This window comes from Tauraco erythrolophus, chromosome 5 (assembly GCF_009769465.1).
Source record: "Tauraco erythrolophus isolate bTauEry1 chromosome 5, bTauEry1.pri, whole genome shotgun sequence".
NCBI classification, from domain to species: Eukaryota; Metazoa; Chordata; class Aves; order Musophagiformes; family Musophagidae; genus Tauraco; species Tauraco erythrolophus.
The window spans coordinates 16,407,395-16,479,483 of NC_141469.1; positions in this window are offsets into that span (position 1 = coordinate 16,407,395).

The following is a 72,089-nucleotide window of genomic DNA, read 5'->3' on the forward strand; positions in this document are numbered from 1 at the left end:
GAGCAAATACTCCAGCAGTGGTAGAAACTATCTGCATAGAGGCACATTTGAAACACATCATGTTTGCAAAGTCTGTTTCCTACCAACTCTAATGCTATTTGACAAGCACCACCCCTCCCCTCCCCACCACCACCACCCCTCCCCGCCCCAGATCCATCAGTGTGTTTATCTCCACAAATATTTCTGCAAAGTTTTTTAAAATAAATGCACAGCTCTGCATTCTGATGCCTTGGAATTTGCTAAAAGTGCTTTAGCCAAGAAACCAACAATGTTGCTGCACGACAATTCAATTTAAAAAAAAAAGTAGTAAGAAGTCCTGCAGAGCTGAGTGTCGATCTGTTTCTTCTTTGACTTCAGTTTTTGGATTTTTGCCACTGAAACTGAAGAGGACCAGAACTCAGCCATCTGACTTCTTAACAGTCTACCTTAAGATTACCGTCATTCCCTTCTCAGTTTTGGTGCAGATGATAAACATCTCTCTTAAATCAGCATGATAAATTAAATTCTTGCAAGTATATGCATTGCCCTGAAAATAATGAATTTGCAATTTACTTCATTTCTTTTTCCTTTCCTCTTACAGTTAATCTTTTTCTTCCACGCTCCCAAACCAACAGGCTGCGTATTCCCCACGGACTATTGATGGTATTAAAGTGGACTGTTCAGCAGCTGTGCCCTACTGCCTGCCCTATCGATTGGTTTCTCACATGGCTCTTAATAGGTTTATTGATATTTTGGATTCATTTTGTCCTGATTTTTGTCAATCTTCACATTTTCAGTCAGGTTCCATTTTGCTTGAGGAACACATGCAATTAACTCAGCTCTTAAAAGCCAAGTTCTTCAGCCACTAACTATTTAGTCAGTGGCTTTATCTACCCAGCTTCTTTTCCTTCTAGAGTTTCACTGGGTTTATCTGCTAGTTTCTGAATGCAAGCGTCTTAGTAGCAAGCTACCTCCAAACTAGTTTTTGTTCTTTTTGTGCATCTCAGTCTACCATTCCCATTTGATAATGCTTTAAAACTATTTTCATATTTGTTAGATGTTTTAGCATCCATGAATTTTGAAATCCTTTGCTGGCATTAACCAACGTAACATTAATATTATTACAAAATAACGGTGCTTCACTTCAGCCAAAGATTAGTTTCTTTGCCCTTAAGAAGAAAGGCTAGCAAATAAATGTATTTAAGTCTGAACTGTTACTCATTTAAAAATCTTACTGAAGAGCAGAAAAATAGATCCAATGAAAATATTTGTCCCTGAGATTTCAGAGACTATTGAAATTGTGCAGCTTCCAAAACCTCATCAAAAAACTAAGTACTAAATGGGATCACTGACAAATATTAGGTTGTAAAATGTTTCCAAGTTTCTCACATATCGATTATTTTAATTGATTTTGGATAATTTTAAAAGATTAGATGTCTATTTTCACTATTCATGTGGTGTTCTATCTGGCTTGATTTGAAAGAATTAAGACAGTGTTTATTTTAAAATATGTTTTCTCCATATAAGAACGAACCTCGTTTGCAAGCCTTATTTTCAGTTACTTTTATGACCTTTTTCCAAGATGCTACTTCAAGAATACATTACTTCACATTTTTCACACAATCTTCTGTTCAGTTTTATGAGACTATATCTACTGTTCATTTACAAATTTATGGTAACAAAGTGCTTTGCAATCTCAAAGTTTTTAAATCAGCGTGAATGTCACTTGTAGATTAAAGCAAAACAAAACCAACTCTACCTTTCTACTATAATGAAAGTCTCACAAAAGGATACAGTACTTTAAATTCACTAAAGGAACCGGGGAAACCACAACAGTGCACTACCAATGCATAATCAAGATGCAAGAATGATTTTTTCATGTTCTTAATGCACTTAGTAATCAAATCTAATTTACAACAGACAAATAATAACCTGGCTCACCACAGACTGTTAAAAATTCTCTTGGTATTTCACAGATAGGTTCATTGCAAAAAGGCAGGCCTTATTTTCTTAAAGAAGATCAGAAATCTCAATATAACTTTTATAATTTGGAATACAGATGGAGCAAAATCCACCATAAAGTTAACGGAAATTCTACAGCTGACTTGGTCAGATTTTCATCCTAGTATTTGCAACATTTCAGGGTCTGAGGGAGAACCAAGAAGTTTTTTTATTTATGAAAGATAATCTTGAGGAAACTAAAGGCTTTCTAATTTGCACCACAGAGTCATTAGACATATTTTGTAAAGCCCTACATTTAAGCAAGCTGATAAATTAGGGAAAACATCAACCTTTAGAACAGCACACACAGGTTTTCACTTGAAAATAAGAAACTTATAACTGCCTACGTGCTCATTCATACAGCAGGAGTTGATGCTGGAGTGCCTCCTATACTAGAGTAGGCCACAACAAACAAATCACAGGTTTAGTAATGTCAAGGTATTTTATAAAGGGTTTTGTTTGTGGGTTTTTTTTTTAATCTTACAGCCTTGACAAGTATGATTTCACTCCATTTCAAATGAGTATTTATGTACATAATCATATTATTTTCATTATCATCTTCCATCTTTCTTAGATAACCCATCTGTTTTTAAAGTCACAAATTCTTCAGCATAGACACTGCTCAACATCTGGCACAATGAAACCCTAATTGTAAGTGAGGCTTCTGGGCTCTCCTGTGAAACAAATTAAAATATATTTGAGAAAGTAACATTTCTTCAGTGTTCCTAAAACAGTAAAGAAATTGTATTACTGTCCTCTAAAGTAAGATACACATTTCTGGAAAATAAGTCCATCTATAAGTTACATTTATACATTGAGTTGCTTTGATTTTTAGCTGAGTTGGAACCAAGACTGTGTCTGCATTTTGTTTACACAGCAGGATTAGAACAGGAGGATAAATGATGGCTTCTTGGCTGGCTGAAGATTATAGAAATAACAGAAAGACCTCATAAAAACAGATAACATCCTGCTTCATATTTGCAGCTCCAAAAAGCTAAAGTTTGGCAGGCACACATGGTGGTGAAAGCTTCCTTATTTGGGAAGAAAAAAGCAGTAATACTAAAAAGGTTGAGAGAGAAGCAGTGTACTCTGGAGAGACTTAAATTCAGTAACCTCAGGTAGGCATGTTGTAACTGGGTGAGCATCAAACTGATGGTTTGATAATCGCTACTTCCAGTGGAAGAGTTTGGACTCTCTGAAATATGTTTCCAGTCAATATTTATTAGACAGCAATATTTAATATCTGAACACAGAGTGTTTGAGCTTCCTTCCCCTTTGAAGCCTAGACTGTTATGGCAGCACACAAGCAGGGAATTACGGAACCTCCTGTTCCCTTTGGTCAGCAGCATCTCACTCGCAAGCCAGGAAGGAGGCAGTGCCAGCTGCTCGTCAATAAGCAATAAGTTTTTCCTGGAAAGCTCTATGCTCTACAAACACACCAAATGCACAAATAATAAGAGCCAGTGTTCAATTTGTGTCACATTGGAAGACTACCTGTCATTTAATCAAATCAGGTCCTCAGAGAAATCTTAAGACTGAAAAGGGCCTCTAAAAAGTCACCTGGAGCGTTGTGTTGCCATGAAGTAACATCAGTTATACTTATGTCATCCCTGACCAACAGTTGCTTAACCTGTTCTCGAAGGCCTCCCATGAGAGATAGCCTGCAGGGCTGCCTACTCCAGCAAGTCACCATCCTGTTAGGTTTCCTGAATTCCAGTCCAAGTTGTCTTTGCCGCAGCTTCAACCCATAGGACTTATTGTACTCCTGCCCCATGCAAATGTGGGGAAAGTCACCCCTGTCACTGCAGCAGTCTTTTAACAGACAATGACTACGTTGGTGATCCCAGTATTCTCTGGACTAAGGAGTTTCAATTCCTTTGACTCTTTGTAGCTCATGGTTTCTAGACTTGTGATAATTTTCATTGCCCTCATCTGGAACCTCTCCAATGGGCCCACTTCTACCTGAGGTGCAAAACACCAACCCTGACACTATTCTAGTCAAGATGTTACCATGCTTAGCAGAACAGGGATACCTCTCCTGTCTTACATGGTCAACTCTCGCTTTTATGGCTCAGCATGAAAAGTCCCTTTTTGCAACAACATAGTACTAATACAATCAGTCCTTTTCAGACAAAAGAGGCAGCATATTAACTCAGACATTTGTATAGAAACATATAGGTTCCACATTCTCACACTACCAGGAGACATTTGTAGTAAAAATACTTCGTATTCACTTTTCCAACCCAAGTCTTCCCAGTGGTCACAAGCCACATCTATTAGCCTGCTGCAAGGATCCACCCTTAGACCCGATCCAATCTGTTCTAGCAGTAGCTCAAATACTGTAAAAGCTACATGGCATTACAGTGAAAACAAGGCTTCCTTGCATGTGGGAGCCAACATTTTCAGGCACAACTCATATTTTGCATCATTATATACTTATGAATACAGATCTGTTGTGGGTCAACTCAACTTCTACATTTGAGACCTCCAATTGAGTTTCAGGTGGATTTTATAAAATTCTCAACAGATTAGTAAAAAACCCCAAATCCAGTATGTCTTTTCTGGTAAGAGCATCTTAGACATTAAAACCTAAACTCAAATGGAAATTGAAGATATTCCTGGAAATCCTCCCCACTGCAAATATTTCTATAGCTGTCATGGGAGTGATGGAATTTAGGAAGCTAAGAGAAAGATAATTTACCATATTTAGACAACATTCTGTTGTGCTCAAGAGAATCTACAGGGATGCCAACACCTTGCAGAGCTCAGATCTATCATGAGGATACAGTATTTTGCAGTGTCACCCTTCTTATCTCCACATTTGTTGCTGCAGCCCCACTATCTCTTCTGTGGTGTCTTCAGAAGATAGAGGGAGGCTGAAAAGGATCAGCAAAGCTCTTGAAAAATCATGGAAGTTGGGAGATCGGATAAGACAGACAGGGTTCTTGCAGGAGTTTATTTATGCAAGTTTGGCTGCTGGGACTAGCTGTACACAAGCAAAACATGACCAGGAGTGACTTAAGGCCTGACTACATTTTATATTTACACAGCATTCAAGAGCTAGAACTTGAAGATCAATTTTATTTTATTTTTTTCTAGAGCAAAAGATCTCCTGAAAAGACAAATAGGCCATGGAGTGTCCCTTTCGGAGTCCACAGTCCTTTTGGTTAAGCTGAACATGCTGAAGGAGCTGTTAGAGAGAAGAACCAGTTAAATAAGCCCCTAAGTTTCAGTTAACTCAACCTATGGTTTTGGTTCAGCAAAACAACTCTGTTATTGTAGAAAACTGCAGCAACAAAAGAGAAATTTGGGACAGATTTTTCTGAACTGTTTCTAACACAGCTAACCTTTTCTCCCTTAAAACTGCGAAGCATATTTCTTACACAGAGAAAAGAGCATGTGCATACAAATGTTTATATGTAACTTGAAGGAGAAAAGAAATATATAGTTCCCTAAGTTTTCAAAAGCCACAAATGATCCTAAATATCTTTGTAAACAGATCTGACTGAATGCTTTCATGAGGTCAAAGTTCAGTTGTGTACTCTTGAGCTAATTTACTGCGTCATAAAACTTGAGATCAAAAAGTATTTAGAATGATAAAAGCAGAAGACTAGAAAGAACAGTAAGGATTACAGCTGATGGTAAACCATATAGTAATGCATCAAATGGAAGAGTCCAGCATTTACTTATTTCTGGAGAGCCTGGAAGCAATTATTAAAGCTGAAGAGCTATGGTTCTAATGAGTGTGGAAAATTATTACATGCCAAAAAGATCCAAATCCATGATTTAAGGATATTAAGTAAACCAATCATTTGATTAGATGTGTTTTAAGCAAAAACCTAAGTAGAAAATATTTGAGAAAAGCAAATATAGAATTAATAAATCAAAGAAAATAAAAAGGAAAGAAAAAAAAGAAGCTTCACTGTGAAACATGCCTTACTAATAAACAAATAAAACAGTAGAGGTCTGGAGAAGCTCCCGGCAGTGAGTTACATCATTTGCTGCAACGTTTGACGGAATTTCAAATGGACTTGGAGTGCAGAATGTTCTTTGTATAACCCTAGCAAGCCAATGGTGGGCTCCAAATAAAAGGAAAGGACTCATCATTTACCATCCCTTCTGCAGCTTTCTTTTTGTTACAACAAAAGGCTGTTTGAATTAAAGATGTGCGGATTCTCTGTGCTGAATTTGGTTCAAAGCGTTTTTATGCAATGCCAGTGTCTCCAGGGATTAGCTTCCCTGAAGACCAAAGCTCTCGCAGTGCTGGGAGTGCAATTTGTTTGGGTCAAACTGTGCTTGCCATCTCTTCCCTCAGCTCTCCAGAGAGCTCCAGTTCTCAGTGACAGGCCTGATCCGACCTCTTTCCAACAAGTTAAGCTGCAACCTGCCACCCTTCAGACTGGGTCTTGGGGCTATTGTAGCACACCAGAAATGCACCCTCTTGGCAGCTCTTTTCACGCTCTGCCAATGAGGCCCTGCAGTTCCACTACACTTGCTTGGTTCCGTCATTAACCACGTCCTTCTGTCCTTCACCTCCATTTTCCAGCCACATTAACATAAGTGACCCAAATGCAAGTGTCACCCTCCCGGTGCTTCTTAACAGAGAAGTTAAAGGGGTCCTAACAAGTTCTCTGATACAGACACACACATTGACTTGGATGTATCCAGCCTGTCTAGAAGAGCACATATAATACACCAAGGCTTTGTATGCCTAATGAGATCTCCTACAGCCCAGACAAACAAGCTGACTGCAGCATGAAACATAGAATGGTTAGGGCTGGAAGGGACCTTCAAAGGTCATCTAGTCCAACCCCCCTGCAAGGAACAGGGATATCTCCAACTAGATCAGGTTGCTCAGGGCCTCATCCAACCTGGCCTTGAATGTCTCCAGGGATGGAGCATCCACCACCTCTCTGGGCAAAAACAGGTCAGAAGGGGCATGCAGATTGGAAGCAAATATATAGAGATTTGAAACCATAACATTGTGCATTACTAGCAGTCATGGTCATTCTTGGAATTAATTCAATATACTTGCCTCAGCCTAGAAGCTAAGACATGACACCAATAACACATTGCATTTCCTAACAGCTAGAAAGTATTAAATCAATTTGTTGGAAGTGTTTTATGTCTGAGTCTCATTTGCAATTAAGTACAGTATTCTATAGTTGACAGGCAAAACTTAAATGGGATCCAGCCTAGACGGCAAATGCCTGTAAATGGCTAAATACTCAGAAAGCAAGGTAGTATTCTGCCCAGTTCTGTTTAAATACGATAAACGTAGCTGAAGGAAACGCATAAGATAGTGAGGTTTACGAGGGAGCTCACAACTATTAAGTGAGCACTAACAATTCCTGTTCAATATTGTGAATAACACAAGCATCTCTAGACAGTGTTTTCAAAAAAACAAACTGCCAGAGGTATGTTGGTCTGTAAACATGACTGTATAAAGTATTATGACATGCCTATTAGATTGCATCAGGTTCCAACTACAGAACCTGATAGGCTGCAAGAGCTAACATCGTTTATATCATTGTATATTTCTTTTCCACCAAAACCAAGTCTTCTCCACTCTCATTTTAGTAAGTTAAAGTATTTAGCAAACTTCATGCCCAGCACTAAAGCTCAAACCAATGCACTTAAATGTACATTCTGTTGAGTAAGACTACTGAGAATACTTTTTTTTCCCCACTTATTTTGGGATCTCATAGCAAGCCCTATATTTAGGCTACATCTTTCAGTCTTAAAAGCTTCCTCTGACCTTTGCCTGAGAAGGTCCAACACTATTCTCATTAGCATTTGAAATTGTTTGCAAAGGGTGAGTAGAAGGCACCATTTTTGGAGATGGGTGATGAGCCTGAAACAATGATCTCTCCTGCCACATGCATTCCTCGGAAAGATGCTGGTAATATCTCAATAGAAAACAATGGCCCTAGCTATGGGAAGGAACTGGACTCACATCACTGCTCGGGCAGCTGCAGCATACCAAGGAAGTTTGGTGGTTTTTTCACTTCTTTTCTAAAACACCTAGCAGCTCAAAGACAATTTCTAAAACATAGTTTTCACGGTCTATGAGGTTAATCCAAAAGCTAGGCAACAGCAGATTTACAATTACAGCTTTAAACAGACTATAGCTTGGACTTAAGGGGAAATTTGTCATGGAACTCTTGGCGAGTTCCTCAGCAAACCTTCCTGTTTGCTTCAGTACTTTATTCCACCCAGAACTAGGAGGTTAGAAACAAAAGAGGCCCATTGCAGAGCACACATGCATACAGAGGAAACACATTATTGTTAAAAAAAATTGTTATAATGAAAAAAAGAGCATCTTGTTTGCAAATACTAAAACTCTGCAATTCAGGTACTTTAGGACATACCCATTCCAGCAAAACGCTGCAGACAAACTGTTAAATACAGGTACTGAACCTTAAAGAAAAGCAGTGATTAAAGCATCAAGGGAAATTACTTTAGCCAGTTTTGCAATGGAAAAATATTCTGAAGAAAACAAAAAGAGAACTGAAAGAAAAATGAAGGGTTTAAGAACGGCACTTGAGTCTGCTTGATCCTGAGTCTTCTCAATTACACTCAGAATTGAGAGAGAATCACAATTCAAACTCCTCCATACTATATACAACTGAAGATATTCTATTCCCTCATCTCTGGAAAATGATGTCTTTCCCTTTAAAGGAATAAAGATATTTAAGAAGAGACAGTCTTTCTTACACCAAAGTCCTAATTGAAAGAACATGGCCTGACCTGAAGCAAAATGTTAATTAAAACCACTCTGCATTTCTTTTCCAAGCAAAGTCCTTTTGTCTGACTTTTATAGATTAATTTGACACACTCCCTTCCCTTGCCTGGAACGTTCTGGAGTTTTTTGTTTATACTGTATAAAGCATGAAATTATTGTCCTCAATGCTTTGTTCTTTCAAATTGCATGAAATTTAGCAGCATTTTAAAACATATTTGTGAGATGATGAAGGCCAGAGTTGACATATGAAAAACACATGGGTATGTCCATTTGCATGCACAAAACCAGTATCCAGTACACATGAAAACAAGCACTGTGCTGGCTAATTGATATTTTGCCCCCAATGCACCTGTACTATCAATTAATACAACACACCTGCATGCTTCTGATGGAAAATCAGATGCAGAAGCACTACTTGTATAAACCCCTCAATCACCATCCAACCGTATGTTCTTCTATTTGCAACACACAAGAAAGTTAACTTTATTTTGCAAGGTTTAAAGAAATCTCACTCCAAGTTTAGTGTTAGAATACTACTCCCTTTCTCTCTTCGGCCACACAGCCTCTTTTCTCTCCTTTTCAACTGAAAATTGGGAGGATGTCATACCCTAACAGGTAACACCACTTTTGAACAAGATCCATTCGAATCCTGAATACAGGTCTATTCTCTTCTAAGCTCTCAGGTTCAAACAGAAGATTGCCATTGTTTAAAGCACAGAACATTGTCCCTTTACTTTCTGCCATTCCACATCTAATTTCAAGGGCACTTTCAATTAAGGCAGCAGTAAAATCATCCAAAATGCATCAATCACAGAGAGAGAGTCTTTTTTTTTTCCTAGAGGACAAGAAGATAGTGAGATTTGAATAGACCATGTTATACTCAATAAAACTTCTATACTTTCCCTTTTAATACATTGCCCATCAAAAGAAACACAGGCTGAAAAGACCAAGCAGTTGAGGAATTAAACCCAAATTCCCATGAATACAAAAACACAACAATAAGAAAACTGGAAAAATATTTGAGCAAGAAGGAATATTGTCATAGGCAATCTTATTAAATTTACTAGATTATCAAAGATACTTCTAAATATAAATTACATACCATGGAGAAAAATCAGAAGGCTGAAGAAAGAGCATGTACCTTGGCCACTTCTATCCCCCCAGGAAGAAGTTAAAAAAAAAAAAAAAAAAAAGTGCTTCTCCCATGATGCCCCCTGAACCCAGGTGTCAAGAATCACCTCCCAGGCAGCACCTTCAGCCAAGGCAGGGGGAGTGCAGTAGCTTAAATAAGAATCTGGTGGTCAATAAGATGTTTCTCTGTGGAGGAAAAAATTGGGGCGGGGGAAGATCAAGCAATTACCATCTAGGAAAACCTTTGCTTGGAGAGAGTTTTGGCTAATGGATTATCTTTAAAATACTTTTATACACTTAAATAGCTTTTAAATAAATGAAAGCTGTAAAACGTTTATTGTGCTTATACTGCTTGGCTGGAAATTGCACTAGTTTGTATATTTTGAATAAAAATTACACGAACAGTTACTTCTGAGGAATTGATTTCTCTGGCTTAATCTAAATTAGTTAAAGTGGAGAAAAGAACTAAACTACTTTTTAATGTTTTGTCGTGCCATTCGCTGCGAATTCTGGTTCATCTATAGTTTGCAGCCATGACATAATAAAAAGAATCCAGAGTAAAACATTCTCTCAGGCTACCTCCTATTTTAAATTTTGGCTCAGAAAAAGGAATAAGAGTTTCATTGAACCCATCCCTTATGATTCCTCCCTTTGAAACTATTCCAAATCAAATAGCATTCTGAAGTGCAGATATGTAATCTAGTTGAGATGTAAGTTAAGACTGGAAACAATTTTAATTTTACAAATGTCATAAGGGAATTAATAATTAAGAAAGAGACATGGAAATTTGTAATATTTTTTTTTCTCTTCAGACTAAATGATTTCCAAGACCTAAATAGAATTTCTTACACAATGTTTACTTTCAGAGAGTCGTTTCTTAAGTCTTCTACATACATTTTAATTAAGAGTTCTTATTAGTCTGGTTAAATTATGCTTTCTCCTTAGGCAAAATTTTTTGAGCCCTAATTTTTGGAGATAACTAGTATACAGAACACCTGTTGTAGTCACGAGAGACAAGTTTCACCAGAATCTCTGATAAGTCTAATTGATTTTTGGCCACAGGGATGCTAACAATTAAGAAAGCTTTTCTTTATGTCAGTGATTTTACTCAGGGTGACCAAAACTACTCAAATTCCCTGCTCAGGAATTCCTGGTTTTCTTTTACATAATAAGCAAAAGCTTTATTGAAAATGGGACCATTCACAATCTGCTTGTGACTGAGCTTCATCTGTAGTTCATCTGTATTTTGCTGGGTTAACTATTACAACAGCTTCTTCCCTGTACCATCATTCACAACACGTAGCACCAGGTTGGTTCTTTGCTTGCCTGCCTTCTCCTTTACAAGGAAAGAGGCAGTTGGAAGAACAATCTTCTGTTGTCCTGCAGTTCTCTTTCTCCCTCATTCCACAACTCCGAGAAGTGAAACGTAACAAGAAAGTATAAAGATAAAAATGATTTTAAAATGACATACTATTACAAAACACATGGAGCAAAGAAAAATTATTTCCTGAACTACTAGCATTTCCATCTAACATCAAATTACGACAGTCTTTTTACAAAATAAATCTGCAAATTGTGCCATTTTCCCATAATTTATTTGCAACTAATTATTTCCAAACAACAAACAGATTTTTCTCTTCTGAGCCTGTGAAGTGACTGAAAAAAACACTTTAATTTTCAGAAAGAAAATTCACTTTATAAAATTAAAAAGTTACTATATCTTTTGGGGGTATGAATTGAGTGAACACGACATAGGGCAATCTATATGCTATACGGAAGGTTATCCAGTGGAATAAACAAGTAATCCAACCAATTACACTCAGCAAATCTAAGTGTGCAACCGAGAGATGCCAGGCTGCACGGGAAGGTACTCAAAGTGTCAGCAAACAGGTTCCTGGAAGGCCTTTAAATCTCTGCTAAATATGTCAGCTGAGCTCTCTCTGCAGCTCGGGAAACTTTAAAATGGTCTTCTCCCATCTTTCTTAAAGCCCCTGAACCTTAACAGTGTGCCAGATAAAAGAGATCCTGGCCTCCAAAAAATGCCACCTGTGACATCTTAGGATATATGAATGGCCATCCTGTTTTGGACCAAGAGTCCTCCTGGCCCAGTATAATCTCTCAGCCTCCAAGTAGAAGCAGTTTAGGGCATTTTCTGAGTTTCTTGTGGTTTGCCTTCTCAGTTACTCCAATAGGTATCTCTTCCAAGTACCTATTCAGTCTCCCTTGAAATCCATGTTGTGAGGTAAAAGGTACACATCTTTTGACAAGGAGTCCACACAGGTCTACTAGCTGCCTGTTTTATCTAGTCAAGCATTTGTATCAAGTACAGCAATCTCTTTAATGTGAGGCTCCACACAGTACCTTGCCTGTAGGGCTGAAAGTCCAACAGACTGAAAAGAGTTCCTTTACCTTCACCTTATGGCATCAATAACTTAAAAATCTGTTCCTTCTTTCATGCTCTAGTTGTCCCCTTCCAGTTGTGCTCTTCAATCCATTTGCTCTGTTGTGACATCATACTTTCAAATCCAACAAAACATTAATCCAGCCCATGCTCTTAACTCTTGTCACAAAGTCACTTAAAAATTCACTTTGGCCTTTAATGTCTGAGGTTGCTTTTTTTTCCTTTTTCTTTCTTCTTTCCTCCAAATCCTGCATCTGGACCATTTCCAAATCCTGATTTTTTCCCTCCACAAAGCTCCAGACCTCTACCCTGTATCACTTGTAAGTAAAACTTGATTATCCAGCTTCATTGATGCAAATTCCCCTCGTCTGGCTTTCTTAACATCAGAGCTGCCTGGTCCAGCACAAATAAAACAGAGCCAAAAAGATGCTAGGAAGGGAGAATGAATAAACCACAGGAGCCACAAGTAGATTTGGGGGTCAAACATAAGAAAAAACCCTGTTCAGCCCAGTCACCCTGGGCTCCGGCGTATGGCCAGCACAGACAGAGCCTTCAGGAACTGTTGCTGCCAACTCCCATAGTGATTGTATAATAGGAAATTTTCAGAGGCTTGTGCTATAGCCAAATTTAGGCAGATTCCTGACCCCAGGCTCTCTATCTTCTCAAAAAGGTGGTTATAAGATTATTTTTTTTAAACCATTGGTTAAACAGTATGTTTTGCCTTAAGTTTGTTCTTTGGCTACTGAAACTTTAGGAAAGAAAATCAGCCTAAGGCTGATGCTAGACATGGAGAATTCAGGTCCATTTTTTTCAAGTTATATACTACTAGAAAAAAGGTCCCATAAAGGAATGTGTTAAGAAACTGTAGACAGGCACCTCTGTCAGCTTTACCTATAACCACTTTTAACAATAATAAGAATCTTATCTTTTGTTTTCTCAGCCGAGGACCACCTTGGTTTGTGTTGTGTGACATTCTACAAATGGTTCGTACAGGCACTTCCAGATTAACTGCAAGCCAGGGTTTCAATGCAAATCTTTTCTGATCTCCTATTGCTAAACACTTCCTAAATTAAAATAAAATCAACAAGTTTGTTGTAATTGCATTTTTAGCTGAGCCTCACTGGTTGCACTCAGTTGCTGAGGGCCCTTAGAATGATGGAATAATTTGGGTTGGAAGACACCTTTGAAGTTCATCTAGCCCAATCCCCCCTGCAGTGAGCAGGGACATCTTCAGCTAGATCAGGTTGCTCAGAGCCTCGTTCAACCTAACCTTGAATGCTTTCAGGGATGGGGCATCTACCACCTCTCTGGACAACCTGTTCCAGTGTTTCACCACCCTCACTGTAAAAAATTTCTTCCATTTATCTAGTCTAAATCTACCTCTTTTAGTTTAAAACCATTGCTCCTTGTCCTATCGCAACAGGCACTGCTAAAAAATTGGTCTCCATCTTTACTCCCCTTTAAGTACTGAAAGCTGCAATAAGGTCTCCCTGGAGCCTTCTCTTCTCCAGGCTGAATAACCCCAACTCTCTCAGCCTGTCTTCATAGGAGAGGTCCTCCATTCCTCTGATCATTTTTGTGGCACTCCTCTGGACCTGCTCCAACAGGTCCATGTCCTTCTTGTGTTGGGGACTCCAGAGCTGGATGCAGTACTCCAGGTAGCATCTCAACAGAGTGGAGTAGAGGGGCAGAATCACCTCCCTCAACCTGCCAGCCACGCTTCTTTTGATGCAGCCCAGGATACGGTTGGGTTTCTGGGCTGTTAGTGCACATTGCCGGCTCATGTTCAGCTTTTCATCCACCACTACCCTTAAGTCCTTCTCTGCAGGGCTGCTCTCAATCTCTTCATCCTCCAGCCTACATTGACACTGGGGGTTGCTCTGACCCATGTGCAGGACCTTGTACTTGGCCTAATGAACCTCATGAGGTTCCCATGGGCCCACTTCTTCAGCTTGTCCAGGTCTGTCTGGATGGCATCCCGTCCCTCAGGCATATCAACCGCACCACAGAGGTGTCATCTGCAAACTTTCTGAGGGTGCACTCGATCCCACTGTCTATGTCATTGATGAAGATGTTAAACAGTACTGGTCCCCGTGCGGACTGCTGAGGGACACCACTCATCACCGATCTCCACCTGGACATTGAGCCATTGACTACCACCCTCTGGATGTGACCATCTAACCAATTCCTCATCCACTGAACAATCCATCCATCAATCATTAGAACAGTATAGTACAGTAATATCTGATTCCCTCTGATTTCCATAAGGAATCATGAACTCAAGAAATTTTAAACATTAAGAGGAGTATTGAAGGTACTTTGTTTACTTTTTCCCCTGCCTTTGCAACAGATTCAAGGGGTGTGAAGCATTTCTCTTGGACACTGAGTATAATTATAACTAATCATTTCCTTCTTCTTTCTCCTCGGAGCAAAATTCATTGTCTTCTCTTCATTTTAAGGTAGTTGGCTGACACAATTCAAATTTAATTACTCTTTCTGCATGATAAGCTCCAGTCCTGTGAGAAAATATGTCTCATTTTCAAATTTGGCTAGACAGCAGTGGTGTAATAAAGACCTTTCCAACCCTGGTGCAGCCTGTAGCTTTTGAAATCTTTCCTAGATGACAAAAGAGCCTCCTCTACCATAAAACTTTCTCATAATATCCTTATTAAATAAACACCTAATCCCTAAAAACTTGTAAAGTAATAAACTGGCTGCCACTTATAATGACTTCTGTCAGAAATGCTTCACAGACAACCACAGCAGGTAAATGGCAATGTTGATGGTGACTTTCAAATTAAGGTTTACAGGGCAAGGATGAGAATTGTGACAGTCATTCTGAATACATGGTAGTTTTTCTCCCGTAAAATAAAAATTTCCAGTCTCTGAACGGCTGTGGTAATCTAATTTGTATAATCACTGTGTACAAATATCCAGACAGCAAATTCTGATGGGATTGCTTGTGCTGTATAAATGCACACCTTTGCTTACTACACACTACTTCCCTGCCCCGAGTCAAACTCATGCAGCAGTATTAAAGGAAAGCAGAATTCTTCTTTTAATTTTCACTTCTCAACAGCATCTCCAAATGGGAATTTCTATACTCTAATTCATTTTTGGATAGCCCTTAGCAACTGAGCAAAACGTAGAGCTTTGCAGTATCGGCAAGGGTCACTTTCAATACACTTCAAAAATACTCAGACTGTCTTCCAGAGAAGGAGGCCAAGCAAAGACAAGAGGCATCTCTAGTCAGTCACATTTTCAAGCTGTTAGGAGGCAATTAAAATATTCTGATCATAGACTGCCAAAGCACAAGCTCTAACAGTTTCAACTCCCTTAGGAAAATACGTCAGAAGCAGAAGATCTCTCAGACACAAGGCCAAGAGCAGCATTTGACAGACACCCTCAGCCTGCAAGAGTCAGATGAAGGGAAGCATGAGAAACAGTTTATGCCCTGTAAAATTGGCAAATTAGCTATACTTTTCCTTCCAAGAGTTTTAACCCATGAACCCCCGTAGCTGTTCATCTCTTTCTTGCTTGAACTGAGATAGGTATCAGGTAGGTATCACCACGTGCCAACTGCCATTCCTTTCAATGAGGGATACAAGTGATCAGCACATGTCTATTAATATAGATATTGAGTTAAAATCCCAAAGTAAAGAAATAAGTGCTGGCAATATAAAAAATAAACAGACAATTTTAATGATTAATAAATTACCTGAGTGAATTTGGCATTCACTTTTTCTAGGAAATTCTAAGCAGGAGTGCAAAAGGGATGGACAAATTTTGTTCAAGTTCTGTTGCACCAGTGAAGAGTGTGGCTATTAGCACTGGTTAGTTCAGCTTTCACATACCATGAACCTTTTGACAGAACCATATTTAACACAAAAGCACTTTGATCCTTACTGGGATACTACCAAAGAAGTATTAGACACCGGGAGTGCAGTTGTTACAATGTGCTTATAAGGACAGATCATCCGTTGATATTTAATTATAACGCTTTGAATCAAGGCTGGCTGGCTGACTGTGAGAACATAAACCAAATCCTAAAACATCACAAAAACTGTTGGCTGACAGCATTCAGGCTTCTTGTTTTCTTGGATTTTTTTAACTAACCTGAATAACATGTCAGAGAATTCTCTAGTTACCCACTTAAACAGGCAACATTCAGAAGAAGTTGTACAACAGCACACACAGAACTCACCTTCATGGCTTGTTTAAACCAGAAACTCAGAAGAAACTGCACATTGCTTTTAATCAGTCGAGATACCGCTCTGAGAGAGCACCATGGAAATAGAAAAAGGCGAAATAGAGTGTATTTGCATATATCACATGAAATTAGGCTGTTTTGCAGCATGTAGTGTGCTCATATGCATTGAATGTCAGCTGAGTTACATTTCCTCAAGGTGACATCGGTGCTTGTCTTGCCAAATTTGATACAACTGACAAGCGTTTTCATGTAAGGAGGATCTATCCCTCCCATCACCTTGTCAAGCTGAGTGAAGGCGAACTCCAGCATATTCCTTCCTCAAGTGATGAGGTGCTTTCGGAGTCATTAAAAGTCCTGAAGTTACAATGTGCCATGCATACTAGATGAACTCAACAGTCAAGGCTGTCTTCCTGGGATGTGGTGAAGGCTCCTGCTCCCAGCCCTCTCAGCCCCCATGCAGACCCAGCCCCGGGACCTGGGTAAACTCTGGACTTGTTTTTTTTTTTAATGTACCTCTCAAATTTTCTGGAGAACTGTAAATATCACTTTGGCCAGTCTTACTGCTGTTTGCTTTCTCATTAGACAAGTATCTAACAGCTCTTCTTTATCCAGAGTACTCCCAAACATAAGAGAGTGATCAACGCTCTCCTGGTGTCAGCTTCCCCTGCAGCTGTCTCCATAATGATACTGTCTTTCCCAGCAATAGTGGTGAACAACTTTGAAGGAAAAACATGCTTCTTATACAACACTTTATCTCTCTTAATTTTTCAGCAGAAGACTGACATGCATCGTGGGCATGCTTACAGAGTGCTACAGAAGACATGAAAGAAAAATTATTGTAAAACATTTTTATGAAGGAAAAATCCTCTAAAATATAATCAATTTAAAAAGAGGTCTGGAGAGATGCTATCACTGGTCTGTGTTTCAGTTACATAATCTTAGCAGGCTGAAACTTTTAGCTCGAAGCTAAGTTCCTTAGTGTTATTATGTGACGATGGTAGGTATGATTGAGAATTCCAGCTAGTTAGAATCATGCTGTTTCCTGTGCCCAGTGAGGTGTTCCTTAATTGGATTATGTTGTAAAGCACAGATTCTAAAATAACGGAGTAAATTTATTTCCTTTTAAATAGCTATTTGATTAACAACTTCACTTAGTTTTAGGTTTAAAGAGCATAAGTCTACATAATAATAGCAATATTAAATAAGGTACCCGTAACAAAACCTTGAAGCCAAGTAAAGTGTCAAACCATGGACTCAAGGGGGATTCCAAATATTATAGTGTCTCCATTCTACATGGAAAAGAGGAAAATTAATATTACCAAATTTCATGTTATTTTTATTAAGTATCTAAAACCAGATGAGGCTCAGATTTTCTAGAGAAAGTGTATATATAAAATATTTATATATCCATATAGTGGTGGATGACAGAAACCTTTATTGATAGACTAACCTGATTCCAAGGTTTTCATCTGTTGGCTCTAGCCTGTAAAAAAAAAGTAGTTTTAAAAACTATATTCTCTAACTTTTAAGAAAAACAGAAAAAACACACAAAATATCTTAGTGCTATTTGAGCAATACAAACTAAGGACATAGAGCAATGTAAATTCTATCAGTAATGAAATAGAAGACACTTTTTTTTTTTTGGTAAATTATGTACTTAATCTCTGTTTTGATTTTTGTAGTTTTAGAAACATTTTCCTCTGCTGATACTGGTAAGATTCACACTACCAAGAAAAACAATAGGGCTATATTCAAAAGCAAAAACACCAGTTAAACTTCATGTTACCACATAGACAAAACAATGAAAGTGCAAAAATGTTAATTGCTCTGTATAGTTATCTAATTTCTTTCAAATGAAGATATTTTTGTATATATATGTACTCTGGAAAATAAGTTTAAGAACTTGGAGTAGCTTGGAGCACTCCGAAGGTCCTTGCTCCCAGGATGCCTGCTGGGAGGAACTCATTCTGCCGGGGCCACCAGAGTTCGTCAGGCTGGTCAGCCCAGCTCGGCTGCAGCAGAGAGAGGAGGGGGATGTGAGAGGAACAGCTATGCAGACAAGGGCAGTGAAGAAGGTCGAGGAGGAGGAGTGACGGAGCTGAGATTCCCCTGCAGCCCACGGTGAGATGGCAGGTTGTCCCCCTGCAGCCCATGGAGATTAATGGTTGAGTAGTCCGAGAAGACCTGCAGTCATGGAGGACCCCGTGCTGGACCAGGTGGCTGTGCCCGAAGAGGGCCATGACTCCGTGGGAAAGCTTGCACGGGAGCAGTCTGTTGGTGTAGGACCACAGCCCATGTTAAAGACCCACACTGGAACAGTTCGTAAAGAACTGCAACCCGCGGGAAGGACTCATGTCAGAGCGTGGAGGACTGTCTCCTGAGGGAAGAGACCCCACACTGGAGCAGAGGAAGAGTGTGAGGAGTCCTCCACCTGAAAGAGGAAGGAGCAGTAGAAACAACGCAGAGGAAGGAGCGGTAGAAACAACGCATGACAAACTGACCGCAACCCCCATTCCCTGTCCACCTGCACTGCCTTGGGGGAGGAGGTAGAGATACTGGGACCACAGCTGAGCCCGGGAAGAAGGGAGAGGGTGGTGTAGGTGTTTTTGAGATGTGGCTTTGTTTCTCATTATACTACTCTGATGTGCTTGGTAGCAAATTAAATTGATTTTTTCCCCAAGTCGAGTATAGTTTTGCTCATGACCATAATTGGTGAGAGATCCCTCCCTGTCCTCGTCTCGACCCTCGAGCCTTTTGTTATATTTTCTCCTCTTCATCCCATCGCGGGAGGGAGAGGAGAGAGCGAGTGGCTGCATGCTGCTTACTTGCCAGCTGGGCTAAACCACAACACTACTTGAATTTGTCTGTGTACCTCAGATGGCCTTAATTAATACGCTATTTGTTGATCTGTAAGATGTTAAATTATTCTGTTAACCAGAAAAAATAGGACATTCTATTGTGCATTTGCAAATGTCAACTTTCAAAATAATGAACCCATATTTCTGAATTTCAGCTTGTTTTTCACTCCAGTTTGAGGATGATGAAACATCCTAGTTCAAGATTTATAACAACAGCTGTGTGAGTTACGAAAGCACAGAAGTGTCATTTGGAGTATATGAAGACTTTAACTTTGCCTCACTCTAACTTCAAAACAGCTGAGCATAATTTGCTTAAATTTTTCTGAAGACTGGGCATTATAGCTAAGGCCATGCATAGAAAGTGTCAGGCAAAAATCTATCCCAGAAACTTATGAGCATCTATATCACTGAGTTAGAATGAATAAGTTAGAAAGACTTCAATGTTCATGATAAACTGATAATGCAGCTGGGTTTTAATGGAAATTTCCAAGGTAAAAATCATCTAATATATGGAAATATAATTTGCTACACCATCACTCCACCATCTGGAAGGAGTCATGTTACACTAGCTTCTCCTGTTTCTTTTCTTTTTTTCATCAGAGCAATATCAAATCATTTTGACATCATTCTTACATCAGGACAAACAAAAAAAGCATTTATTGTATTCTCCCATTTAGGAATGTTTGGTGTAATTTAACGTGCTTCATGAGATTGCATATTTACGAAGACTCACAACCTTTAGCACTTGTACCCCATCCTACAAATACCTTCTGATTTATTCCACCATTGTTCCTGAACTGAATTCTAGTTTCTGCTATGTCAAGGTGCAGATCATACTGTAAGAGCCAAGTTATTTGAAATCAATAACAAATCAATTTCTAGTCAATAACTAAAAGCATAAAACCAAAGAACGAACCACTACAGTCAAAGAACAATGTGAGTGGGTGGTAGAAAAGCAGCCAGACAGTTTAGTTCTAGGGTATGGACCAGGAGGTAGGAGACAAATAAGAGAAGGGAATAAACGTTGCAGACAGTCAATGTTCATGGCTGATGTGAAAGGAAACAGGCCTAAAATGAAACGAAGATAAAACCCAATCATCTCTATGGTAGTGGGGAGAATTCCTCTTTCTGTTATCCAGTCAATACTGGGATCAACACAAAATACCTCCATGAATATACAAATCAGCTCTGGCTTATGCATCTTTCCAGCTTTGTTAATGAAGTAAACATGGCAATTGGACATAGATGGTTTTGTTACATTAAGCATTTGGTTTTTCAAATGCTTTCATACTAGAGAATAGCAGAAGTCAGACAGTAATTGATTCAGCAAATGCAGCTTTTTGTCCTGTGAGTAGCATAAACCATTATTGATTTTCTTAATGCTGTAACAATTACTTTCACAGTGATGTCTACCAACTCTTGATTTATAATTTATCAACACCTAAATAAGAGGCTTTCAAATTTCTGCTACATTGGTTAGACTGGATACAAACCACATGGTAGTGTTATGATTTACTTATTAAGTGACTAACTCTTACAGTCAGGTTTCTCATAAAAATACGAATTACTGATGAATTCCAAATTCATTTTCCATAATAATTCACTGAACTTACAGCTTATTTGTCTCAAGGATGTTCCTGCCAGTAAGTGTCTAGACAATTTCAGAAAAGCGAAAGAAAAGTAGGGGGAGTGGAGAGACAGCTAACCAGCATTTGCTTCTTTACTTCAGAGTTTTTTTCAGAAATACTTTTTGCTTGTAATCAGAGCTGCCAAATCTCATGCTTCCGTCAAGATTTATAAAATTCCTCCCACAAACACTACAGCTCTCGAAGTCAAATGCATACCCAGGAAGTCCTCTTTCATTTAAAATGCAAGGCCTCTTCAGCAAACTGAAGTTCAAAACCAGAGGACAAACAAAAATGTCTTTAAACATGTTATAAAGTTAAGCCAAACTGAAGATTTTAATGAGGAGGCGTAAAGGTGTGATGCTTCTGCAAGATCACGGCTGTCACAGCTGTGATTTGGAGAGCCATACATTAATACTCAGGTAAACCAAAAGTATGTAAGCACAGCTTAAACCAGCTGCAGCTGCGGTAGAAGCAGGAATCAATTAAAAACCCCTCAAATTATTTATATTAACCTGACACGCTAAAAATTATTGAATTGTAAAAGTCATGGCTGGTAAGTGGGAAAACCACAAGACAATGAAAAATAAGGAAATAAGATGTACAAAATGAACAAACTGCATGGATTTATGAGAACAAAGAGACCATTTGGCAAAAGTTAGATGTGCGAGTTAAAGTAGATCACAGTTATCCTCAGCAATCGGCACTTAAATAGCAAAAACTTCCAGGTCTTCTATATGTTGGCCGTAGGAAAGACCCTCTTTACCTAAGAAATAATTAATTCAACATAAGAAACACAAAGGTGTTTGTCCTCTGTATAAGCCATGCCTGCCTTTGTTTGTAACTATTTCCTGAACAATGCCTTTTCCCTGTGCCATTTTCTGCATTCTGAAATAAAGTTCATATTTGTGCCTGACTTGTCCCAGTTCTATTTTACTTAATAGAGTATGAGCCAACAGCATGGTCAGAGTTTGATACCCTCTGTGGATTGGGCTCCTATCCTAGACTGCAGACTCAGAATCATCAATATTGTGTAAAGATCTTGCACAACATTTGCCCTTTCTTTTGGAGTTAAAATATTTCCGTTCTTGACAAGCAAGACACCAGATTGCAATACGCCTGATCTCCTATGAGTCCACCCCAGCGTGCTAGCTTGTAGGACATAAATGAACGTTGCCTATTGACATGTACAAATTCAGAGACCTTCATAGTATGAAAATTCTTTCTGCACACTTTGGACCAGATTCCAGCTCTCAATTAGAAAGGTACAGTCTGTCTCATGGGTTTTAAATTCTCCAGTGAAGGGAAGTTACAATTCCAAGCTGAGGCAGCCCCTGCCAATATCAGTTCAGCTGCAGCCTGTAGGGAGAAGGCTATTCTAGGGCGAAGTATTCCTAAGTGATATGAATCCACTAGCTAGGAAAAATAGGGATATGGTGTTTTCTTTGCATTGTGTACAAGTACTAGATGTGTAACCAGATTTAAATTTCAAGGCCTCTCAAAGCAGCAAAAATATTAATCCAATCTATGTGGGGATGCACCTTACCTTTACCACAAATAAATGATATGGCCCAGTGTTTTTAACAGACACTAAAAGATTAAAAGACTAGGTCAATAATTCTGGGATAGAAAAACATAACGTGACTCCAGGCTTTGAGAAAGTATTAACCGCCACCAACTGAACTTTTTGCCTCTCTAAATCGAGAAAAATATCACATCATGTATTTAAATATGACATGTTTAAGAAATAAAAAGACAGAAACACTTAAGATTGTTATCTGAGTCCTATGCAAAGTTCAAAAATACTGTGTGATCAATGGTTTTCAGAATAGATCAAGACTAGGGTTAGATACAAGTTAATCTGCCACTTGCTAATCTAAATAAATAGCTGAGTACTTAAACAAACACTAAAAGGAAGAACAGAACTGCTGTGCATATGATGTTGTGCCATTGCACTGTTGCAAAATAATGGCCTGATGTAATACTACACAGACTTTAAACAAAGAAGAATAGCCTGAATATAAGTAGTGATTTATCTCCTCTCAAGCTAAGAGGCTAATTCAAGACTTGCCTCAGAGAACTGTGTTTTCTTTCTTAATTTCAGATTCTTATTATTCAGAAACACATGGGCTTATGTCAGAGTGTGTATTGGCCTGAGTTACTTTCCCAGCTGTGTCTGCTGGAGATTGACCAAATTACTGTCCCCATGTAGCCACCTTTTTTTTCTTCTTATCTTATTTTACCTTATCTATTTAAACTGTGAGCTCTTCTTTGCAATGACTCCCACTCCTCCAATGGGTTTGTAGAGCAGCAGCACAACAGGGTCTGAACCTAATTTGAGTATCCTATATTAGCATACTAAACAGGTTTTAAAAGCACTTCAAACAATGCATCTTAGAAAAAACCCAAAAGGCAGAAAAGATACAGATGAATATTAATGATAAATATAGAGAACTCCTTAGGGGACCTGGTGAAACTCTGTGCTTGTTCATTTCAAAGGGCCCAGAGCAAGCTGATTTGATTCATTGCTTCAAATTGTTCAGCACTCACAGTGGTACTGCTTTGTCTAATAATTCCAAAAGCTGCTTATTAGTCCAGCTTTGTACTGAAATATCACAGCTCTTCTGGTAGAAGTACGTGCACAGATGAAAAACACTGGACCATTTTAGGAAGTTGGGTGGTGATTACTGCAGTATAGAAAGCCTTACAAAACCAAACCAAAACAACAACAAAAAAGAGAAAGCTTAGAATTTAGCCACAATGAAGAGATCACAATAGATTTTTGAACAATATTCCAAAACATGATGAAAATTTGTTTAATTTTTTAAACATTTCAGGCACTATAAAAATGCATATCCAATATTTTGCTGCTGTGACCTTCTCAGTCATCTATCAACACTCATATCCTCACAAAGACAGAAAATGGCACATTGAAAAGATCAGTTACAATTTCAAGCTTTCAGCCAAGGATGAAACTCCTTATGGCTCCATTGTTTCCAGGGACACAAATAACATAAAATCATATAATAAGAAAAGTTATTACAAGTGTATGCTACTCAACAAATGCTAGCATTGCTATATTAGGTACTGGACTACAAGGCAGTAATTGGTAACACTGTTTATAGGTGTTTTTTAATACGATAAACTATTGAGATGTGATTTTTTTTTTTGTTAGTCTGTAAAATGGAAAAGATATAAATTGCTTACATCTCTGGTGAAAAAGCAATACAAAAAGCCTTAAATACATTTAAAACAACTTTTTAACCTCTAAGCAAATCTTTAGCCACAATAACTATTTTATTTACCATTTGTAGGGATTACTGAAAATGAGCTTTGCAAGAAATCCTAAATTAAGTGAAAAGTAAATCACTACTGTCCTGCTGTCTTCTGCAGCATCACCAGTAAGAACATGCAACAAGAAATTATTCGTTCATTTTTATTACACTGTGAATTCTTTCACCAGAGTTTTGTAAAGTCACTGTTTTCTCTTCTATGCCTCTGCTATCCCTCCCAAAAAGTTCAAAGAAAGAATCAGACATCATGGATAAAATATTTGGTTGTCTTTAAATCTCAACTTCAAAAATTAACTTAGCCCACATTCTTAGAAGAATTAATAGAAAGTACCAAACATCTTTAAAGTTCTGGTCTTTATTTTCTTCAGAATCTCAGTGTCATTGAAAGTCTTAAGTACTTCTGATATTTTTCCCCAGAAAAACCTCAGTATGTTTGGCTGAGATTCTCACTGATAGGCTAGGAAAGAAATAATGAAATTTTAAGGATTATACCTAAACTACTTTGGTCCTCAAAACTGTTCTGTGTATTTTAGCAGTCTTTTCATACTCATTTTAGCTAAACATACCGGCATCAGTTAACAGTCAAAATTAGTGAAGAGAGTAATGAATGCATGCAGATATAAAGACATAACTTGGGGGAAGCTTATACTTACTAGCAGTTAAGTGTTTTACCACCGTCTCAGTAGTAGAACATGAGAATAAAGGCTCCTCATTCATTCTCTTGGTAAATCCTCATCCGCAAAACGCCTCAGTGTTTCAGAAACAACTTTTTCACCCTGACCTTCTTTTTGACAAATATTCTTTGAACTAGGATATGAGCTTTTACAAACTATGACCAAATACTCAACAGTTTTTTAATATACAGAGTTATACCAAACCTCATTTAACTTGCATAATTCTACACTTTTTTTCCAAATTCTTGCTTTCAGAGGAGGACCTAAAAGTTAGGAAAAGAAACAGCTGGATACAAAGGTATCTGGAATAGGAACAAAATTCAGTTTTGTCGACAGTATATTAATCATTGCAAAGGAGTAATAAAGAGCTTGAAAAGGGTATGACAGTGACCTTTCGAGATGAGAAAAAGGTAGCCAGGTTCTGGGAGAAGGGCACATTGCTCTGCGTAGCAAGACAGTGCTTCTTCTTTTCTCATCACAGCTCTCCAATCACAAGCCTCCTCAGGCCTGCAGCAAAATGCTTCCTGGAGCTTGTTTCTCACTGAATTGGATACAAGTGTTTTCATAAGCTAAACTTGCCTTGTTTTCTGTGCAGTTCTAAAGTTACTGGTCCTGCTGCCAATAAAACAAAATATAATGAAAGCTCTCTAGAGATTTTAGAGAGCTGGAGGCTCCAGAGGGAAAGAAGGAAGCACTGTTGCTGCTTTACAGAAAGAAAAACAGTGGTATGGAGGATGAAGTGACTTCTCAAAAAGCACTTAGCTAGTGGTAAAACTAGAAATACAATGAAGTAAATACCCATGCAAAACAAATGCAGGAAAAAAAAGAGTAAAATAGAGACAAGTATAATCACTTCCCCTCTCACCCCTCTTTCTAAAATAATATCCACTTCTAAAATCTTTAGGGATGTTTGGGGAAATATGAAGCATAAATTCAATCTCTTCAGTTATTTCAGTACTCCTCACTTTTATGGTAGCTCTGCCAGTACAGCTCACTCCTAACCTACTGCATTCCTACCATGATGTTGAATTGGCTATTGTAGTAGTCTAAACAAAACATTCTTCCCGTTGCTTTCCCTGGCTTATGGCCCCATCATTTATTATGCTATAGAAAGCGGCGTTAGGAAGGTAAACAGCTCAACTTAATTCTGTCTTGTTTAAATTGGCCCTTGAAATGGGCAATACTTAAAACTTCAGCACTTGGTACTTCATGAAATGTTTTACTCTATACCCTTATCTCCACAAACTTCGTGGTTTATACACAGAGCTGCAGACTTACAAGAGAGAAGATATCTTCTAAGAGCTAACACAGTATTCTCACAGAAAGACAGCAGTAAGTTTGGCTGACAAATCAACGTCTAGTAGGCCTGAAATCCCAGACTGACTACTTGAATGGGACCACAAAATTACCTGTCAACTGACTCCCAAAGGGCCTTCCCAAGAAGGGAAGGCTCAGCCATTCAAAACATGGTATTCCCAGTTCCCAGACACTTTCTCCCATATGTGCTGGAAGCGTCACATGTTTAGAATCAACAGCTGAATTTTTGGTACGATGAAGAATCATCTGTTTGCAAGCTGGAGCCAGGAAATACATTTTGTCTTCTCCATGCCCAAAGGGGTTGGATGGTTTGCCACAGCAAAGACTTGTCTAGCCTGGAGTTGTCTGGGCCAAGAAGGAAATACAGCAAAGAGGGAAATGTCGAGGTAGAAGAGTGGGAGGACTGGTTTATGAATGTCAGTGTCTCGCAGGGCTTGTGGTTCCACTTGGCTGACTTCAGCTCTCAGGAGAAGAGGGGTTGGGGGCATTGGCGGTGAAGGCTGGATTCCAGGAGGAGGATTACAATTTACCTCCCAACAAGACTGGATAGTAGCCAATGCAGTGCAGCATCAGACTCTTTCATGTTGAGGAGACCATGGGAGAATAGTCCTGAATTTTCTGTTTTTTAAACTTGAACTGCAGCCACAGAGACTTCTTGTGTTTTATTTCACATTGTTTCCCAGAGTCAATACATAACCGTAGAATAATATTGGTTGGAATGGAACTCTAGATGTTAACTGGTAAAACCCACATGCAGTCCCATATGAAGTTCTTACAAGAGAAATCCTTCTCCAGCTTGCTCCTTCCTCTGACAGCCCATTTGCAGCCCCAATCCAATTGCAGCTCTAGTGTCTGTCTCTCTACCAACCCCAACCCTAAACCTGCTCAACGACTGAGCTATACAGGAAGCCCCATAGACCTTCCCCACACGAAGAATTTCTGAAGGGAGAAGTCTACTTGCAGACTGCCAATTTCTTTGGCAGCATCTTTACATCCCCACTTCGTTCACAGCTCTGCACTCGGTCTCTTGCCCAACCCCAGCCCTAAGCCCATACATGTGCTGAGCCTTAGCCCAAGTTCCACAACCTAGTCCTGCATTAAGAAGTTGTCAGGGGACAAGTTTTTTTGACAGAATCCCCCCCCCCCCTCCTTTGGCAGCTCCTTTACAGCCTCAGTCTACCTGCAGCCCTAAGCTTTGTCTCCACTCAGTTCACCACCCTAATCCTAACCATAGGCATGGAATAAAGCTTAGGTCAAGCCACAGTCTCGTCTCATATGAAGAAGTCCTCAGTGGACAATGTTTTCAGCATCCTGACTCCAAACGATGCTATAAGCTTAGTCTCTCTGCCACTCTCAGTCCTAAGTGTAATCCTTGACCTTAGGTCAAGGTATGGGCTGAGCCTTAGCCCAAGGTCCCCATCCCTGCCGCACATGATGAATTTCTGCAGGGAGAAATCTTTCTGCAGCCTGTCCTTTCCTTTGGCAGCTTTATTGCAGTCCCACTCCAAATGAAATGCTAGGCTTTGTTTCTCTCCTATCCTTAATCTTAACTCTAGCCTTTACCATCATCTTAGTTTTAGCCTAAGATGTCCACCTCCAGCCCTGTCCCACATGAAGAAGTTTTCAGGAGATGACTCTGGCAGCATCACCCTTCCTTAGGTAGTCCTTTAGTACTTGAAGCAGGACCATATATACGCTCTTCAAATTTACTTCAACCACTGTTTGAAATGAACTTGATGTGATATTTTAAGAAACTGTAGCCAATCCTATATTGCCATTCATAATACATCGGGATATCAATCCCACATTTGCTTAGTTGATTTGAAAAGTTCCAAGGAGGTTACTATATCATTACTCGTCCCTTAAATACCAGCTTTTTCTCAAATATAGGAGAATGCTGTTAGTCATTGTCTTTTCAATAAATGATGCTTTTGTCAGAGCTAAGTTTTTTTTCCCAAACACAGACCTCAAGATACTTGGGGTCACTAGGTTACATTTTTTTCATCCGTCCTTATTCTTTCTAAATTTTGGTAGAAATGCATCTCTAGATAATAATAATGTGATTATAATCATCATAATAATTACTCAAAGCTTATGCTCTTTAAATAGTTGTGAGATATAATAGATAATCTTTGGCTGTAAAATCAGCTCAGCTCAAGTGAAGCCAATGAACTTACAAGCATATGCCAGCTGAGGAACTGACACATGGTTAAAATGTTATGTGGCATTTCATAAAATATAGGCAATAATCTGTTTACAAAGGCACTTTGAGATTCATTTATCAGAAGGTTGCAGAGCTCTTTTGCATCTATGGATGAAAGATTATACAGTAGGGTGATTAAATTTTATTTTGCATTTTGATTTGGTTTTGTTAAATATTACCATTTTTTACAGTTTAAACTAATTACTCTATACCAAAGTCTATGTTTGATAGTAATCAGACTAGACCATCAAATCTAATTTAATTTTCAATAAGGCTGGGATGTTCAGAATCACTGTTGACTAGGTTCCATCTGAATTTTTAGGATGCAATTCCACAGACACTTAAAAAAATTTAATTACAGACTCCCAGCTCCCCATCTTCCCGGATCTCCATCCACAGGTTCCCAACTTTCACCCATGTGCTAGCATTGATATTCAGTCAATGGCAGGGAGAACTGATTCAGGTTGACCAGTGAGGAAAATCTTGTTCATCTTGGTGAAGAATTGTGTTGAAGGAAAGAAAATTTTAAATATTCAGTGGTCTGAAAAGCACTGCATACTTTTAAAGGAAAACATAGCAGGTGTTTTTTCATCTAACAAGAATCAAGTATTTTCCCCTTCAAGATGAAAAGAGTCTTTGAAAATATCCAAGCCCATTCTAGTTGAAATGAAAATGCAAAAAGAATCAAACAAAATAGCCCCAGGTAGTTATTCAAAATGTAAAGTTTTAGCCCAAAGAATTTTCAAGTTCAGCAATTTATAAACAAGTTGAAACAGTTTAATTTAACAAGAAATGTCAGGCAACCTGGACAGTCAACAGTACAGGCAATAGAACCAGCACTGTCCTTCAGGTTTTCATTTTTACACTGAACATGAATGTGATTTGTGACAAATATAATTTTAATTTCTTGATTTTTGTATATGTACCCTATTCCAACCACATCTGATCCAAATTACTTTTATCTTCTTTACAGTTGTGCAGAGACAACAATCTCAGACCCATTTCACAACTGCCAATCCTTATAAAATCGATAATTAAGGGGAAGAGGCATGATTATCTTGCCTAGTGAAAAACTATTTCTTAGTGTAAATCATGTTGATCTTTACTTAGTATATTGCAATTAGTCATATTTATATTCAATAATGTTGAGATCAGGACAATAAGCCATCTGCAAGGAAGAGAGTAAAGATTACTGTATGCTGAAGGAATTTAAGAAGTCACACAGTCCATTCTTCCAAATTTCCCTGCAAGTCTCCTTGACAGGTGTTGGAGACAGTTGTTTATTACCCTCAAAGGGAGAAATAAAGGTGCGTATTTTTTGTAATTATATTAATCTAAAAATGTCAAAGACATCTGCGTGCACTGTAATGGGCATACTTCCCCTTAGCAAAATGGACCCATGATTCAGAAAGTAAACTTTAATTGAAGGCAGACTTTTTTTGGAGATCACGCTTGAGCAGGTGCCTGAACTGGCGCAGCCCCAGCATGAATCTGTGGGCCATGCAGCCAGGACTGTGTCACACCATGTGTTGTCACATCCTTCCCCAGAACAGGTTACAGCACCAGCCCTCAGCCATCTCCTTGGCTGGTGATCTATGGTACACCTTCTCCCCAAGCATGCTGGCATGTGCCTCGTACAATCAGGCCTGGTATGTTTTGTCCAGCACACAGGCTCCCACGGAAGCAAAAGGCATAACCTCATGACAGAAATGGGGGATTTATTTAGTTTTGTTGCCAGTAAGGTGGGGAGCTATAATCCAGAGAGTCTTACTCTTGCCTGGATTTGAAGTTTTGTTTCTCTTTTTTTTTTTTTCAAATTTCATGTTTTCTATAAAAGGTTGCTCTGATGATGCTCCGATTCTTACATAGTTTCAGGATCACAGGTTTCAGGATCACAGGTTGCAATTTTGACATTTGAGGTGTCTAGAGTGAGTAGAAGGAGCAGACTCGTCTTGAACACCATTAGGATCAGCCCACTGAGTGCCTTGAAAAGGGAGACTGAGAGTTTGAACGTTGGTCACCAAGACCATGTGTGAAGCCAGAGTAGAGAACAAAGCAGAGGTACATGTGCCTGTGCAGTGTCAGTAACCTATGTTGATGGGCTACCAGACTCTGTATTACTGAGAGTTTATTAATTCACATTAAGGATGCCATACCAGACACATTTCATTGTTATATTCTACTTAAACGGTAACAAATACACATAAAGTTGATTCCAGGCCAAGACCAGCTACAGTGGGATGTAATGGTCAAAGCAGCTGGTTTGAGTTCAAATCGAGGTCTTAATCAATCTTAACCTACTACATTCTGTACGAAGCAGCTACAAGAGAAGGACAATGCTAAGTGAAAGAGATGGAGAGAAACTTCAGTCCAGGAAGAAACCAGTGACAGATTTTGAAGTGGAAACAAGCTCTCCTCACCTCCCACCTTTAAGCCTGATCCACCGGACCACCCTGGTTGTGAACACAGCTGCTGTCAATGTATTTAGGTCATAAACAACACCGAGGGGACAATGTCATGCCACGGAGTATGATAACTCTAACCTCTTCGTAAGGATAGTAGTCACTCTGCAAATGCAGCCCAGTAGCCTTTTTGTTAGAGACATGGAAAGTTTGTGGAGGCAAAAGACGTTAATTAACACACGTTAACACATAATCTGTTCACTTTTTCCAGTGATTTGACAAATACATCTAATGCTTTCCAAATGGAAAAACACTTCTACCCAGCAGCTGAAGGAGAGATGCTTTGAGGTCTACTTTTCAGCATTTTTTGTAAACAGCTTTACAGTTTTTGGATTAAAAAAACTTTGTAAATGCCAAGTATTTTGTTTATTTTTGCATTTCTTGGTTGTATCTTTTTCAACAAATGTTATCAGGTCACAGGTGACAGGCAGAGGTAGAATTAGGTAGATGCCTTGCATGTTTGTGTGAATGACATATTGTAGGCTTTTATTCGTCCAAAAATATACCCTGAAGCTTAAGAATGGATACAATTACTGCTCCATATATTTTAAATCCTGTTACTTCAAAATTACCAAATAGCAAACAAATTCTCTTTATCATTATCACAGAAGTGTTGTTAAATCTCGTGTGTAAATAAATAACATTCGTACAGAAAAATGTTTAGTTGGACTTGTTTCTAGGATTAAGTCTAAACTGAAAACTCACGATGTACAAATAATGAAGGTAACTCGAATCCAAACGTAACCCTACATACAAGCTGTATAAATAGCTGTTCCTCTCTACTTTTCAACAGAAAAAAAAATGAAGATCTAAATATCCTGTCTTTCAGTATGTTCCAGTCTAAATATTGTTTTAGATCTCATAGTTGAACGTTTATAACATGTAATGAAGTCAAAGCATTTGAGTACACCACAGCTTTCCAGATTTTTCCTGGAAACGGAACAGCTGCTCCTTGAGGAATCCTGCTGCTTCCCAGAAAAAAAAATAAAAATCTGTAAATGAAATTGCTTTCAGTGAGACCCGTCAAGCATTGAACAACCATCACCACTTCTATTGCTTGGATGAAGGTATGTGACTACACCTAGGGCAATAAGACTGTTTGAGAAAAGTGGCTGATATTAGGGGGTTAGAAGATGGTTTCATTGATTTTTACATAAATTCATTATTATTATATGTTAAAAGACCTGTTGATTCATAACCTGACATAATTTTTAACAAGTTTCTAACGGTGCTCTAGAAGTGCCAGACCTATTTGAAACAGCAGACCCCCAGCAAGTCGGCCAACACAACTGACTAAATCCCCTCTGAATCCAACACTCCCAGAGCCGCTCTCCGATAGCAGAGGCTGTCGGCAGGGCTGCCTGGGCAGCAGGCTGCATTCACCCAGCGCTTCCACTTCCCACATTAGGCATCTCCACTAGGTACTGGTTGTCTCCATGTCCATCTTGAAACTTTTGTGTACTGTCTCTGTCTTAAAGCTCTTTTGCCACGTTTGATATTGACACAAGCTAAGTACTTCTATTTACACAATCACTATAACTGAATTTAAAGTTGTATAATTTACATTCACAAAAAAATTCTTTTACATGCTGCCTAGGCACTTTTAACATGTCCAAATTTATCCCTCCCGAAGTTCTTCTAGTATTTTCAACCTGGTTTAATTCTGACACATGCGATTTCTATGTAGCCCTCTTGTATTAGTCTCTTAAAATTGCCCTGCAGGAATCGTGTGTCATCCCATCGATGTATTTTGCAGCACAGGGCATCTTGTATAGAAGGAGCAGGCAGTAAGGAAACATTTAATTATCACAGAATATGTAGGGCTGAGGAATAACCATTGCTGTTTAATCTGATGACTCTCAAAGGAAAATATTCACAGGAGAAACAGGAAATGGTACAGCTCATCTTTTTTCTTTTTTTTTTTTTTTAAATTATTCATTTTATGATACACTATTTCCTGGCCCTTATTTAGCCATTAACTACTTGCCTCCCTCTTTATTCTCCTGTGTTGCAAATCTAATGATCACATTACGTTTGAGTAAGTCCAGAAATGTACTTTTTTTTCCTCCTCATTCTTGTAATCTCTGAGAATGCATAAAGCATATCAGGTCTAATCTGTTTATCTGAGTGTGAGCTTCTGTTTGGTATCTTACTGTTTTGTAGCAACTTACTCCTTAAGTATGTTCAGAATCTGATTTTCAGTTATTTTAATGCTCAGCTGTTTCCAGACCTTCATATGCCTTTTTCTCAAAAACAGAAGCCCAAACCTCATTCATATGCCTGTTAGTACACATTGCCATAATGCGCTATCAAAAATGATGGATTTAGTGTGTGGTATACAAATACAGGATTAGCTATGGAAAAAAGAGATGAGTAACTCAAGCAATAATGAACTTCAGTGCTCATGAAAAGAAAACAGATTTCACCCTCTACTCAGCTCTCATGAGACCCCACCTGGAATACTGTGTTCAGCTCTGCAGTCCCCAACACAAGAAGGACATGGAACTACTGGAGCAAATCCAGAGACAGGCCACGAAGATGATCAGAGGGCTGGAGCCCCTCTGCTATGAAGACAGACTGAGAGAGTTGGGGCTGTTCAGCCTGGAGAAAAGAGAAGAGAAGAGAAGAGAATAGAAGAGAAGAGAAGAGAAGAGAAGAGATGAGAAGAGAAGAGAAGAGAAGAGAAGAGAAGAGAAGAGAAGAGAAGAGAAGAGAAGAGAAGAGAAGAGAAGAGAAGAGAAGAGAAGAGAAGAGAAGAGAAGAGAAGAGAAGGGTCCAGGGTGATCTTATAGCAGCTTTCCAGTACCTAAAGGGGGCCTACAGGATAGCTGGAGAGGGACTTTTTACAAGGGCGTTTAGTGATAGGACAAGGGGCAATGGATTTAAACTGAAAGAGGGCAGATTTTGATTAGATATAAGGAAGAAATTTTTTACATTGAGGGTGGGGAGGCACTGGAACAGGTTGCCCAGAGAAGTTGTGGATGCCCCATCCCTGGAAGTGTTCAAGGCCAGGTTAGATAAGGCTTTGGGCAGCTTGGTGTAGTGGAGGATTTCTCTGCCCATGGCAGGGGGGGTTGGAACTAGATGATCTTTAAGGTCCCTTCCAACCCTAACCATTCTATGATTCTATGATTCTAAATTCAAGAAAATGTTCATTGCAATTAACACGACTAATTCTAGTAGAGAGTAATGTCTGTTTCTTCTCTGTCTTGTATAGGTCAGAATTTGCTGGAAAAAATTACATTTAATTCAGAGCCTTCAATTTCTACAGCAAATCATATTTTATACTATGTTTTTCTCTTCCAGTCAAAACTAGTCTGCTTGTCACTGAAACCTCCCAATGTGCATCAAATTCACAGTTACTACACATGGGTTTTCATATTGCTGAGTTCAAAACCTCATCCAGCTCTCAACTGTGCCACTTACGATTTTTTAGCAATATTTTGCTAATTACTGTTAGGCTAATTAATGCTGTGTATTGGCCTCTCTCTGTGTGCCCTGGAGCCATTTGTTATGCTATTTTAGTACAGAGAGTGTTTTTCTACTCATTTGGTTCCCTACCAGGTACCATGACGGATGCTGGGAGAAAGGCTGAAGCCTCTGGTGTTTCCCTGCAGGGTTGGAATCTCTACTGCAAACTTTAGGCTGCAGCCCAGTTTGAATTTAGAAGAACATGCTGAATCATTGGCAGGTTTGGTGCAGCTTATTTTTGTCACACAGTAAGGGACTGTTTTTGTTGAATCTTGAAAGAAAAACTTTCCTGTTCCCAGTGGCTTGCTACAGGATACTGAGTGCTCATGTCAGGACACTCATTTTTCAATACTTTAAAACTGTAAATTATATCTGAAAATATAGAATGCAATTAAAGTGAACATTGCAGAGACTCTTGCTGCTGCTAGTCACTGTTTCTGGCAATTGTCATCATCTGTGACACAAGAAACAGCATGGGAGCCCAATGTCAGAGGTTGCATATCAGCTTCCATCCTGTCAGAAGAAATTTAATATTTAAAGATGCAGTCAGAATACTGATCCTGGAATAACACCAATGAAATGCAATGAAGAATCAGGTCCTTAATATTTAATCTAACATTCATCATTTAAATACAAATTCTCTCCTTCTCACAGGATTGGAACAGATAGTCTCTAGCTCTGGAATCTCATATAGTTGGAATTTTAGATGTCACTCAGATAACACTTTTTTGTTTTCCTCTAATCTGAGTACCAAACTCAGCAGACATCAGTAATCACCTCAAACTAGGTTCCTGGGCTAGACATCAGAGATGACAGCCTAAGTCATGCAATCCTCCTGCCACCCTTGTAAAAGCAGGGACCCGGCTGGCCAGCATAGTGCACCACACTTACCAGGAAGGTCTTGACTAAGGAAGGAACAAAACCAGCAGGAGGTGGGCAACAGTTAATGGATATGCCAGGAGGGAGTCACTCATGGGCTGCCCATATGGGATCCTTTGGGTCAGCCTGGTACTGACAGCATTGTCTTTCACCACAAGTGTTACACTTCTGCACACACTCACTTATACTGCTCCTCCTCACATCAATTGTACTTTAAAAGGCCTTTTATTTTGAAATACAACTGGTAAGTGGTGAAAATGGCTCCTGGCGTACACTGGTGCCAAGAAGGGTCATGCAAATCCACTGAAACAACCTCAGGTCCTAGGCATAGACTTCCATCTAACAGTTCCAGGAGCAAACATCAAATGGAGACTGTACATGCTCTATCTCTTCTCCTGTAACTTTTTAAGCATCATGGACGAGCCACCTCATTAAGTATGGCCTCACCTCTGGAGCACATTCCTATCATCGGTCCAAATCAGTGGGTTTGGCAGCCAACAGAGCAAAGGTCACTCCTCGGCTTTCACTTCAGTCTAACATTTTGTGTGCTGTTTGTTGCTGTGTATCTGGGCACAGCAATGCAACCCTGCTCCCACTCACGGATAATAGCTTCTGTAACTTCCAGTCTCCACACACCTAACCTTGGTCAATTGTTACAAAGACAAAACCAAGGCCCTAGAATAATAAATAATACACAATGTTTGTTACTGCATATCGGCTCTGAATTTCAGCAAACTTGATTTTGTAATGTGAGAAACATATAACAAAAAACAACAGAACAACTTCAAATTGCAATCTACATACATCTGAAATGATGACATCCCACAGCATTAAGTTCAGCAGAGTCTGTTACTGGTTTAAATAATACATGTAGGTCTCACTCCCAGTGGGCAGTTAAGACTGGTTTAAATCCAACACAGAACATTAATTTTACCAGAATCCAGTGATGATAATGTGACTTTGTGTTACCTTCCATAATTAAAAAAAAAAAATCTTAGAAATTAGGAAAAAAAATCTTAGGAGATCAGGAATAGGGAAATTATAAACGACCAAATCAACTTTTAAAGCACTGCTACCTCTGACATTCAGGGATCCACCTTTGTATACTATTTTCCATCCTATGATCTGAGGGCAGCAGAGCAATGGCAAACACACTATGCTTCCTTGCACAGCACTGCAGCTACACATTGCAGCACTAAAACAGTGACCCACAACCAGCCTTAATCCCATGGAAAGTGGCATGGTCTGAAAAGGGAGGGAAAAAAAGAAAATATGCTGTGACACTGAAGAAGGGATGGCTTAATGATTGGATATGTGGAAATTGATGGGTGGTTTAAGATTTGTGCTTGATGACAAGAAGTTTAAGTTTCATGTCGTAGACACGGGCTCTCTCCTATAGCAGAAATAAGTCAATGAAGAAAATGCTAGTGACCATTTCACATGGACTTAAAGGGTAAGAAATATCTTGTAAGAAGAAAAACAAGAAGAGAAATTACATTATAAAAGTAGAGGAAGAGGAGAGAGCAGATGAGACACAGGAAAAGGCAGAAGGCTACGCAAATCACTCTGAGCTTGGGGTTTGGCCCAGAAGCACAAATGAATGGCTCTCAAACTGAAGATGTTCTTCAAGCATGGGAAAGCAGAAATTTGTTCATCAATCTTCTGTAGGCAAGAACATTACTGTATCAGCGAAATGACTGTTTTATTATTAAGGCTATTGTTAGCATTTTTCTGTATGTGAAATTCAACACTTTTTCAGATTTTTCTCTAGATAAGCGTTTAGAAACACAGAAACTGTCTTTTACTGGAGACTCTCAATGCAAGACTCTTTTGCAAGACTTGCTGCATCATTCCTGTATGCATTTCTGGCTTGGTTTTGAACAATTGCAGATTTGGAGCCTCATTTCTTACACTTCTGAGTTTCCTGCTCAGCCCATAGTTCATAATACTACTGGGATTTTTCCCCCTAATTACATTGCTTAAAGTTTTCTTTTCCTTTAGGTCATATATTTATCATTTCCTGTCCAAAATGAATGATAATTCATCACAGCTACTGGCATTTTTGTTCAGCAGTTGGCTTGGGTTTATTTTTTTTTCTCTTGGACAAGCTGCAGGAACAGTTGTCTTTGAATCGTATTTATTAAAATTGTATAATGGAAGTAATTTGCATTCCTGTTATGTCTACCGATGGCCTGATCCAGCAACGGACCCTCTAGGAACTGGTGAATTCTTTAAACTCTCCCTGAGGTAATGTGGATTTGCAGAGACTCTGTGCCTCACACAAAAGTCAAGGATCTGGCAAAATCAATAATTTCCTCTCAACCAAAAAGCCATAAGAATACATAGTTCTATAACCCGCTTAATTCGTTCAAACTAATGCAAAGGGGGATGCTGTAGGCTGTCATTTAAAATTTGGTTTCTTTTCCAGAATACGCAAAATTGTCAACCAAACAGAAGTAGATGTGCCACAGACATGCTGACAGTATTTGCTGTGTATCATGGTATAGCTTAAGAGAGCTAAAATGCCTAACAGTAAAAAAAATACCTAGTGTCACATTTCTAGCACAATGATCCAATTAGGTTGCTTAGACCTAATCAGGATAGGCTCCAAACATTGCAAATGGAGGACAACGTTCAGGATATGCTTGCACTCAGTTTAAGACAAAATAACTTGGTAAAGATGTAATATACCTTCACTGCTCCCTTAGCACCTATACTGGCCAATTTCTTGCAGTACCTGAAGCACAATGTTGACCTAAAGCAGTTGCTCTCCTCACAGCTCTATCATGTTCAGAGGAGAGGGTGATAGTTTAAATTTAAATACTTGGGTCAAATGTTCATGCTAATTGAGTATTCAAATGCCAGAATAGGTGTGCTAAGATGGTTGAGAGTTTTCAGAAGTGCTGTACCTCCTACCTGAGCTGTTCCAGCAGAGACACTCTGCATAAGGCCATGTGAGAAGAGACTCTGGGCAGCAGAGTCTCACTTTGAAGAGCTGGGGTTGATCTGCACCATGCATGCACAAAACGTACACTGCTGGTGTCCCATTCCTGCCGAATAGTCTCTAACTGCAGTCTCAGTGTCTGCACCATCAGCAGACACGTTCTGAAGTCTTAGAGAAAGAGCTGTGTGCTAAATCTTCTACATCCTCTTTCTTTCCTGTTTATATCATCCACTTATTTCTTTCCTTTCATAAATCCATTATTTTTCCCTCTCATCTTCAAATGCTATGCATTCAAATGTGTTCTGTCATTTACTAGTTATTCTAGTGTTCATTCATCTGCCTTTGTGTTTCCCTGCAATATTTGACCTAATAGCTGCCTTCCGATACCTGAAGGGAACTTACAGGAAGGCTGGGGAGGGACTTTTTACAAGAGTGTCCACTGATAGGACAAAGGGAAATGGGTTTAAGTTGAAGGAGAACAGATTTAGATTAGATCTTCGGAAGAAATTCTTCAGTACGAGGGTGGTGAGACTTTGGAATAGATTGCCCAGAGAAGTGGTGGATGCCCCCTCTCTGGAGGTGTTCAAGGCCAGGTTGAACGGAGCCTTGAGTAGCCTGGTCTAGTTGAGAGGCATCCCTGCCCATGACAGGGAGGTTGGATTAGATGATCTCTGAGGTCCCTTCCAGCCTATGCCATTCTATGATTCTATGATTCAGGACAACAAGGAAAAAATGAACAAAAGCTTAACAACTGGAATCTATTGACCTGGCTAAGGTGCAAGAGAACTGAAGAAGACCTAGAAAACAGACAATACAATCAAGCTTCTGTCCAATCTTTGCTCCACTTGAAATAGAATTTGGTCATCCATAGCATAAAACCAGAAAGGTCACATTTGCCATAAAGATGTTTTTGTAAAGGATGATTTAATTAGATGTCTTTGAATCTTCTTTCAATTGTCTGGATTTGGAACCATAAGTTTAAAATGAACTCTGCTCCTTAATAAAACGGGAAAAGTAAGTTTTAAGAGACATGTATGCAAATGGATTTTTCATTTCTTAATGTCCTTTCCCAAGACAGCTGAGTAATCTGTTACAGTGGTAAAACTTTCCTACAATTATGCATTGGACCATCACTTGGGTTTCAGAGGAAAGGTAATATGCAGCATTTAGGGTAGCAAGGGCTAAAGTGTTGAAATCGTAGCACAGAGAAAGTTTAGAATTTGTACAGCAGAAAAACTTTGTTATGAATAAACAATAAAAGTCCTTGAGTGAGATAAAATAGCATTACTGAAGGAAATACCAGATCTGTTACCAATAAACTATAGTGTATTGAAAATGCACAGTTGTTGGAAATCCATAGTATGTCGAAAGTTAATGACTGAAAGCTGATTAATTTATATAATAATAAAGAATAATTAATATTAAATGGCAATTAATTGAATTGTATAAGTTATAAATATATGAAAAAATAATTAAACCAAATAATTACATCATTAAATAAGATGCTAAATTACATAATTAGAAATAAATGAATTAATAAGTGATTTAAAACAAGAAGGACTTAAGTAATGAAATTCAGTAAGTTTTGGCTTTACAAGCATTAAAAACTGCATTTGACTTCCATTCTCATTTCTTTAGAGATTTAGTGAAGTTCTAGGTGCGATTGATGGATTCTTTAAACTTCTTTATGCTTAGAAGTGTCCTCTAAAGCAAGCTGCAGTGTGGTGTTAAGATTAATTTTGTGGACAGACACACAACAGTATGACTTTTTGTGGTTTACAGAAAGCCAACAATACCAAAGTTATCAAGATTAATGCAGGGACCTAACAGCTATTTGTCCAAGTGCTTTTGTGACATCTAAAACAGCTTAATAAGCTGGATTTTCAAAAAAGGAAATGAAAGTTGTTGCAATGGAGGAAAAAAATAATCTATTAGCATCTTGGTTCAATTTCTGCCTCAAACTTGACATTTAATTGCCTACTAACTCCAAAAGGAAAACTTAATTCTAAAGTATAATGTGCATTACATCATTTATATCAACACATGTATTTATTCTAAGAAGACTCATTCAAGACGACCCATTTATTTCTTTCTTCTGTTCTTCAGACACATGCATTCCCCCAAAAATACTGAGTTTACCTATTGATGCAAAACTGGCAGAATCTTCTTACATTACTGCTATGAATGTCTTTTTATCTGCAGAATGAAGATAAAACGAGGGGCAAGTTGCATTACATTTGCCACAGAGCGAGCAAGAACAGGGCAGAAACTTTGACAAGTTCCCTCAGTTTAGCAGCTCCACAATAGCTACCTGTACATGTGTTCCCTGTTGCAAATCTGAGGTGATTTGAGGTTGCTTACCTGGAACTGATTAAGTATCTTATTACTATTTTAAATAATCATTCATCCTTCACACTAGTGTTTCTACTCCTCTCAAAACTGGATAAAATGTCATTAAAATAAGTCATCTACTGTGGGTATAATACAGTGCATACAAGGAACTGTTTTGATTTATTTTAGTGAGGTGGCTGGGGACATAAGTCTTTAGCAATTGTGAAAAACAAAACAGAAAATGCTCATGTTATTTAAAGGGCAAAACGTTGAAGTACCAGTCTCAAATAGTATGTCATAAGCTTCCATCCTGTTATTTGTCCAGTTGGAGTTTTAAAATATGAACTTCAAGATCAAAGAGGTTATCTGAAGAACTAAAGGATATACTGTCATTGCATCAGACTAAAAAGACTTAGGAAAAAAACCCCACATTCCTGAACTCTAAAACCCTGATGTAATACAACACAGCATTGTATTAGATCCAGAATCCTCTTAATTTGAGGTAAATACCATACATTTACATTCATATCAATGAATCAGTTAGGTCTTTCATAGCCAAATGTTACTTGCTATGTTGCGCGGTTGGTTTTATCCTTTATTGCTGCTACAGCATTGAATTACTTCACTAAGACAGATCAGCAAGTTTTAGCATTGAAAGGATCACTGGACAAATGATCCATCACCAATAAGCAGCTTTGCTAAATAAAAAAATAAAAAAGGAAATTTTCACATTTATCTGCTAACTGTTGAAAAGAAACCTGTCTGCTTCAGCAAGTGCAGTGGCTCAAAACAATCGCTACGCTGAACTGGAACGGAGTACAATTATATTACGGCAATTTTCTCAAATCCTAGTGGCAAAGATTAAAAAAATAGCTGTTCTATGAGAAACACCAAGAACCAAGAGAAAATAGTCTTGGGCCACAAGATAGCAGGGATAGCAAAAGACACTTTCTCTGGCAGTTTGTGTATGAAAACGTTAGTTTGAGACTTAAGCCGCATTTTAGAAGCTTCACTTTTCTCCCTTTCAGCACAGAAAAGGTAAGTAGGACCATCACATAAGATATACCATATCCTGGAAAACAACGAGAAATATAAAGAGGTGTTTGGTGAAAACATAATTTTGCATAAATAATTAATTTTGACTTGCTAAAATCGTGATTCTAAACTTTCATAAAATAAACCATAAGGTAGGGGGTTGTTTTTCAGAAAAGAGTCAAGAGGATACCATGAAAGGAAGTTCTTTAATTTCAGTGCTCATATTTTCGATTATTGCTAACAGCAAGGAAAACAATCCATTAGGATTAAACTATAGCTATTAAAGAAATTGGATGTCTTCATAACAACAGAAACTCTTTTTTATTGACTTGTAACATTCATAAACAGCTCTTTGATTTTTTTAAGTCTGCTGTTCACCAGTACTCAGTTGCAGAAAATAGTCACAGCCTGCTTAACTCACAGGATATTGACTACTCCTGAATATCTCCACATGCTTTTTGCAGCTAATCTCAACAAGACGTCAATATGATGTTTAAATCAAGGCAGTAAAGAAGTCCAGTTAATGCTAGCTAAGAGGAAAGTTATTTTAAAATATTTGGTGATCTGAAAAGCAAGCTTCATGTTTTTGTAATTTTTTAGATGTTTGAGGCAATTTGTTCTCCTCAAAGCTCCCAGAAAAATATTTTCACGCTGGCAGCCAAAATTACCAACTATTTTATAATGAACATACGTAAGACAGAGGGGTCTAACAGAAGTTGTAGAGGTGAGACTAATTCTAGTATTTCACAATTTATGAGTGGTTTGAAAGAAGAATTTAAAACTTGTTTTTTACTGTAAAGCTTGTATGTTTAATTTTGTATGTATATATAAAGTTTCTAAAGCTTCCTGCACCGCCAAAAGCTGGTTTCTCCTTAGTAATGATGTCAATACAGTCTAAGCTTGTAAACACAGCAAATAAACGCTGCAGGGAATGCAGACAGACTTCCCATTACAGATCACAAGTATCCCAAAGTATTTCAAAAAGCCAAAGTAAACAAATGGACGCAATGAAAAAAATAGATTAATTCTAACCGCTTATTTCCAGATCTTAGCTTAATAAGTATGTTTGATGGTGGATACAGAAAGGTAGCATTGTCATACTACTATATGCAACAGAACAAAAAGTAGTATTTGAGACATTCCATAGGTATTTTCCGCCTTGTACTAATTTGTTTTTCACACTGCTAAGTGCAGAATTCCATTTAGAAGTACGAGGAAAATATTCTCATGTCCTACAACATTTCCTCAAAATCTCATTTTCTTCCTCTTCCCCCTCCCTCACTTCTGTTCATCCATCTCACTCCACAGAGCAACTGAATTCAATTTGTCTACAGAAGAAAGTAATCTGGTTCCATACCCAATTATGGTGCTCATTCAATTGTTTTCTGTCTGGACTAACTTGAGGAGTCCATGTTATTAGTGCTCATAAAAGCCCTGTTATCCCTCCTTGAGCTCATATTCTCTTACACCGTATCCATGATTGTACAACTTCATCCTCCTCCAGGGTAAATGGTACTACGATAAAACCAATCTCTTCTTCTTTCTCTGATGAAGAAAAATAATGACACGTATCGTTCATGGATGAGAAACTCCCTCAGCGGACCGACCTGCCTCCATCTGCTTGAAATTAGAGAGCAGTCTATGTCATATCCTATGTGTTCAAAATGATCCCACTTCCACCTCAGTGTCTGAGATGTCAAAATGAGTAGTCCGAATATTTGGCCTTCAGTTACCTTCAGACATTTCCCCCATTTTGAGAGACGAGATACGTGCAAATGTGTATATAAATGTATTTAGCCTCTGAATGGAGGGAGGGATTTCCAGTGAGTCCAGAAGATGACAGAACTCTATTATGTACAGGTGACACTGCTCTACACAAAGAGCCACGTGTGTACAGGCTCACTGCTAAATACCCTCCTACAAATACTACTTGCTAAACAAAAATTCATACAGTGTCAAATCATGCCATTGTTGAAAAAAGTCATATTGTCCTTAAAAAGAGCTAGTAATCTTTTTTTTTCACAGCACTTTTTTTTCCCCCAGCAGTTTGTGAAAATAAAATATGAGTGATTCAAGCCCTAACACTTACAGGCACCAATGGCTTAATTATTTAGCAGTTCCTGGACTGCTGATATTTCCAGCCCGTGGACTTAGTTACAAGCTCAGACCTAGGGAATTGTGTTACTGAAAACAGATTATTAAATAATGAAATACAGGCTTTGAAAAGCCTCTGAGATGTTTACCTTTAGGAATAAGACCAGCATTAAGAGATTTCTAATAAAATATTGAATGAATTAAGGGACTTCCTTTTTCTGTATGCAGAGGTTACATTTAAATCCCCTCATTGCATAGCAGCCTTAGGCAACACAACCTGACTTGACATTCTGTTGCCTTGAAAAGGATGAAGAAGTCAGGTTTTTCTACATGAAAGGCAGGCAGGACTCTTCCTTCTACTCTTTACTTGTTCTCTAGGCTCCCTAGTTCAGTAGGGCTGTAGTGATTGAACTAAAAACCCTGGAAAGACTTTGCCTGACTTTCATTGGATTTTAAGTGTATGTGTGTCTATTTTTGGCATTGAAGCTGTAGCAAAGCTAACTTTTGTTTGTGAGGCTCGAAACTGAAGCAGTCTTAAGCCATGTCAAGCCACACAAGCCTTTTTAAGAGCAAGAGGTCCTGGCCATCAGTGAGCACAAAAAGAGACTAAAGACCTGCAAGGTCATTTGCTAAGTCAGACAACATTGGTGAAAGTCAAGAAAAACAGGTTGCTACACTGAGTCTCTAAAATCTCTCTTTGAGAACTAAAGAAAAAAAAATCATAACAAGAATTTTGCAAATATGTTCCTATAATTTTCCCCCTTCCAAACATCAGTCTTCAAAAATCTTGTCAATGGTAAGAAATACTACAACCTAGGCTTTGTAAAACTTTGCCTGAGACCTGACTCTATGACCCATTGGCAGCACTGCAAAGGTCGCTGACTCTTTCATCATAGCCACATCAAATATCACAGTCACAGGTATACCTCTTTCCGCAGACCATCCGATTCTCCCCCTGAACCACCCTCTTGTCAAATACTGGCAGCCAGCTCCTGTCACTGCACCTTTTCCTGACACACAGAGGAAGTGTTTGGCTGGTGTGGCTGTGTGATAAGGCACAAAAGAGCGCGTGTACACTCCCAGGTGCAGGCTGTCACACACCAACTCTGCTTTCCTCACCTCCTCCCAAACTCCCACAGAGCGAGCTAAGTTTGGCTGGGAAGTTGGGTAACTGCCTCAGTGATAATGACTGTGACAGCAATAGGTGACACCACTGGAATCTTCTGTGTTACTGACACAAAGTCTGACTTTGTCTCATGATAATGCAAAAACAATAAGTGCAAAAGGATTTAGGTATCTGCAGATTGGGCTTTTCCTTTTCTTCACAAGTCTCCTGCTTGCGAGATTTTGATCTCAATGGGAAAGGCTGCAAAGGGGCCTGTGACCCATGTAGGAAGCACTTCACTGCAGAGGTTATGTGAAGCATTACTGGGATACAGGGACCAACTCCTTTTCATCTTTTCCCATATTGTCAGACCCTACACCTCAGCACAGGCTCATTGCTCACTCCTCACTTGGGACCTGCTTACCTCAGATCAACTGTTCCGGCATTTTAACGGGCACAAGGTGGAGAACTGATAAATGTTGAGTCTGAAGGAAGGAGGAGTACAGTCTTCCTCCTGCCTATTCCTCTCTCAGGAAGGCCTGTCCTGCTTCCAGGGGAGGATAACAGAAACAAAAAAGCAGGAAACAGCAGAATGAAACTGGCCACCCCAGGGTATGTCGTTTAGACTGTGCCCAGTCTTGTAGTTCATGCTGAAAGAAGTAATACAAAACACAGTCATGGACATTCTGGTGCAGAAATATTCCCAAGGCCTTTTTGCTGTTGTTTGTTTGGCATATTGGTATTAAGCTCGTATTTAGAGAGCCAAGAAAGTGTTTATTGACCCCTTAAACTCACAAATTTTAGCAAAATAATTGTTCTCCTGAAAACTCCTGGTGAAGTGTATAAATTGCTCACAATAATTTACCTTTCTCTTAAGTCATCTCACAGAGAGCAGAAAGCATAGTAAAGGCATGACTGTCCATTAAAGCCAAAAGGTGGATCCAAAAGGCTGCTTAACATAATCACATTGAAAATTTCATGTCAGCTGGCTTGCAAAGAAATAAACTCCATGCTCTCAAGCCTGACAGTAACATACTACTCAAATGAAGGAAAAAGAAGAGGAGAAGTAGTCTTTCACCAAAAATGGAATAATTACAACCTTCCTCAAAACAGAGTATAAAGGACTCAAATCTAGAATTAAGTGACTTAAGCTGATCCCAAAAAGGGATCAACTCTTCCAATTTTAGTCAGATCTAGTAGCTCATCCCATCAAGTTGTCAAGAAATAAAGTGTACTAGTTGAAAAAAGAAAAGTTAAGAAAACTAAGCCATTACAGAATACCACACAAGTTGTGAAAATACATTTGCCCAGAATTCTTTTATAGATTGTTTTCAATAGTAAGTGTAATCACAAGTAGTTGCAAACTATATTTCTACCACCTTTTCCTACTCTCTACTCTATGTGTAACTGCACTCAACTCCAAGCATTGATTGAGGTCTTATTTTAAAAAAACTCAAACAAACTAACAAAAACCCCCAAACAACTATAAATTTATGTTCCACAAAACTGAAATGGCTAATTTACAGACAAAAGAAGAAAATACTCTCCTACTGACTGATATATTACAGTGCATAAGATGGAACAGCCAAGCCAAAAGATAAGAAAAAATTTTTTGAATTCTGCTGGAAAAGGAATTCACCTAAATCTTTAGCCTTTGGTTTCACCAGACGCTGTATGTGATAGCCTTAAAAACACAAAACCAGAAGAAACACCCTACTGGGGTTCATCTAGCCAAGTATTCTGTCTCCTCTTCGATAGCTGTACTGGGGTTGTTAAAGAATCCTCCTGCACAATCCCTTCAGTACCTATTTATGGACCTCCAATCCATGGTTTCATCTAATTTTTCAATCTGTTGACATTGTCTGCTTCCACCATCTCCTGTGGAAGCACAGACCAGAAGTTAACTATGCAGTGTGCAAAGTAATGAAACTAGTAGAGGATTGATTTAAAGCGAAGGAAATTATGTTGCCCCTAGTTCTATTAATACAGGGTTTGGTGAATAATGGACTGCATTTGATGAATCTTCTTCATAGCTTTGTAAAAATCAATTCCATCTCTCCCAGCCTTCTCCTCCCCATACTCAAGAGTCCCAGACATTTCAGTCTCTCCTTGCTACGCTGCAATCCCATTCTCTTAACCATTTTAGTTTCCTTCCTCTGTATCTCCTTTAACTCCAGTCTGTCCTTTTAGAGATGGCGAGACAATTACACATACAGTATTTAAGATGTGGGCAAAGCCAAATTTTTCTATAGCAGCAAAGCAATATCCTCTTGTCTTTTTCTTGGTACTATTCCTGATGATACCTAACATTTTGTTATTTGGAGAGGCTGTCTTATAACTATATAACTCACACCTTATCTTTTGTTTCCTAGATATTTTAATTGCATTAGCAAAGAGTCTATTACAGCGCAGCACTTGTTGTTCTTGCTCAAGGGCATAGACAGGCGTAACCCACGCAGCGCTAATTTAAGGCCTGATGCAGAAGTTTCCATAGTAAGGATCCAGCACAGGATTTTGACCTGGCCCGGCTCTTCTGCATAGATAAAAATATAAGACTTTTGGATCATTTCTGGCATAGACCATGAAAAGTTTAAACACAGTTTAAAACAATTTTACACACTAAACTAGAGCTTAATACCTCTCTCCCTCGTGATGACTCCATCTGTCACAGCCCAGACTTTCTCTGAGTCTGTCTACAGGCTGCAACTCCCCTTGCTCCCAATGAGGACAAACTGAATTTGACACTGACTGAATAGTAACTCAGAATGGCTTCCCCAGAAGAAAGCATTATTTGTTCTTTCCTTGAAGGTCTATAGCATATAGAGAAAGAGCGAAAACAAAGAGCTCCATGAATATGTTTTCCCTTAACTATGCCTCAACCTTGTCTAGCATGGAGTGGGCAATTTCTCTCATCCTAGCTAATCCTCATCTGTGATAGGGGATCATATCAAAAGGCCTGGATTCTTGACTATGATTAAAAGACAGATAAGTAGCAAAAGCTCAAGGGAATCACTTCATAGGAGGATACCTCTGTCTCATACCGACACAAAGGAAAGCCAAAAAGACAGTAAGAAAAAAAAAAAAACAGACCCATTAGTGTCCAGATATACATCCAACAAAACTTTGAAATCCAAGACTTGTCAGACTAGTCAACTTTCATTTTTCTGGACATCTTGGTCATGTCTCTTTCTGAATCCTTAATCATCTTTTGTTTTCCCTGTAAGAAGTCATTCCCAATACTTGTTCCTGTACAGTTGCTATGACATACTGACTGTCAGGGTTTGTCTCTGTACTCGTCACCTCTGCTGGGATGTAGATTGTTTGGCATGGGATGTGTGACTTACACAAGGCTCATTAATTCTTGATACATCTGTAAGGCTCTTGATCTTAGTCTTAGTCTTTTAAGCAAACTTTTAAAAAAGGAAAGGGAAAGGCAAGTTGCAACATTAATTTATCCTTTTGTCTGCAGCGACAAAGGAATCAACTGGCAAAACTCTGTCCCACCTCTGCATGCCTGTGTAAGGGAGGGAAAGAGTGGAGAAACTCTCCCTAGTTCTATTTCCAAGGGCTAAAAAAGTTGCAATTATTATGGCTGGAAAGTGTCAAGGCTATTTAGCGTCCAGTGCAATTTCTGATTCAACAGTTTCCAAAATGACCTTATCCTTTCTTAATCTTAGACAACACTAAGACATCCGCATACTATTTCTCTGGAAAAGCAGTGACATGTCATGGATATTTCTTTCAGATTATTTGTGCAATTACTTTTTTACAGATATATTTTTTGCTGCACTGTAAGGAAGTACGCCAGTGTCTAAAGAGTAGACTGACATAGGTTGATTTCCCTTACAGTTTATACAGACAGACCTTGAAGTAAAGATTTTGCTGATGCTCTCATTAAATCAAACTAAAATGCAACTGTTAACCCTACATAGCTATAAATGCAGGTTAAAAAGTCTTCTCATAAGCCAAATCCAATATGACTGTAATTGTTCATGTTTTCTGAGGATCTAGTCCAATAGCTCCCAGAAGCTCACAGGAAACATCTCAAGTATAGAATCATAGACTAATACAATGGTTTGAGTTGGAAAAGACCTTAAAGATCACCTAGTTCCAATGTCCCTGCCATGGGCAGGGACACCCTCCACTTCACCAGGTTGCTCAAAGCCCCATCCAACCTGCCCTTGAACACTTCCAGGGATGGGGCAGTCACAACTTCTCTGGCCACCTGTTCCAGTGCCTCACAATCCTCAGAGTGAAGAATTTTGTCCTTCTAGCTAACCCAAATCTACCCTCTCTCAGTTCAAAGCTCTTACCCCTTGTCCTATCACTACATGCCAAGTATAACCACACAGCATTTACTGTCACCAGAGCAGCATACTTTCATCTAACACAGATGCAGAACAAAATGTGTCACCAAAGAGCAATTAAAAAATTACTTTCACTTTCCCAGCACATCAGATCACCAGTGATGGGGCTGGAATTCATGACACATTTATCAGAGAGAGATCCACATAGTCGAAACATAACAGAAACCTTACCAAACAGATATACAGGAAAGGCTCAGGATCTTTCCATTCACATGCTGTACCTGGCGGGGGGGGGGTGGGGGGGGAAGCTTTGATTTAGAAAATAATACATGTTTGTCTGAAGCCCTAGTTTGTTGTTAATAATTATTTTTTTTATTTATAATGCTATTTCAATTGCTCACACATGATTTTTTTCTTGGTTGGCTTTTTTTTCACCTAAAGGCATGATTTCTCTCCTTTCCTTTCCGTGTAATTACAATGTCATAAATACCAGTATGCCTTCTTGAATTAATTTAAAACACAAGAGACACCATTCGCTGCATTTATCTCCAAGAACTGCATGAGCAGGAAGTGACCTGCAAGTATAATAAAGAGACGGCTTTATTTTTATTTTCTTTAACAATCTGGGCAGACTGTGTTCATATGCCAGAATCACAGTTATGCACAACGAACCTTTGAACAATGGTCCGGTGCATCCAGATATGTCTGATAGTTGGGCCAAGACATTTTAGTGCTCTTCAGTATTTATTTCAGGCTATGATTGACTGGTTGGTGGAGATTTTTGTCAAATATTTTCAGAGCTGAGTCTTTATTAATATGGTTTAAATTGTCTAGTGCGAACAGATGGTAACAGAAGAGATGAGAAAAACAGCTCTTTTGATTTGCAGGGGAGACTCCTATTGTAGGGACTGTGGAGTGTGAGTCCATCTACATTTCTAAGAAGCACTAAGCTCCAAGGAGCTTGGAAACATGCTATTTAATATATGTGGCTTAAATACTCACCCTTTGCAGAATCACAGAATGGTTAAGCTTGGAAGGGACCTCTGGAGGTCATCTGCTCCAACCCTCCTGCTCCAGCAGGGCCATCTAGAGCCAGTTGCCCAGTACCACATCCAGATGGCTTTTTCAATATCTCCATGGTCAGAGAGCCCACAGCATTGCTGGGCAGTAAGTGCCAGTGCTCAGTCATCCTCACAGTAAAAAAGTGTTTTCTGCTGTTCAGACAGCATCTCCTGTGTTTCAGTTTGTGCCCACTGCCTCTTGTCCTGGCACTGAGCAGCACTGAAAAGAGCCTGGCTCCATCTTCTTTGCATTCTCCTTTCAGGTATTTATATAGATTGATAAGATCCCTCACTGAGCCTTCTCTTCTCTGAGCTGAACAGTCCCAGCTCTTTCAGGCCTTCCTTATATGAGAGTCTCTCGATCATCTTAGTGGCCCTTTGCTGAACTCTCTCCAGTAATTCCATCTCTCTCTTGTACTAGAGAACTGTACACAGGACTCTAGGTGTGGCCTTGCTGGTGCTGAGTACAGGGAAACATCATCACACCCCTCTTAATGTAGCCCACCAAATAAATACACAATACGTATCGAACATATCAATATGAAGAAATGCAGGACACAACTTTCACAACAAAATTACCAGAGTTTTGCTCTTTGTAATAAAAGTCTGAGCTTCAGTTTCCACTTCAGTAGCCTGCATTTGATCACAGCTGATGCCAGATGCAGAGCCAGAGCATGACGGTGGTAATGGACAGGTGGGATACCAAGAACAATTCACACAAAGTCTACTCAGTGACCAAGCAGTTACGCAAATGGATGGGACACTTTCTACTGCAACATCAGGGGGGAATTGTCCCCTCCAGCATCCCCAAAGAGAAAAAGATGGTAGCAAGGTGGGAAAGAATTAGAGTGTCTGGGAAGTTCATACTCTGTATTCCCTGAAGTGGGGTAGCTTTGGGCAGCTTTCTACTATGCAGAGAAATAAAGTTCTTTCTTGCTTAAGGTGAAATTTCCCCCTAAGCTACCCAGGGGCTGATATAGCACTGCACTGGCCTGAATCCAGAATATAAATAATTTGCCTTGGTCTACACCTTAAAACTTCATTAAGTATGACCTTTCAAAATAAACTAAACTTGACTCACCTTGAAACATCCATTTTCTGCCTTCCTAATAATTTTCATAACATTATCACCTTAAAAAACACAAAAAGATATCATGCTATTTAGAAAGCAGATGTGAAACAATGAGCTTGCATCTTTTAAATACATGAGAGATTTTTCTCCATTCTGACTGGTTTTTAAACTGCCCTTATTTTCAAATATTATAGGGCTTTTATTTAGTTAATTTTCTAGTAATCTTCTTTGGCAGTAGTAAATAAAAACTGTAGGTTTCTCAGTAGACATCTCTTCCATAAATAAACCTTGCTTCCTGCCATTTATTGTGTTTGATTAGCAAGAAATAATTGCTCTCAGACTTTCCTGGTCCCTTATGGCTCTCTGCTCCCAAGACCTCCCCTTGGCCTGACTTACAAAGGGCAAGAAATTGGCTCTTACACTTACTGACATGTGGCTGGAGAAATCCGTAGGGAAAGCATGTAGTGGTGAAGAGCACACTAATCAAAGATAATAGCAAAATACAACTGTCCCTCATTACAAGGACAACTGAACAATTCACCTGATTTTCAAGCAGACTGGGTTCTCCTGCTTTCATCAAAGACGATAAACAGACTTTCTTATAAATATAAATGCAAAGGGCCGGGTTCCACAACACAAGTTTAAATCAGGAGAGATTGCGTTCAAGTCAATGCAGCCAAGCTGGTATATTGGAATGAAAACTAACTAGCATATAATCTGTAGGCAATGAACAAGAATTGTGACATGGCCACATTTTGTTTTCTAGAAACGAGCCTGATTTTTCAAGTAATATAAGCAGGATTTGATACCAGATACACATATATTGCCAAATTACAATCGTGTTTTTTGGAACTGTTCTAGAAATGTATCTATGCATGACTCTACAGAAAGAACTTTACATCAACATCTCTCCTTTCTCTTTCAACCCTCTTTTCTGTTTCTTGCAAGCATGAAGAAATCTTCATTTGTCTCTCCTTAGATACTTCAGTTAATATCACAGCTAAAACTTTTAAAAGCTATGAAGAAGTTTCCACAGTGAGTTTGTGACTTAACTACAACACTGATTTTAGTCTACAAATTAGCTGGTCCCGTGGACTTTTTTCAGTTTTCATTTGATTCAAGTGTCCTGATCTCGGAGGGGATCACTTCTGTTGTTCCAGTTAAACTATTTAGCATTGAACGAAGTCCAAGCAATGCAAAATACCACAGGAACATTAATTACCAAAGAATAAAACTTTAAATGATTACATGAACTCACTGAAGTACTCCTACAACTGAATAAACGTTTGCAACTTCTGTCTGAGGAGCCCAGCTGTCCCTGATGTTTTTTTTAACCTCTGCAGAATTTGAGTCTTAGAAGGAAAGAAGATAGGGAGAGGGAGAAATAGTTGTTTGTTTGCTATACCATGTTGTTTGTTTGCTATACCATGCTATCAAAAATTATACAATCTGTACTCTCTTTTTTTTTTTTCTCCATAGAAGAAAAACATTCATCTGGGAAGACAGTTCTGATAGAAATCAAGCTCTGTTTGCATGACTATTTCTCCCTGAATATTCTGTCAGGAGGTTGACAGTATGGGATCATCTGGAAGCTATCACAGAAATTCACCAAACCAGACCAGCTCTGCCTCTTTTAATTGCCTTTCTTCAGCAGATTTTTCCCCTTTCGAGTGTCCCATGCCATAAGGTATATACAAAACTTCATTTGAGCAAAGTCCTCAGCCTAGGTCACTACTGGTTTTTAGCTACCTTGCTCCATTGTCTCTGTGACTGAGAACATAGGCCTTTAACTGGCACAAGGACAGACTCTACATGATAGCCAATTGACAGAAGGCACAACCACAGCACTTTATATACTGGTATAAACCAGTAGAAATATTTGAAATGCCTCTTAAAAACCTACAAAAAGAACAGAATAAAACCTACTCATTTTCTAACCATTTAGCATCACTGTTTGTTGATTTTTTACTACATACAGGTTTTAAATGCAACTACATTTGCAATTTTTTACTGTGTATTAGTAGTATCATAAACCTGCACGAACTTTATTCCCCAGCTGGTGGACTTTAATCCTATAATCTTGCCAAGAAAAACATTTCGCATTCACTGCAGTAAACAAGAGCTCTACAAATGTAGAAGGAAGTCATTTACCAGATGTTACTATTTGTCTTACAAGTCTGTCTTTGACTTTTGCTTATTTTCTCTTGACCTTGTAGGCTTCTCCCATACACACTTGGCACAGAAAAACAAATGTGAAACCTTTGAAAGCCAGTTTTCATCCAGCTAAAAAGGCCCTTGAGACCTAATACATATACCTTTCTGGTGAGTCAAGAGAACTACTCGTATCATTTGACCACCACAGAAGGATGACTGTATCATGTTCCTGACTTTTCTGAAACTGTGCCATATACCTGCACACTTAACCTGCAGCTTTTGCAAGGTTCTTCAAGATACTGAACAAATAAACCAACCAAAACCCCAGCTAAGAATTGCAGTTAAATTACCTCATTCAAAATCACAGAAAAGGAAGTTTAATTGAGCTGTCTTTACTTACGACAATACATCTTTATTATCATTAATGAAAGAGTTTTGAACAATATCAGTAATTCAACAACTGAAATGAATGTGGGTATTTCTGTTTCAGACTTTTAAAACATTTGCCCTTTCCCTCCTAAATAAACAGGAGGTTTATTGCAGGTGGTCATAAAGCTACCTAGCATTTGAAATGCACGTCGTCGTCACTTACTGATACATTTGTTCACAAACATTCTGCACAAATTCCTGCTGTGTTAGCTAAACCTGAGGGTCCTGTAGATCACTGTTGCTAGACATGTTTCACTGAACTAAGAACCTTCCTCTCACTCATTACAGCTGGAACTAGCACATACCACCACTGAAGCTATTGTGCTTCCAGCACCACTAAGAAGTTTCCAAAAAATTAAAAACTAGCATCCAGAGTAATAGCCTGAAAGCAACTGTCATAAATAGGGGAAAAAATGCAGAACAAGCAAGTTGCAAAAAGCACTTTCTTTTACACCGTCATTTCAGATTTACCTGGGGTCTGCTTTCACCAGCTGCATTTTAGCAGCTCTAGAAGAACATGGGGGACATGCTGCTGTTTAAGCTGTGTGTGTCGAAGATGGGATTTAGCACTTTTCCTCTGTTATCACACCACTTTCTTTTCTCCCAAATGCCTACTAAAAATGTTTAACAGCATGGGAAAAGAGGGCTGAAACAGAAAGCAGGAAACATCTGGAGCCCCAGTTCTCTACGTGCAACAGTATTAAAAAGACATTTCTCTCCACGATTGCTGCGCACAACGAGCAACTGGTCCAGAGTTGTGCTTGTGAGCTGGATGGGAGGAAATCTTACACCAGATTTCTTGCTGCTAGCCGACTGTAGAGAATGGCCCCCAGGAGAAGCTCCGCCACACTCAAATGGAATTAAAGCATAGTCCCAGCCCTTTGGTTTTGGCCAATCCTAGCAAAAAGGTGGAACCAAAAAGAAAGCAAAAAACTGAGCCTGAGACTGAAATCAGCCCAGGTGACAAACAGGACGCAGCTGTACTAAAGGAATAGCCTAATTCAGCAAAAATGCTCTGACCAAGACTGTCACTATGGGGCCAGTCACTGAACAAAGCAGCAGAGACTGAGATTCACGTGTATTGCATCCAAGAACAGACCAGCACCAGAAGCAAACACATCCTGGTTGGGACTAATACAATGAGTCAGCTGGGGCTGCGAAGCGTACTGGGGGAAATTTGAGTCTGTAGGTATTTGAGGCTGTGTATAACCACAATGCATATGATGCATTTGATTCACAGCAGAGAATCCACAATGCTCCTTTTACTCTGGTTGAGGTTTTGTTTCAGCTCAAACAATTCTGTACACTTTTATCTCAATGCAGCATGTATGTCAGTGACGACTACTTCTCTTCAGAAGTTATGGAAAAGATCCAAGGCATTTGAACCTAGAAGAGCCTGCATAAAGAATTAAATGTCACATTCCCTAGGAAGATACTGGAAATGAGATTAATATTATTAATTCAGGCAACATGAAGAATAGTGATGTGGCCACAGTTAAGGCAAATAGTTTAGCTTCAATTCAACTGAATATATGAATCAACATTAAGTCCTTGGATTTGAGTTTGTCTCTCACTGAAGCTCTTAACACCCCTGCTAGTTCACTCCAGAAATATTGTGTTAGGGTAAACAAGCATTGTGAAATATTGCAACATTTTAATCACATCAGTCCTGCTCAGTCTCCCTGACAACCTGATTAGTCATTTTGTCTTAAATAATAATTCGTCCCTTAAAAACGGTAAGGGACAAATTTAAAATATATCACAGAACCAAATAACAACTAGAGTTCATATTTTAAATGTCTTTGAAATAAATGCACTCTTTTCCTTAATAATTAATAACTTCATTTAGGTTACATCTGTTTTCACATAAATATCTTGCTAATCAAAGAATAACAACCAGAAAACCACATGGAAATGACCAAGATAATGGCAGTTGCTTGAGATAATGGCTAACAAAATCAGCGTCTATTTTACACGCAAGTACATACATACTTTTGTTCCCCCTTAGATCTTTGAAATTCCGCTTTCCGTGATGTGTCTCCTGCTATTCAGAAACAAGTAATACATGTACATTTCGCAAGAGTACAGAGTTGTAAGTAGATCAGAAACAAACACGAATAAAGAAAAAAAAAACCAAAACAGTTATCATATGACTCCCAGAAACTACAAACAAACAAAAGCAAAGCAAACTCACTGATAAAACAAAAGTGAAGTCAGAGAATTTGTAGGTTTTTTCCCGCAGTATCCTGGGACCAGATTTTAGAAGTGTGCACATGAGTAACTTGGATGTATATTTCACATGGATATTTTGCATTAGCAAAATAATCCTTGGTTACTTTTCCTGTTGAACTGTCTCTTGCTTTGCACTCGCACAACATCTTTACAAGAAGCTTGCAAATAATAAGCTGCCTGTTGGGGAAAAAGTGGCAAGAAACGCCTGTGTCAGAAATGGAGGAAAGTCATGTGTAGAGTGAATGACAAATGAAGATTTTAATTAGCATCTTGGAAAATCAGTTTAGAAAACTCAATGTTCAAGAATTGTTTTATACAGAGTCTTAAGCTGTTTTAGAAACATTTTGATGAACCTAGATTCAGAAAAGAGCACAGCTGGGGAGGGAAGAAAAAGGCAAAAACACACAACAAAAATACTCCAGTGGCTTGTAATCAAAAGCAAATGAATTTACACAGCAGATAAAGAACAAACAAACATGAGAAACACAAAGTGTGAAGTCCTTGTTGTTTCTGCCCTACAAATAGGCTCATGATTTTCAAGCTCAGTGCTGCTTTTGTGAAGTGCAGTTCAGGGAATTTTGGTCATATAGTGGCAAATATCACAATTCACACATCGAGTTGTGCCAAAAGACAGGAAGGAGGAGGGGAAGACAGAGAGATAGAAGTCTGCTTATTATAAAAAAAAATATAGGGAGAATTTTGCTTTGAAACAGTCATGGAAAACCACTGAGATCCTCAGCAGTTCAGTTAACTCATTTGCTTTAAAGGCAGCAATATTTTTTTAAAAGAGACTCAAGGAACAAGTGAAAAACATAAGAATGATGCTATGGCCTGGGGTAAGTGGTAGCACATGGAGCAAACGTTCTGCAGACCACTCTGAAGCAGACATCTTCTGCAGGTGAATGTGGGAGACTGTTTCTCAATGTTCTGGCTAACTTTCCCCTTCTTTGTTCTGACAAAATCATGGGAAAAAAAACATGGTTATGATCTTCAAAAGTGCTGCAGTGTCACATGCCTTTTTTTTTTCACTGCAATTACATGTGAGCTGAAAATGCTCCTGCTTGAACTGCAGGTCCTACTCGATCTTTCTTCTACAAAGTCTTTGCTATTGAGTGCTGCCCAATAATCAGAGCAAATCAGAGACTGAACACAGACCCAAGAGAGTTGGATAATCGTGTATTTGGAGAGAAACCAGCTTCAGACTCTTTGGGGAGTAACAAAGCAAGCCCAGCTCGGTGTGAATGTAGCCATTTTTCTTTAGAAACAGAACATAAACACAATATGATGCACATTTAAATGACTCAAAATGACTAGAGGCTGCTGCCAAAACAGAACTGTAAACAGAAATCCTAACTGAACAGGCACATTACCTGGGAATCAACTAGGCCATATGCAACCATGCAGCCAGCGTGCTTCAAAATTCATTGTGCAGTCTTCTTCCTTCACCACATTTGGAACTGACCCTGAGTGTAACATAGCGTCCCCAGCCTCCACACCAGTTTTGTATGAACTAGTGTGCAGGAAGAAATGGTGCATGCGCTGGGGTAAGGACGTGGCTTGCATATGTACCCATCTTTTCTGTTTTCCTCAGCAAACACAAAACCATAAAGCCACTGCTTGATCCTGCACTATTAATCTAGCAATCCTTCTGTTGATCAGGGATACATAAAATGATTATTTAGTTTGCTGACTATAAGAAGAGTGGAGGATTGGTAAAGAGGATAGTTTGGATTTCTCAGGACTGCTCAGTAATTTGTGTATCTGCAAGCAGCATGTGGCTTTTTTGAAGTCACATGTTAAGCCACATATCTAAAAAAAACCCAAAACACATAAATACACAAACCAAAATGTTGTCTTGGAAAACCATGACACTGGATAGGACTAGAAAGTTTAGAGGATAACGGGCTAGTCATGAAGTGCCTGGTGTACTGGTGAGACCAAAAAGGACAAATGTAATCAATGGGCATCTATGCAAGGGAATCTAGAGCATCAGTAGGAAACAGACTCCAGTATCTGGCAGAGGTATCATGCTAACAGAATAACAAGTCCAGATCTGATGTCCAGACTCTAAGGAGGGTCCCAATAACACAAAGACAGTTTTGAAAAGGGGAGTAGGAGTAACTGATGACTAGAAGATCTATGGGCAATAATTTTAAATCCTAAGAGTGCAACCTTTCTATCCTAACCAAAACCAATTAAAGGGGCAACTTAGTCCATCCTGTGAGTACTGGCCAGGTAGTAGAAATATGACAAAAAGTATTTCAATCTCATAAAGTTATAAGGAGATACGATGAACAGAACTCAAAACAGACAATTTCAAGCCAGAAATAAAGCATGGTTTATTTGGTCAGCTCCTGTCGGAATAACTTTTTTTTTTTTTTTTTTAAATCTAACATAGATGGTTTTCTAAAAGATATGCTCCATATTTCAACATGGAATTAGTTTATGTTAACCTGAAGCACTCAGCAATGTGAAAAGTACCAGAACACAAACAAAGTCCTTATAAACGCAAGACAGAGGAGGAGCCTTAAACTCCTGGATACTGGGGAAATTTTCCCTTTTGAAAAATGATCGCTATCTTTTAGCAGATGGGACCGGGCCTCAGTATTGGCAGCTAGACTCCATTTTTTCATCAGACAAGGAAAAGAGTAAACAGAAAATCTCTTCCCTTTCCTCATTGATTTCAGAAGTACTTCATGTAATGGCTTTACTGAATATTTTCATACAGTATAACCAGAATGTAGTTGCAATGACCAGCATTTGACTGCGCTTAAGTGAAGTTTGAAAAAAATGTTTTAAAAGATGCATCTGAAAATTCTCAGAGCAGGTCTGACTGTGCCCTTCTGCACAGCCCAGCAGATACGAAACTGACTGTATGCTACTGCTGCACTCTTGTTAAATTGCCAAGAGTGGTTCTTGCCAAAAATTCTCCCTTATTTCAAAACTTCGGGGAATTTAAAGGACAGGATTAGATTTAGATCCAGACAACAGCCCAAACTGAGTTGGGAACAAGGTGGAACCAAAGAAGCTGACTGGTACTTGGAGAACTATGTTACAGGACAGCCTGTTCCACTCTGCAGGGCATGTCTGGCCAACGCAAAATGCTTCTGCCATCTCTTGCCTCTTTTCCTCTGTACTTACTGTCCAAGGATCAACTGGCTACTGTTTTTAAATAAATTATTTCAGTGGGATGTTTCAAAGCTTTATGTCCATAAACTCATTCTTTATGTAGTTTAAGACAGGTAGGTATTCAAACTGAATAATGACACCACATAAATACAAGTACACTAATGCTCAAGTCAAGTTTTTATCCACCTTGCCTTGCATTGTACTTGAGGAGAAAGTGCATTCTGGAGTGAGGGGCAGGGGGAAGAATCTTACTTGTATCAAAACATACTCATAAATCAGAGGCACAGATGGCTTTACTACTTAAAAAAACAATCAAAGATTAAACAAGTGATAATAATCTACTAACGACAACAGTTTTGTATTTGCTGCAGTGCCATTTCAGAAAATTGTCTTCTCCAGGCTTACCTGCAAACATGCACAGTAAAGGATAACAGGACTGATCTTAACTATTCTTTTGCAGTTGTAAAACTAGGTTTAGTTAAATGAAGGATAAGGGAAAGGTTGAAAGAAAAACTGAGGAAAGAGACAACATGGACAGAAAAAAGAACCAGAGCAGCTGGCAGGTAGGTGGTACAATCTAAGCAGCTGCTGTTGTGAAAGTCAGCCAAGAAGGGAACTGGAGTTTGGCCAGAGCAACATGCCACTAGGATGTCAAGGAATGGGGACTCTGATGTGGAGGACCTGAGGCTGAAGTCAAATGAGCTTGCTGAAAGTCGCATGGAGGGCTGCCTCTGTTTGAGCAAAGGGGTTTCAGTCTCCTGGAAGCAATGAAACTTTTGATCTTTGAGATCGAATCAGACCACATTACTGAAGGGTCACTGAAGCAACTCATTAGAGCCATTGGCTGTGCTTCTCTTGAGCAACAACTAAAGCTCGTGTTTTGCAAGCTGGTGCTGACCATTTAAAAGGAACAAAGTGACAAAGTAGACTTTAAAAAGACGGACAATATCTTTTTATAATTTTTGAAATCCAACTGTCTTATAGAAAGATCATTTTGTTTAGCTGACCAATTTTCAGTAGAAACTTTCAGGGTTTCTCTGGATTGTCTGACAATTATATTTTCTCACAAAACAGTCTTCTCCTTTTTCTTTTTCAAGAAGATTTAATTACAATGATGGTGTAGAAAAAATATAGTTGAACATGATTTGTCTTAGAGATGGGTAAGGTAATGAAGAATTATGAAGTGTCCACCTGCAGGACTATTTGCATCAGATGTTCTCTTACCCTAAATTTAAAATTAAATGTTTTGATGGCTTGCAAATTAATACAGTATGTAATAGCAAAAAGTTGGTTTTCCTACTGGTCATTTGGCCAAAAGGAAAGCAGTCATGGGTTCCCACTACAGCACAGAGCATCTCCTGAGAATAGATGCCTATCCACCATGAGCTCATATGAATTTTGTGTTCCAGTTCTCAGAAAAGCATTTTGCTTTCATTGCTCATTGTCTACTCATTCACTACATCTGAACAAAATCTCACTGTTTTATTTACTAATAATTATCATCTTGGGTTTAAAAGAAACATTGTGTTTCAATTAAAATTTGTATTTAAGTTCCTTTCTGAAAAAGAGGAAGAAAGAAAGAGAAAAAGAAGACAGAACAAAGAACTAAAGAAAAGTATCATGTACTGATGTTCATACAGTAAATAAAGGCCATCACTTGCTTAACATTAGCATCCATTTTTCCAAGTCAACAACCTCACAACAGCTGCTACCTGCCCTTTCCTTTCTTCTAAAATGAGTTCTAAATGATTGACTGTAAATATATGAGACTCATCTGGTCTGCTTTGAACAATTTGCTTTTTCTTTCAAATGGAACATAAATGAATTTGAGCTACCTGGTATTGCTTCCTGAGTAGGATATACTCAGGAAGTGGCTCTGTTCTGCAAGCCAGTGAGGAAAATGTTCCCTAAGTGATAATTGTTTCCTAGACTGTTCGGGCTGATAAGCAACTTCAGTGTATTTGAAACAATTTGCTGTGCTAAATGATTTATTAGTCTCCAGAAAAAAAAGTTTTCTGATAAGGCTTCCACTAGCCATGATAAAAGACACAAGATTTTTCTTGTTATAATTTGGAAATAATGAAAAGGTGTACAAGAACTATTTTCAGTATCACACAAATGCTCTGTACAACTTTCGGCCAGACTTTTCACCTCTCCAGTCTTGTCCGTTCTTGAATAAAATGACATTACTGTCCTTATTATTAGCTGTCAAAGTATTCATATGACCTGTCTTACCAGACTACCTGCAGATTAGACAAACACTAATTATTGTGTAAAAAGTAAAATATTACTACTTTCATTGACCAATGAGGTAAAAATTGGTTAAAGGACAGATTCAAAGAGAAGACCTGAACGGCAGTTTAAGTAGAATTTAGACAGTCAAATTGAGGTCAATCTACAGAGAGCTTTGTCACAAGAGATCTAAGCATTGGTATGTTTTGCTAGTAATCTTATGTAGGTACATATCCAGAGGCACTAATATCTGGAACAGCTTCCATGTTTGAGTAGTGCTCTCAGGCCTCAAGAAGTTTAAAATTCACAATCTCTACCCCATTTCAGAAACCATAATCTGGCAGATGGATTCAGGGTTCAGCAGTCAACATTAAAAAGAAGAGTATCCTGCGGACACTTGAATGAAAACTATACTCCTGAATGATGATTAAAAGTAGAGACCAGCAGGTGCAAAAAAAAAAAATATTTATAACTGTGTAAGCTCTCTTCTTGTTGAACCAGAAAAGTAAACTTGTACAGTACAGCTGGACAGTTTAATTCAACCTTTGTGAGCTTTATTATTATTCTGCTTAAACAAGCATAAATCAAGAGTAAAACTTATGATAAGGGACACATACAAGTGTAAAAGTGACATACAAATGGAAGAACTATAGCAATAATGTTGAATCAAACCAGGATCCAAACTGAAAACTGATCTTCCGAATTGCTGTTCTCTGCATGTCATTCATTACGCCTAAACGCAATCAGTAAAGTGGAGGTAAATCAGGACCAAATCCTGGGCTGTGTGCAGACAAATTAGAAAAGAATTAGGCCATAAAAGTGTATTTGCTTTGTCCACAAACTCATTACACATTCAATATTTATCCCAAATTAACAGATAATACAGTGATATGCTGCTTAGAATGCAGGAGTGTCATATTGCAGATATAATTAGTCTTCTAAAAAAATCAGATATCATTATTTGTAAATCACTAATGAATGATAATCTCCCTGAGGGAAATTTTTATCCTTTAAGAATAGGTAGGAACAAGTGGGAAGGGATGTGTGACACATTTCCAGGTACTTGGTCACATACCCATAACAGGGCTGAAGCATGTTCTGGGTTTACATGATAAGTAACAGCTCCTCTTCTAGCACTCGCCACATTGCAACTGCTAAATATAGAGTGGGACAAAAGGATAGTTCAAAGAGAAAAGATAAGAGAGTAAAGCTCTAACTGCTCTCTCTCAAAATGCACATTGATCTATGTATTTTCCATATCTAACTGGGCACAATTCCTTCCATCTGCCTTCGGAAAATTAACTAATAGTTGGAAATTATTTCATGTTCACTTTCTTCCTTATCCTTTCCTCCATCCGTTTTTCTGTTCTTGATATCTACTGATCCTCACTCTCTCCGAGGCTGCTCCAATTACAAAAGAGATAAATTTCAGGTTGTTGCTGAGGCACAGAGAGTGGAAAGGGGCCAGGGAGTGAAGACAGTATAAGAAAATCTCACATTGCAAGGCTTTCTGCTCCTGAAAAAGCCATGGATAGGAGAGAATACAGGAGCTATAATTATTTCTTCTGAGAGAGGCTATCTGCACAGCTGTAACCCACACGTTCAAACTTTATGTCAGCAGCAACAGCAAGGGCAAGAGGTAGAGATTAGTTTTTCAGTCTGAAAATCTTGTTTCCTCACACATAAGTAAACTAGATTGTTTGAGTCCCTGCAAAATGCTGCCTTAGGCAGTCAGTTACTATATCTGTTCTTTAGGTCAGTCTATGGCTGACTGAACCTTTTTCTTCTATTCTCTACCAAGGTGTCTATTGTTAAACTACCCTAACAGCATCTGCAGTGAAGACAAGTGCTTTTATGGCCCTGGATTTTATTGACGCCCTTGTTCATAGCCAACCAGCATAGAGGGAAACCTGTCTAGCAGCTCTCTACCACACACCACTACTCTAAGACATTAGCAAGGCCTCTGGATACTTCGGAGGAGCCTGTGAAGTGAACTCACTCCTCAGCTCTTCAGTTCTTGTGTATCACAATTCACAACCAGGCAAAACTTCTAATTCTTGTACCTTACCTATACCCCTTTTCTAACTAATCTTCAGGTCACACCTGAATGTCTTAGCCAAAAGCTTTCTCAGCTGACCCATCCTGGCATCAGCTATTGACTTTGTCTACAAAACAGGCAGAAATGACTTAATTCCTTCAAGTGCACTTCTTGATTAGCAGCCCTATCCAGACACAGATGCATCAAGGACCTCTCTAAAGATGTGTCTTCATGAAAAAAAAAAAAAAAGGCTAAATTTCATAGTTAGCCTTACTTTCTCTTGCTTCTTACATGAAGCGTAGCATCCTTCCCTCATGTGGTCAAGAAATTACATGAAAAACCTGTTTACAACCCCTCACATACTTTGTACATCATTATTCCACAACCAGCCTGCATATCAGACTTTACAATCTGCTTAGGCCATTCTCTTTCCCTCCACAAGTCATGACCGTCTGAGCCTCTCATGACCTGGAACTAAGAAAGGTCCCATCCAGCCTACACAGATACTTGGTAGATTGTACTGTTAAGGGAAAAAAGGTTGAAACAATCTCCATTCATTTTTAGGTGAAACCCAACCCATAATCCCTGATTTTCAAATAGACTTTAGATTGTCATCCAGATTTTACAAAACCAGGAAGCATTCATTCACTTTCAACTTCCCTGCCACTCTTCTGGTACAACAGAAGAGTGAGCTGCTAAGCTGTATTTAGGAGAGTTAGCAACAGCTCCTCCAATTATTTTTTTGCTTTTAGAGTTAGGGGGTTTTAAGTATTAGGCCTAGGATTCAGGCTAATAGGGGCTGCAAGGATTGATTAGATTTTGGGAGAGGAAGGAATGGGGGAGTAGTGGCATAAGAACAAGACTTCTTACTATTTTCTAGTTAGTAGCAGTTGATTACATGCCTGCATATTGGTTTGGGCTTAGACTGAGTATTGATGTCAAATCATTAGGGAATGAGTGGTAAGATCAGAAAGATATGTCAGGGTAGGTGCAGTCAGCACCACCACAGGTTTTGCAGCCGTTTCCCTGCTGTTTCCCCACACAGGGCTCAAAGGAGCCCTGTTTTACAATTAAGGTTGTGTTAAATTGTCAGGGACTTAATCTCTGGTATTAGGATCAATCCCAGCAAGCAGTGCCTGTCTCCCATCCGGGCAGACCCACATAGCCAGGCATACAAATTCAGAACTCAGCATACACTATCAGCCACCAGGTATCTGAACACAAACTTGAAAGACAATTCTTATCTCACCTCTAACCCTGGCCTCATGACTCCTGCCGTCTCTAAAACTAAAGTTTGCAAGATCAAGACCCCAGTATACTGGCTGTTCTACAGAGCACAAAAAACTGCCCTTGAACTGAAAAGCTAGCAGAAAGTGTATACCAAAAATACCAGAGGGCACATAATAATTCTTCTGTGCTTTTATTCCTAACACCTACAAATAAATAAATAAATGAATAAATAAATGTATGGTTTTGTTGTAAGTTAAGTCAAAAAGAGATGTCAAGGGTAGAAGAATAATCAAAAGAAACGGTCGCAAGTAAGAAGCTATGAAACAAAGAATGTTTTCACCTCTGTAGCTAGAACTGATTGAAGTATAAGATCAGACCCATTCAATCAATCACGTGGTATCACTACACTAAAGCTTAGATCCAGTACGCCAAGAAAAAGCGTGACAAACTGGGTATGCTGGCTTGCATTATATATAATCATGCAACATCAATGATCAGATTACAGAAAGAAATGCTCTGCTATTAGGAGCTGTTCCTTTAGCTCATGTTTGTTCTGAGGTTTTCCAGCTGTGGGTGCAAAGTATTCTTGCAAATTAACAAATGAAGTCAGAGCAAATTTTATCCTTAAAACACTGGACACCAGTCACCATTTCTTAACATTAGATAATTTCATGAAAATGTCAGTGTTAAGAACTTTTTCTTTTGAGTTTTTGAAAGTTATCCTACAAATATTGCATGAAAGCAAAATATACTTATTTGCTGCTTTCCCTAATCAGTGTATTCAGCAAACTGTTAAAAAACCAGGTATTCTTGTTGCTTTGTTTACCTGGAGATGGTTCTTTGAACTTCTCAGCTTATGTCTGGTGGTCAACAGAAAAAGTGTCCCATGCCAGAAGCAGACCTACAATTAGCCTTGTGCCGTGCAAATCGTCAATTTAAGAACATAGTCCTTAGATAACTTAGTTTAGAAACAAATTGGGAAGTGAAGAACTAGATTTCAGAAGTCTACACTCTTAATCCTACTCCATACACAGAATTAAATCTCATAATACCCAAAAGAAAATAGTAAAGAACAAATCTGAGAAAAAGTTTTGAAAGTAGCTACTAGGTTTAGACTCACTGGAAACAGCATTTATCTGATTTTTCAGATGAGAGACACGTATCCTGCAGCAGAAGCCCTCCCAGTGAGACACAAAACATCCTCAGGATTCGTCCCACAGGAAATAACATTTGCATTTAAGAATGCTTATTAATGTCTTCTCTTTAGTCACACATCAAGTTGCAATAAAATCTATTCCTGCAATGGTGGTAACTAGTAGACACTACTTTCTTCCTACAATTTCATTTTATATTATCTAGATGTAAGAAGATTCATGAAGTTGAGATCATAATAAATCATACAAAAAGTAATTTACAAGATGCCAGGAGAAGTGGGGGGGGCAAGGGAGGAGGGGATAGATTCCTTCACACAAACATATGACTATAAGAGACGCCTGCTTAAAATTCTTACATGAGAATTAACCTGAATTATGTCTGCAGATCCATTTCCGAGAGTTAGTACGTAAAAATAAAATAAATTTCATTAGTGTTTACTCCCATAAAAGCAGGCTTGGTGAAATGTTCTAGCTAGTTAGGCAGCCAAAATTTCATTGCAGCGAGAAGGGATGATCACACACATATTCAAGGACAAATCTCATGAAACTCATGTTTGACAGGAAATTGTACAGGAAGTTAATTTGGAGAGATCAAAATGAGGGTGGTATGTTCCCAGGACCCAGGGCAAGCCAGAAATCTTGCAGCTGAATTTTGTACATATGGTAATTTGATCAGGGTGGATACAACAGAGAAGGGAAAGAAATAGTTGATTGGAAATGTAGAAAAAAGAAAAATCAGCATGGGAATAAGAATTCAGTATCTCTGTAAAAATGCCAGATCACAAAGCCTCCAAATCAAAACAAAAGCTTCCTTATTGTAGTAGGGTCAAAAAGACCATAATTTGAGATGAATGCATCAGACACTGGTTACTGAAACTGTAGGATTTGAAGTTGCTATGCACGTGTTTTCATTTATCTTCTAGACAGTGTACTAAAGGCACTCCTGCCTGAACACCGCGAACTAAAAACCAGAGCATGAGAGTGAAACACAGGGACAAAGCAGCAGATTTGAAGGTAACTATGCACTTGGAAGCTTACTGCATTTTTTGTGTCCAGCATCAGGTTATTATAAAATGCCTGTATCTTTTATACGTATATTAGAAACAGGGAATGTGACTCTCTTTGCTACATCTTCTGTATTTCCAGAACATTGACAGAGAGGAATTTCAAAAGTCTGTAGGAAATGTGCGTGGGTTGCAGCCTGCGGATCCCACAACCACTGTACATATCCTTTCAGCCAGCCATCTGGTGATTTGTGGTAGCATGAACTTTGATCGTAAGTCGAAACACTTTAATAACACGAAGTACAGCAGTGTCCAAGTAGTCCAAGTAAAAGCAGAGAGCAAAGCATTAATTTGAGCTACAACACTGACTGTCTCTGGGAAAATTCACAATTTACCAAGTCCTTCTTGATGACTAGAAGAATAAAAGCTGGTATTAGATTTTCTGGTTTATATCAAAACCTGTATCGTCTTACTTTTGTTCTTTTAACCAACTGAAAGTTGTAGTGGCTAAATCATAATCTGTTTGAACGATTTTTCCTTTATTGATCATAAACACAGACAACTCAGCTAATACCAGTACGTGAACTGGAAGTAATCTGAACTTACACCCATTTGTCCTTTCAAGAGGCACAAAAACCAACACTGCATCTGTGCTTCTGTATCCTTGTATTAAAAGAGACATGTCTTGGGTTTCTTTGGGGAGAATGCCAGAAGCTGAACAGGAAAGAGGAGGAGCAATGAATGGGAAAACACAAGAAAAGTTAGATATTTCCCACACAGCTATAGGATTTCCCTGGAGCTTTACACAACCTTGGCCAAATTCTGCACTCAATTACATTTGTAATACCTGACTGATTTCTGGAGAAGTGTGGATGCAGGGGAGCAAAGTTTGCCACCTTGTTTTTATCACAGGAAAAATAAGAGAAAGGTAATTTTAAGAACCAACTTAAAAGCCACATTCTTCTAAAATAAAACAACCACAAGTGGCAATGTACAAAGAATGAACTGTAGCTTATGTAATTCTTCCAAGACATTTTTAAATCTTTCTGACACAAAACCATGGGGAATCTATAAAAAAAAAAAAAAACAACCAACCAACAAACCAACAACCCCAAACTGTTAGAATCTGAATTTAAAGATAAGCACTTCAGAAATCTGAAGGAAAAAACAGAAGTGGACAGTACAGCTTAAAAATATCCACGAGGTCATGAACCTATAACTAATAAAATAGAAGTCCAGTGTGTACTTCTAGGCTCACACACAGAGCACAAAACTCTCCCCAGCACTGACCATGCAAGACAATCCCACTATGGAGGTTGAAGGGTGTCACAGATTTCAGCAGTGTACACATGGGAAGACTCAAGTAACAAGGCAAAAGCGTGAGAAGAGGCAGGCCGAAGTCAGTTTCTTCCACTCTGCTGGATGATTCCCCCATTTCTGCATTCCTGTAAAATATGTGGTACTTCTCATTCTTGATGATGGGACTGTGTTATGTGGTCAGACACTTCATCCACTTTGTCCCACATTTTCTAATGTTATTGAGGTGATTTGGCTGAGAACATGAGAAAGTCAGTTCTGTGCAGATTTAGTTTTTCATTTTCTTGGGTTTCTGCTGTAAGTGAAATAAGAAGAGAAAAAACTCCTTCGATTTGCCTGATCTAAACATGAATAACCACATTTTCCACAATGTAAGCAGCAGCACACAGCGCTCCCAGGACCTGCCAGCACTACGAGATGAACAATAGATGACAACTCATGACAGAGCTCCTTAATTTACAATCTTTGGAAAGGCTTAAATGGTCTGCATACATATTGACCAGCTTCTAGGAAATTAAGAAGACTGGAGGAAGGCAGAAAGAAAGTGTCTAACATGGGGGATTTCGATGTATCTAAGGTGCATCTGCATTTGCTTTTGTCTCTGTTTCATTCCAGGGCCCGGTTTCCCAGTCATTAATACTGATACAAGTTCATAATCGCGTTCACTCCGAATGAAACTGGACTGAGTAACAGGCATGGACCAGAAGCTAAACTGGACAAGAGTCTACAAAGCGCATACAACAGAGGCATGAGATAAACCAAATACGTCTCCCTCCTCACAGTCCTGAGATAATCCATCAGGCTTCTCATGTCTTATGGCTCCCATACCACGACTTCAATGTAACAAAGCAAAAGCACAAATCTGACAGACCAAAAGCAGTCCTCCCACTTTGGTTACTGCTTCTCTTCCTTCCCTGATATGGGAAATTTGGGGGTTTCTCCTAGTGGCAGCCTGCACGTGTGTTTTGCTGCCAGAAGAGTACCATGGCAACAGTGTGAGGAAGTGATGGGACAACAAGCCATAGCAGCCAGCACTGTTCTTAAGAGTCTATAAAACCGAACGCAGCGTACTTAAAAGCCCACATCCTGCATCAGTGCCATGGTTCAGTTCTACACGCACTCAGATTACGCACTGAGTTTTTGACTGAGGAACAACAGTTCAGCCCTCATCCTACCCTTTTACTGGAAACTCCCAAAGTGTCTGCAGAAATTGAGGTCTGGTTTCTTTTTCAGTGCCTTTCGTTATGAAGACAGCACAGAATTAACAGAAAAGGTCTTCCTACCAGCCCAGAAAGCCACCAGTCTTTACTCTTTTCCCCTGAGACATCAAAAGTACCCTCTTTCTCAAGCGTAGTCAGGAACCTTAATATCTCTATTTGCTCGGATGTGTTTGTGGAGCATGAAGGGAGAAAATGAGGTCTCTTCCCTGTGCTTTTCTCTGTGTCCTGTACCACCTACACATAAGGGCAGGAACGCACTAGTCAAATGACTCCCATGACCTTTACGTTTACAAACCAGCCAAATAACTTTTCTACATGAGGAACAATTGCAGTCTGACTCACTCATGGCTAATCACAGCACACTATTGCAGCAATAACTGCTACGTGAGCATCTCCAAAGGAAAATTGACCCTTCTAGTACCTGACCTTCTGTGTAACCACACACACTTATGCTGCCAACATGGCACCTCTTTCAAAATGGCATTGCACTTGGAATACATCCACATCCTACATTCCTGTAATAAGCAATAGCAGGCACAACGTCCCAGCTTGGTTTTTCATCCAGAGTTGCTAATGATTTGTCAGTGTTCTTATTTCAAGGAAGGTTTGAATCTGTCTCTTAAGTGAACACTGTAGATATTGTAACAGCATGGGAACAAATGACAGTTGGGAAATACTGCTGAAAAACTGTGATTTAATTTGCACTGGTGTTATTTGTTTTCATTAAATTCACAAGCAGTTGCATGGAAGAGGGAAATGCATCTGAATCTAGTTATTTAGTAGGAAAAGAAGCAAAGTCTTTTATTCTAGTACCTTGTTTACAATGTAAGAGCTTCCTGAACTGTAAAAACTGGGCCTCATTCTGGACATTGCTCTCTGTGAGAACATCAAGAATAAATCAGCTAAGTCTTATGATTCACTGATTCTCAGAATCCTTTGCCAGGTGTCCATCAGAAAAGGAGATGACAGAATTCCATTCTTAGGAATATCCCAGTAGGTATGAAGATGTTTATGCTGGCAAAGTAATAATAAAAATTAAAAAGTAATAATGTTTGGAAACTGGCAGATCATTCCAGTAAAATGCATTTAATTTTTTCTTGATCACGAATACAGCTGTCTTAAAAACATATCTTTGAAATCGTTGTTTTAAGACTAACTTATACCTGCAAGGAACTAATTACTCATTCATCCTGTTCTACTTTTCCCAAAAGAGAAATTAGTTACTGTTTCTAAATGGATTCTCAATGTGAAGTTTCTTTTAAAGTACAAGGAGGAGGGGAGAGAAAAACATGTGGGACTAGAGAACCAGAACTTCAGTTACAGGACTTCAGTTAATGATGTAGGATTTTTGGTTTATAGATTCAGACATTACTCAATAATTCCTTCATATTATTGCCTAACAGTAGACTTTGTATAACATCAGTTCAAAACTACTGTAATACAAGAGGATAAACCTCATCTGAAAGTTGGAAAACATATTTCTTGTGTCTTCATCAAAAGAGCGGAGCTAAAGTTACTATGAGTAACAGGAAGCTTAAAACAGCTTTGACTGGGCACTTAAATAAGTTTCTAACCCACAGGACGAGCTGAGACTAGTAGTTTACAAGAAGTCTAGCATCAGTCTTTTATGAGTTGAGAACTCAGAGAATCCTTCCTGAGCTGATAGCAGCTATCATGAATGATTTCGCCCTTCATTCAGGTGGCACAAATATAGAGGCTGAAGAAGCGGCGACTTAGTCGATATCAGTGTAGTAAGGGAAAATTCTTCTGTGTTCAAAAATTATGCTGGAGCTAGACCTGGTCAGAACATTATGATAAAATTTTTATTCGTTGGAAAAATACCAATTAAAAACCCTAAATACTTCGAAGAAGTGTGCTGATTTCAGGAAGAACTAATTTGTACAAGAACATTTTTAAAAGTTGTTCCAGCATCTGCAGAACAATTAATTTTCTAGTTTGAAGTTTTATAAAAGTTATTCCTCTTTATTTTCTCTAGTGTTCTCCAGCTCTATCCTTTACAATACAAATGTTCCTTAGTATCTAACTGCTTTAAAAGCACACACAAAAGACCTCGTCTTTACTCGCCTTTTAACAACGCCTATATATCCCTTCTCCATTTTATCACTAGTCTCACTACCTAAAGCCACTGTTTCAAGCTGTCCTTCTTCAGTAGGTCCCATATCTTGCTCCTGCCTCTGGATCACCACTGAATCTGCAATCATTGAAACCCCTAGTGACTCTTGGTGCAAATCTTAGAAAATTCTAGAACTAGTAATGTCCTTATTCTTCATCAACAATCAGATCCTTCACTTTTTATGACTCTGCTATCTGTGACCTGTTCCGTACTGATTATCTCTTGTTCATTAGCCAAATGTCAGCTTCCACTTCTAATCGACCATGGATATCTTCTGATACCGCTTACATTTTAAGAAATCACCACTGGGCTTTTTCACATGCTGTCCTTCACACGTGGGTAGAGGTTCCCATGAACATCCACAAAGTTATCTCACAAACATCTCCAAGGCTCTCTTTTGCTATGCTGCCCATAGAATTATTAGTGCTGCTAACTATTACACTCTCATGCCTTGCTACCACTGAGTATCACGCTAGCAAATACTGTTTTATTGTTCTTTTAGGCTCCTTTTCTCTTATTACCTACTTTGCCTATTCTGTGTACTGACATTACAAACTTTAAATTAGCTTTCCACTCTTTGTAATTTGTATACTGCATAGCACAAGCTGACACTAGTTT